This window comes from Engraulis encrasicolus, chromosome 18 (assembly GCF_034702125.1).
Source record: "Engraulis encrasicolus isolate BLACKSEA-1 chromosome 18, IST_EnEncr_1.0, whole genome shotgun sequence".
NCBI classification, from domain to species: Eukaryota; Metazoa; Chordata; class Actinopteri; order Clupeiformes; family Engraulidae; genus Engraulis; species Engraulis encrasicolus.
The window spans coordinates 20,199,737-20,271,191 of record NC_085874.1 but is presented as its reverse complement, the minus strand read 5'-3'; the positions used below and the strand labels follow the sequence as shown (position 1 = coordinate 20,271,191).

At 44.6% G+C, this 71,455-nt stretch overlaps 3 protein-coding genes across 4 annotated transcripts in view; 2 read left to right on the top strand and 1 right to left on the bottom strand.

Annotated features, from left to right (window-relative positions):
* Positions 1-10,925: 10,925 nt before the first annotated feature.
* On the bottom strand, positions 10,926-16,859 carry tmem18 (transmembrane protein 18). Its single transcript, XM_063222411.1, has 5 exons — positions 16,675-16,859; positions 16,204-16,321; positions 15,825-15,879; positions 15,205-15,298; positions 10,926-13,044 (listed from the first exon to the last, which is right to left on the bottom strand). Exons 1-5 carry the CDS (start codon positions 16,771-16,773, stop codon positions 12,943-12,945), a joined length of 468 nt encoding a protein of 155 aa, XP_063078481.1. The 5' UTR covers positions 16,774-16,859; the 3' UTR covers positions 10,926-12,942.
* A 78-nt stretch (positions 16,860-16,937) lies between these two features.
* si:dkey-119f1.1 (Structural maintenance of chromosomes protein 6-like) lies at positions 16,938-65,489 on the top strand. 2 transcript variants are annotated; one of them, XM_063223218.1, is made up of 27 exons: positions 16,938-17,011; positions 20,141-20,313; positions 21,314-21,431; positions 22,067-22,172; positions 22,513-22,649; positions 23,789-23,850; positions 24,282-24,362; positions 25,205-25,306; positions 25,649-25,768; positions 27,310-27,408; positions 27,914-28,060; positions 40,795-40,883; positions 42,627-42,791; positions 43,934-44,112; positions 46,729-46,927; positions 47,578-47,692; positions 47,963-48,126; positions 54,061-54,196; positions 54,861-54,941; positions 56,523-56,693; positions 57,162-57,299; positions 58,633-58,778; positions 59,895-60,020; positions 60,314-60,419; positions 60,713-60,865; positions 61,574-61,671; positions 64,979-65,489. In XM_063223218.1, exons 2-27 carry the CDS (start codon positions 20,188-20,190, stop codon positions 65,076-65,078), a joined length of 3,264 nt encoding a protein of 1,087 aa, XP_063079288.1. In that variant the 5' UTR covers positions 16,938-17,011; positions 20,141-20,187; the 3' UTR covers positions 65,079-65,489. The 2 variants fall into 2 exon arrangements, with proteins under 2 accessions (XP_063079288.1, XP_063079290.1); XM_063223220.1 differs by lacking the exon at positions 16,938-17,011 and adding an exon at positions 17,059-17,321.
* Positions 65,490-69,146: 3,657 nt separating this feature from the next.
* The window catches only part of LOC134468491 (required for drug-induced death protein 1-like), a 3,470-nt gene continuing 1,161 nt past the window's right edge, over positions 69,147-71,455 (top strand). Inside the window, exons 1-2 of the mRNA XM_063222410.1 lie at positions 69,147-69,513; positions 71,375-71,455. The exon at positions 71,375-71,455 is cut by the window's right edge and continues 1,161 nt beyond it. Coding sequence (XP_063078480.1) covers positions 69,214-69,513; positions 71,375-71,455 — 381 coding nt within the window. The 5' untranslated portion in view covers positions 69,147-69,213. The remainder of the gene's footprint in view (positions 69,514-71,374) is intronic.

The following is a 71,455-nucleotide window of genomic DNA, read 5'->3' as shown; positions in this document are numbered from 1 at the left end:
GGCAGAGGTAATAAAAGAGGCTGTGAGTGGACCTCTCAATCAGACACCTGCCAACCGGCAGCACAGTGGCTGCAGCACACCTGATCTGGCAGCCTGTGGCGATGAAACCTGCCTGCTCCACTCTCTGAGTGCATTCCAATATGCACCCTTGCTTCCTCCACTTGTGCTTGTGGCCTCGCCCCGCCTCCTGGCCCCTCCTCCTGGCCCCTCCTCCGTGGAGAAAACAATAAAGTTTCCCAGCTGTCAGCCTAGCCACAACAACTTTTTGGGGACTGTTTTTCATTCACCATCCCAATTGCAAATAAGGAAAAGACTTTACAATTGAGCTTTTGCAAGATATTAAAATATAATGCTGTTGTCAGTGATGTCATCATGACATATTGCTTCCTGGTACGAGGCCACAAGCACAAGTGGAGGAAGCAAGGTTGCATATTGGAACGCACCCTCTCTCTCTCTGCTAAGCTCTTCATGTCCCTGATTGCCCCTGTACTCCATGACAAGAAAATAGCACTTCACTTCTGGGTGTGTCAGTGGAAGAGTAGTCCGAGAGTAGGCTAGTTAAACAAACAAAAAAAAGAAGCAGAGCTGGGGTCCATATCTCGAAAGCGTCTTTGCTAACGACGGTAGCAACGTCCTTCGTAAGAGCGACTCAACTCTCTCTCGACAGCTACACTCACCACTAAATCCAAGGGAACGGTTAGACGGTCTTAACACGGTCTTAAGACGGTTAGCAACGACAAGAATCGAGAAACGGACCCCTGCTCCGATGTGAAAAACTGATGTGATGTCGAAATCTTTGTCTTTTAGGCACTTAATAAAAATAACATCAAGTTTTCTACAGCTTTTCCAATTCATAATCTCCCCCATCCCTCTGGACCCGGATTTTTTTTAAAAACAACCCACGGATGGCTCCGCAGTTCCAAAATGTCCTCACATTTCAATTTGTTGGCCCTGCCGTGGCCTAACATAGGACATTGGGTTACTGTGCCGGCAACCCGGGTTTGATTCCGGCCCGGGTCATTTGCCGATCCTTCCCCGTCTCTCTCTCCCCACTCATTTCCTGTCTCTCCTCCACTGTCCTGTCAAAAATAAAGCCCTAAAAATATATATAAATTAAAAAAAAAAAAACATTTCAATTTGTTGTTTGTGTTTGGTGTGTATGTGTGTGGTGAGTGAGGAAGAGAGGTGAAGCACCATAGAGTATAGACCCTCTGTATACAGTTCGCATCCCCCCTTTCGCCTACTGTACTACTTTCCTCATCTGACCTCCGAAGTGATGGCCTCCAGTTTCAGTGTGTTGGGGGAGTGGTGAGTGAGGAGGAGGAAGAGGAGGAGGAGGAGAAGAATGCACCAAGGAGGAGAGGGGACCTCTATCCTCCATTCTTCTCTCCATTCTCCTCTCCTCTCCTGCTTTTCTTTCCTCTAGCCTCCATTCCTTTCTTGACTGATGTATCCGGTCTCCGAGAGCCAGCATCCAGGGGGGATGGGATGAGGAGGACTCTCAAACAGGGAAGACCACAGTGGGGGAACAAAGGAGTCAGTTGCTCTCGGCCCAATGGGAGAGGGGCCCCAGAATTGGTTCCTTATTACATTACATTGGTTCCTCATGCATTGAGTGGTGGGTGTCTTACGGGTGACTAGGGCTAGATCTCAAATGGCGCACTTCTGCACTTCGGCCACTATGTTTCAGTGCATAACTGTAATACGCACTGAAACATGAACACTGAAGTGCACAAGTGCACCATTTCCTGCACATGTGGCTGTCAGCGGCCCTTTGAAATATAGTAAGATACCACAGAAGATGAGTGCCCATCTTGCTACGTTTGAAATGGATTAAGCATGCCACCAAAGAGCACCATCTCTACAAAGAGCAAGTTCCATGTATCACTTCAATTGAACTTTTATTCTCTGTCAGCGGCTCTGTTCTCAAACACATTTTAAAGAATTTTTTTTGGTCTTTTTGACTTCATTTTTGATATAGGACAGTGAAGGTGGTGACAGGAAGCGAGTAGGGAGGAAGACGGGAAGGGCCGGCAAATGACCTGGGCCGGGAATCGAACCAGGGTCAGCCGCACAGCAGACAAGTGCCCCACCAGTGGGCCACGACAGGGCCCCTCCAACATATTTTACGTTGTGAATTCCTGATGTTCTTGAGGCTGCTATTCTACCACTGTTGCCTCACTGTGTTGATCTCTGTTGCACAATCAAAGCATAATCAAAGATCTTCTGGAACATTCATCACTGTCTCCAGCTTAATCCTTATTGCATCCAGTGAGAGAGAGCGGTTTTGCCGCAACAATGACCCCACGCCGTCCTGTAGCGAGCAAACCAGGGCTGGCGCTAGGCATAGGCAGACTAGGCGGTCGCTAGGGCGCCAAATGTCTTGGGGGGGGGGACACTATAAAATTACAATATTAAGCTAAATAAAGCATTGAACTTTACATTGACAATGATTTTTAATGGGCACTCAGTACATGGTACGAGGTCAGCTGTCCTCGATTAGATGTATGACACTATGTTTACAGATGCCAATGTTAAATTTCACAAAAAGGAAAGAATGGTGCTCGCCTAGGGCACCAAATTGACTAGAACCGGCCCTGGAGCGAACACTGTTTACTCTGGACTTGCCTTTTGGCAATCTCTCATTCCTGTTTACCTCTCAACTTTCAGACTGTTTTAAAAAGAGCGCATATAAAAACAAACAGTAAATAAACAACAAACCCACGATGAGAAAAGGAAGAGGCACAGCTATCCACAACGCACACACACACACACACACACACACACACACACACACACACACACACACACACACACACACACACACACACACACACACACACACACACACACACACACACACACACACACACACACACACACACACACACACACACACACACAAACAAACACACACACACACACACACACACAGACTAGGAGTCTAGGATGTGGGGAGCTGAGAGAGAGAGAGAGAGAGAGAGAGAGAGAGAGAGAGAGAGAGAGAGAGAGAGAGAGAGAGAGAGAGAGAGACAGACAGAAAATGAGACAGTGACAGGAAGACATGTATTTTGGAGATGGAAAGACAGAGAGACATACAGGAAGAAAAACATAATAGGAACGAGGTAGATGGGAGAGAGACAGAGAAAGAGAGGGATGGGGGGGATAAAGGGTGGAAGAGAAGAGAGATACATAAGGAGAGAGATGGGGGGGGGGGCTGAGAGAGAGAGTGAAAGAGATGGGAAGAGAGGAGTAAGGGAAGGAAGGAAGGGAAAGTGTTTTGTGTTGTTTTACCAGGGTTTACTTAGAGGCGGCTGGTTGCCAGGTGACTGTGTTGGGGATGGCTTGCAGATGCTGAGGGCCCCGAGCAGAGACCTGACTCACCACTTGGACCAGGAGCCTTGAAGGGATGCTGAGAGCTGGCCGATGCACGCACGCACGCACGCACGCACGCACGCACGTAAATGCATGCAAGCACAGACGCATGCGGGCACGCGCGCACACACGCACACACGCACACACGTATGAAGGCACACACACATGCACGTACACACACCTATAATATGTACGCATTTACTGCACATACACACGCAGGCACACACGCACACACGCACACCATTTGGACCTTGAGCCTTGTAGTGATGCTGAGAACAGACCAAAAGACACACACACACACACAGAGCCAAAACTCCCCCGTGGAGATGGCCTGAACACACACACACACAAACACACGGGCACACACACACGAGCAGGCGCACACACACGCACACACGCACACACGCACACACGCACACACACACACACACCATTTGGACTTTGAGCCTTGTAGTAATGCTAAGAACAGACCAACAGACACACACACACACACAGAGCCAAAACTCCCCAGTGGAGATGGCCTGAACACACACACACACACACACACACACACACACACACACACACACACACACACACACACACACACACACACACACACACACACACACACACACACACACACACACACACACACACACACACACACACAACCTAGGGTTTTGTTCTGACACAACATTTTCATTCAGTCAGTCACAGACAACACTTTCTGTGCTGCTAGACAGCTTTGACATGCGTAGAGTAATTGGTCACAAATTATACAACACACACTACATTACAACACACATTAAATGCATGAATAAGCACATGCTGCCTAGCGCATACACTACATGTACCAAGGAAAGCTGACAGGGTCGGGGCAAATGGGACAGTTGTCCCGAGCCCAGAGACAGAGAATTGGGACCAGAATTGGTTTCTCACAACATTGTATTTATTGGGTGGGGGGCCCTTTCAGATGATTTAGTTCTGGGCCCAGCCAAAGCTGTCCAAAAGATAGCCTTGGCCTGCATGCACCATTACTAGTTTCTCACTATTAACAATGCTGTTTTTTTTTTTTTTTTTTTTTACATCCGTTCACAATCTGAATAGTATTCCAAGTATTTATTTAAATTGCAATGTATTACGAGCTTATAGTGAGTTATAATGAGTTATTGTACTTCTATTATAGTGCATCTCTTCGGGAAGCAGTTGAAAAACCACTGAAGGCATCCATTTAATCTGAAAGCCATTATAGCCGATGCAAAGTGCACCAAGAAAGTATTGCCAGAAACATGGAAGCCGATGGGAGGGAAAAAGTGGTCAGTTGTCCCGGGCCGAGAGAGAGAGAGGGGCCATAGGGAATTGGGTCCCCATTGAATTGTATATATTGAGCGGGGGGTGGGAGGTGGGGGGCCTTTCCAATGACTTTGTCCCAGGCCCAGCCAAAGCTGTCATCGGCCCTGGTCAGAGGGATGGGCAGACAAGCCACGCAGTGGCTCACATGTGAGTGTATACTCAGTAGAGATCTTAGGGCTTCTTCCAAGGAACCATGAAACTGCAGATGGTGTCTTACTCGCTCGCAGTTATCATAGGATTCCGGTCACAGTTTCAGTAAAAGCCTGTTTCAGTGAACGCCACTGGCAACATTACACAGCTTTTCTGCGTATGGCTGAACGTTTTTAACTGGTATGACTTCTCTTCATTTGTATTCATGGTCTGGAGGTTCTATGACCTGACACGATTGGAAGGGCGGGAGGATTGCACTCAGTTCTGGTTTGAAACGATTGGACGGCTCTCACACAATCGTTTGCTTATTGGCCGGCCGCCTGGTAGCCGACTAAACCCTCCCCAGAAAAAAAGTCCAGGAGTTATTGAACCATGAATTTGACATGTATATTCTTTTTGGCCTCAAACTGCGCACACAATTTTGAACGTTCAAAACTGGATCTAGATCAGGGGTGTCAAACTCATTTTGTTCTGGGGGCCGCAACCCATGTGGACCTCAAGCCGGCCGCATTAGTAACATCATTGCAAAAAAAAATACCCTTAAAGTAGGGGTGGGCAATATGACGATATAAATCGTGAATCATGATATTGAGTACAAGATCGTCTCGAATCTGCCTAAGTGAAGAAGTCTTATAGATTGACTTGCAGTGAGGATGCTAACTATCAGTATCAAAGTGATGTTTACTTACTTGTGTTGTTGTTTTCACTTTTATTCTTTACATAATTGTATTCTAATTGTGCACTTTATGAGAGTGTCATCAGTGTGTTAACATTTTATTAACTGCAAATTACAAATTGCAAGCATATCAAAATTGATTTTTGTTGTTTTTATTTTTTGGATGGAAGATCGTGATAAAAAATCGAAATCGAGATTTCATGTTAAAAAATCGTGATATGACATTTTTGCCATATCGCCCACCCCTACCTTAAAGCATAGGGTTAGTTTTTTCAGTACTATCGCGTTATCTTTTCAGTATGTTTTAAAGTGTGATGAATATGTAGAAAGCAAAGCAATATTGATAATCCTATGCAACATTTCGTTGATTTCATTAATTCATTGCCAACCGTCAATGACTGAAATACAGGACAGTTCTTCCCCCAGAAAATGTTGTATTTCTTAGATGTTATTTCCTGCATTTTAATGCACTTTAACATCCCGTTTCCCGTTTGAGCTCAATACGAACCAATACAAATACAAATAGATTTATTATTTAATTATAACCAATACCAATACAATACCAATAAGAAGTATTCCACCATTTGTAGTGGAAGTGTGATGTGCACTTTACTACATACAGTATAAGAGAGGGGACCATTGGGTAAATGTCATGCATGTCTCGATTTTGCCCCCAGTGGCGTAATTGCGCATTTCGGTTATTTCTCTGAAAAAAAAAAAAAAACAAACAAAAAAATTTTTTTTTTTTAAACATCAGGGCCGGATTGAACCCTCTGGCGGGCCGGATGCGGCCCGTGGGCCATATGTTTGACACCCCTGATCTAGATGCATTTCAGCTGCAAGCAACTAAAAGTTTGAATTAAAAAATGCAATTCAGAGTTGGGGTCAGAACTGGGTCCCTATAATATTGTGTGTTTTAAGGGGGTGGAGATGGGGGGGGGGGGGGTCGGCTAGACTGCACCACCACCCACCACCGACCCAGCCTCAGGTCACAGGTTACTCATACGCCTGCGGACAGCCGCGTCTCCCCCAGTCCTCCATGCACCTGTAGTGAGGGCAGTGCCGCTGACAACTTTGGCTGGGCCTGGGACAAAGTCATCTAAAAGAGCCCCCCCCCCCCCAATACAATGTAATTGAGACCCAAATCTGCCCCCCCCCCCCACACATACAATCCTCTCTGGGCCCGGGAGAACTGACCCTTTTGCCCTTTCCTGTAGGTTTCCCTGGGGACAGGGTAAACACTTTAGCTCCTGCTAAACATGCCACGGATATGTCAGAGCGACATTATTTACAACTGATGAATATTTACACTGAGTTTGACAGTTCGACATAAAGTGGGACCCATGCACATCACAGGGGGCGAGCGAGCAGAGTGGAGTGAAGAATGAAGCTTGCAATTGGTTAATACGTGGATGGTGGACACACACAGCTGGACAGGGGAGGCGTATCTATCAGAGATATGAGACGAATGTAGAGTGAAATATGAAGAGAAGATAAACTCCATCTATTTAGACAACAGACTTCTAGGGAGTGGACGGCCATGATTTCCCTCTCTCCACTGTGGAATGCTCGGCTGGAGGCCAGACTCAACGTGATAACTGGCCTCTGTGCGTGTGTATTTGTGTGTGCGCGCATGTGTGTGTGTGTGTGTGTGTGTAATACAATCGTGTTTTAAGTCCTAGGATGCCCTTGGAAATATGATCTTCAGAACTCCCATTGATATGAGGTAACTGATGGGTCTATTCTTCCACTGGGTTTAAAACATTAATATTTTTGCAGATGTAGTTGCCACACAGCAGATACGCGTAGCCTACACACCTTGTAAATTACTGTATTGAAATAATTGAGAAGAGTGGAGAAGTGTCTGTAAGATGTTGTTATAAGCAAACAGATAAAAAATAAATTGCCTATAGATCGTTACGACCATTGATGTAGACTATACGATCAAAAACATATAAAATATATTGAGGTTTCCTGCATATAACATGGATGAGGTAGGGACATTTTTCTTCCAGTAGCACTGCATCTTCTAGGGTTTGTAGTTAATGAACTTTGTTGTTAATAAGAGATTGAGTTGATTGGCTTGCACAGCAAAAGGCAAGCAATCCCAAAGCCACATTTTCCAGTACTTTAGTAAAATGTTGGGGTGTAGCCTCTATTTAACACTCCATTTTCCGTTACGCCATGGCACTATTTACCTACATATTGGGTTCGTTCGTGATGAGGCAGTGATGCTTTTGCTATGCAGCGCGCATGCACACTTAACCAGTTTCCTTCTGGTTAGATAACCAGTATGCATCAAACTAGCAAAGTGTGTATGCACGCTGCAAAGCAAAAGCATCACTGCTCCATCAAAATCGAGCCCATTGTCACTGGCTGGGCCACGTTCATGATGACGCATTGCTGCTTTTGCTGTGCAGCGCACATGCACACTTTGCCATTTCCAGAATGCTTTGAAATGGCATGAAAGTGTGCATGCATGCTGGACGGCAAAAGCAGCAATGCACCATCATGAATGCCCCTATTGTCCAGCAGAAACCTTATAAGCCCATCTCTACTTTTCTATAATTTGTAAATCACTATTTTGTACAATGAAATATGAATTATGAAATTATGACATAAAATGATTATTACTTTAAATATTCTGATTTATAGAGTATAATGAATCGAACATTTTCTAAAAAGCTAAAATAAATAGTGGAGATACTGTTCACAGTTCAAGGTTTCTGCTAGACAGTGGCGATACACAGCACCTCTCTGTGGTCCCTAACTTAGGGAAACATGCACCCTCTACTGATGAATCTGTGTTAATGCAGGCGTTTAGTGTCACACCATATGCTACAATAATATACTGTACCTTGACCAACACTTGAGCCAGGTTTCAACTGCACAAAGTAGAACTGTTGGTACAACCACAGATGCACGCAAACACGCACACACACACACACACACACACACACACACACACACACACACACACACACACACACACACACACACACACACACACACACACACACACACTCGCAGAACAAACACTCTCTCTGTCTCAAGCAAACACGACTCTAAATCACATGGCCTGCCCTCTCAGAAGCCCTATCACATAAATCCAACACATAAAGTCAGCGCCTTAAAAAGACACAGACCCTTCAGAATGTCATATCAGGTCTGCCAAACCTTCTGTGGCCACACCATTGTTCCATAATCACTGAGTACTGCTCACTTCTGATTAGAGACAATACTTACAGTGAGCTATGTAAACTGTACCAAGGTCAGGTCTTTGAGGGTGTTTAAGAAACGTGCTGACATTTAGCTCAAGCCTAATAACAGCTGAAACTGATGATGAGGAGGATATTATGTTGTTTGGAGGTTGGGGTGCACGCACGCATCCACAAAAACAGCGATCCAGGGTGCCAGACAAAAGTGGTAGAGAGTGTGATAATAGTCATGAGCATGAGCTCCTGGTCACTGGGCATGAGCTCCGAAGGCCTGAGGACCATCTCACGGGTCGATCGAATCGTTGCCGTTTGTGACGAAATGAATTTATATTTTTTTGAGCTCTTGCCCAGTGTGGTGACCACTCTATCACACCAGGCCAGGACATCATGTTGTCCATGTTACAGATAGCTTTGGGCTAGATTAGTGTTCCTCAATGGGGGCTTTACAGGGGTGTTGGCAGGCTTATGATAAGGTCAAGGGGGTGTTTGCAAGCTTATGATGAGGTTAAAGGTGTGATTGTTCAAAAAAGGTTCAGAACCACTTGACTAGATGTTACAGACATGCCAAAACAGGGATTGTTTGGTTATTCCCATAGGCTGACAGTAGGTTTTTTTCCCCTTGTATTGACCATCTGCAGGTAGCTTTTTGAGTGTGGTAAAATATTTGTTTTGGTCTTTTGCGACTTTATTTGACAGGACAGTTTGAGAGGTGGACCGGAAGAGATGGGGAGGGGTCGGCAAATGACCCTTGCCGGGAATCGAACCCGGGTCGGCCGCACGGCAGACCAGTGCCCCACCGGTTGGCCACTGCAGGGCACACTGTTGAGTATGGTTGTTTGCTGAGATACCAAGCCATCCGATTCTTCTACCTGCTGTTTCTCTCATCAGTTGAAGTCTCAGTCATTCAACAAAAGGTGTTCACCCACGCAGCTTGAAAACATACGCACGGCTATCGCATTTCTCTAGTGGGGGATTTTCTCTACCTGGCATGTATTAACAGTGATCTCTGCAAATACACTTTACCATAGGCCTAATACAAGTCTCAGGATCCGCTCCGAGGTGGTAAACAATCATACAGTATCAAAAACGCTGAAAACTAAATATGTGATTGAGCATTTGTGTGTTCTGGGCATTTTTGCCTTTATTATGACAGGACAGTCGAAGACCGCACCCTTACATAAGATAAAATGAATAAATGAATGCAATAGCAAATGTATTAGTACAAATATGTAATTTGTATATCAAGTTGGCCTACGCACTCCACAAGGGTATTAAGCATTCTCAGTCGGAGTTGGGAACCTTTCATATTAACAATCAGTGACATTACTGCATCTCCTAGACAGATGTGGACACTGAGTTCACCCTTTCAAAATAATTGTAATGATTCACATCCTTCCTGCTGTGCTGGGAGACTCTCCCATCAGCCAACACCACAAGTATTATGACAGATGGCTGTTTGTATCAAGGACTGAAGTGGCGTTCGAAGACGTCCCAAATATCCATCCCCATTAATTTACAGCTGCCGTAACATTTGCTTTATGACAGTTTGATGTAACACATCGCCACATCATTAAGTGCAGTAGGATATAAAACTCCAAATGAGTCAACAAGTGTAAACGCAGCTGGACTAAAGAAGGGGTGGAGTAGAGGGAAAGAGGGGGTAGGGGGAGGAAGAGATAAGGAGACCAACGTTGACTTATTTATGAAGGGCGAAGATAAAAGTCGCTCTCGATTCAAGCATCAGAAGATTCATGGCAAGAGGGCAGGGATGCTTTGGAATGTTGGCTGAAGAGATCAGCATGATAACCTGTATTATTTTTTTTCCTGTGGTATTAATCTAGTGGAGTTCTGGAATGCCCTTGAGATTAAACATTATGCAGCAGAAGCTGAGTGGGAACTGAGATAACTAAAGGTCGACTCACTAGTCCACATGGTGACACTGAATGCAAACACAATCCGCAGCACAAAACCACATAATTATAGAGATACCAACATAGAGATACGCATAGTATATCCATGCAAAACTCAGGATAATATGTGAATTATTTGAGAGGCATGTCACTTCCCTCACTACTGCCACAACTTTAGGGGTTCCTCAAACAGAATGCCACAAAACAATGTGCACACATGTTTGAGACCATCAGGAATGAGAATGACTGAGCACATTTATGAACACATCTTTTATTGACCCAGCCCCATCGTGACAAATACAACATTTCTGTACAATGATAACTTGTTCAAAGCCAATGTCTCCCCCAAGTATAGCTTTTAAGAAATTAAATAATAATTTAAAAAAAACAAATATTAAAAACAATTACACAATGTTAAAGATGCATAAAATATACCATACTACATGAGAGAAGAAAATCAGCCACCCATCCACACAGTAGACAAGTAGAGCTCACCTTTACCATCAGATGCCCTTAATAAATAGAAGCATTCTGGAGGTTTAATGCCTTGCCTTCACAGACAGTAAATTCAGAGAGAGGGGGGGGGGTTTAAGAAAGAGGAAGATGTGAGACAAGGTATATGAGAATATGAGAAAGACGGAAAGAAAGAGTGAGACTAGGGGTAAGAGGGGGTATACACAAGACAACAAGATCACATGTGAATACATGAAGAGGGCATGCCTGGCCCTCTACTGAACATACTGGATGTCTGTGAGCGGGGGAGAGAATATACATGTACATATGTGCATCAAGTGGGACACTTGTGAATCACAAGTACCTGCAGTAGTACAACTGCCGGTATTCAGAAACAAAAAAAAGTACACCTTTGGTCCCATGCAATACATTTTTTGCATTGTAACGTCTCATACGCACAAGCATGCATGAGCAGTGTATCATGTGCACATGTGCTGTATGTATCTGCACAAACAGAAACACACTCTGAGCAGAGAAGTCACACTGTCAATGTTGGCCACAAAAATTTGACAAATAAAGTAACCACACTGAACACAAAGTCTTAAAAAATATCTTATCAACTAGGCCAACAGCTCAATGTGGTGAATACATAGTACATTGCTCCACAATCACCCAGTAATGCACAATTGTGATTAGGAACAATGGCTAAAGGGGATTGTGCAAACTCAAACAAGGTGATGTCTGGGGGAAAAAAAGCTTTTTCAGAAACTGACTGACATTCAGCTCCAGATTAACCACGGCTGATCCGGGGGTCCGGGCACCAGGGAAAATAAACTGAGTTGTCAGAGGGCAAAATGAGAGAGACTGGGTGACAATGGCCACAATGAAAATTTCTGGTTCAAGACCTGTGATGACTGACAACCTTCAAAGAAGGGCTGAAAGACAACAACATAATTCTGAAATTACCAATCAATTCAAATGTATCATGAGTGTCTACAAGGAAATGTTCAATGTTGCCTACAGTTCCAACCTTGCTTTCAGCTACCACCCTTGAGATCTTTCAGTGCTGTATTTGACCTTGCGGGTGGGAAAGCTGAGTTTGTAGGGAAGAGTTTTTTTATTGGGTCTTCCTGCATGAGGACCTTCATGTTATATTTTCCCTGACTAGCTGGCAGTTTAGAGGGAAGAGTGTGTTCTTTGCTGAGTCTTCTTCTAGTTCACAGTTGCCACAGTGACCATTTCTATGCAGGTCTGAGGCCTGTAATAATTGAACGAGGACCTTCAAGGACTAATGTAACCTGACTCTCGCCAGATAGTTGGGTTCCACCTTACTTCACAAAAACCATCTGGAGCTACGGCATAGGCGGAGGTCTGTGAAGACGTGGTTTTATCAACAAGTCTTTGCACGTGATTGGGAAAACACTTGTCTGAATTTCTTTACGAGGTGCAATTTTAAATTTGCACAGATTCAAAAACACAGTTAAAACTACAGAATCCATGTCGATGAGTGAGTCCATGCGAGCGGCCATTGTTGCTGCAACAACTGAGAGCGTTTCACTTATTTTTTCCTCCTTCTCCACTACATTTCAATTTTGACTCTGTCACATCTCTGAAAATCCTGTGATCCTGATTGGTTCTTCCAAATTTTGGTTTGGGATCAGGGTGATTCCGAAGGTCTTTCAGACCCTCGTGTGGGCCCATAAAGTTGGGCGGAAATACACAAGGTTCTGGCGAGAGTCAGGCAATTCAAGGGCAGGGTGAAAGAGAGATTTTTTTTCTCTGACTGGCTGGCAGGAGGGAGGAGTTTGAGGTGAAAAGAGTCAGTTTACTGGGTCTTCTTCTGGCTCTGCTGGCGTGCTGCTTTCCTCTTCAGCTGCAGGGTCTTAAGCTCTGTCATCGTACAGAATGTGCGGTACACCCACACAACCTGGAAGGACACACACACACACACACACACACAGACACGCACACATGCACACGCACACACAAACACACAAGCACACGCGCGCACACGCACACACACACACACGTTTTTCTGTTTAGTGGTTTTACCTGGTATTTCAACAACTATAGAAAACACGCAAAAGAGCTGCGTCTTACATTACATGTAGCAGACACTTTCATCCAAAGCGACTTACCGCACAGTACAAAGAGGACATACATAGAAAGTACAGAGTGTGGGAGGAATACAGAGTACAGCTGAAAACAATAAGTTCAGAGTATTTGTCCTCCACTTCTGTTCTCACAAAAAAGACCTAAATATCTGTACTTCATGTAAAACCTTTATTGCATTACTCGTGCTTCATCACAAGACTGCCAAACTATTGACGACTTGTGATGTCCATTTCATGGGTACTGATGACTGTAGCGAAGGGGAGTAGAGTTGCCCAGCTGGGACTCGAACCCAGACCTTCTGGGGTAGTAAACCGGGGCTCTGACCGCTACACCAAAGAGCCAGGATCATTGGCAAGTTAGTCAGAACACACCCACAACCCTAGTGATGGTCACTCCATCACACTGCCTTCCCCTTCGGGAAGCGCACCCGTGCGCTTCACACACTCATGGTGTCCCTCACGCAACTGTCCATCATGCTTCTCCCATCCAGTGTGCCCCATCATCAATGCTTCACCCATCACTGGGGTCCCTCACACCGGGGTCACCAATCCTGGGGGTCCCTCACATGGAATTACGGCTCACACACAATGGGTATGCTTCCGATGGCCTCACGGTAGCCATCCCACTTCTGACACCATTTGTAGCGAAGGGGAGTAGAGTTGCCCAGCTGGGACTCGAACCCAGACCTTCTGGGGTAGTAAACCGGGGCTCTGACCGCTACACCAAAGAGCCAGGCTCATTGGCAAGTTAGTCAGAACATACCCACAACCCTAGTGATGGTCACTCCATCACAATGACGACAACACACATCAATTAATTTTTGTAAGAATTTTCAGATCCATAGAGTTAAATGTTGCTGTATGTGGAGGATGCACGATCACTTATGCAATGTGCCCCGGCGGCCCCACCATTTATCAGAAAATATCCTCACAAGAGTTGCACAGCAAACTATAAGGTACTCATTATTAACACTGATAGTCACCATACGAGAACACAACCCTCAAGTTATACTGTAAAACAATGTGATTCTCCCTTTAGGGCATAGCTGTATTATTTAAACATGAAAGGGTGACGACACCCTTAAAAACAGTGAACGTTGGAGGGATGTCAGTTCTGGCCAATCGCAAGTTGGCATAGTGTCATGCTGGCTTCACCGAAAAAACAAAAACAAAAAAAACCCCTTCACCAATGATTAGCTGTGCAAAGCATCTGAGTCACAAAACAGCCTAGTTGCTGTCCTGGCTAGCCCTAAACATAGCTTTGTGAGACTCTTCTCTAACATGTGGAATCACTGGCGAACATGCCTGTATGTGTGACAATAAAGTGAGGATTATGATATATCTGTGTTTTTTTCCTCTTCTTTTTCGTTGTATGTTGTTCTGTTTTTTGTTGTTGTTTTTTTTGGATTTGTACGGTGTGGTGATGTTTTGTTTTTAATATGATATGGATCCCCCTGGGTCTGAAATAAAGAAAGAATTGAATTGTGAGTCCCTACAGATGTATCAGAGCCTCAGGGGAAGGGAACTGATAAAAAATGCTTTATTTGCTAAGAGGAGGGAGCTGCATTAAAGGGGTATGCCACTATTTTGGGGCTTAATACAGTTAAAATCGTTGGCTGGGGGTTATAAAGGTGGTAAAGTGTCTTATTTTTCATGTAAGCCGTTGTCTTGCTTTAAGACAAGTTAAAAGAGGGAATATGTCGCTAAGCTAGTGAAAGTCAATGGATCCCTGTAGCATGCTACAATGCTACACGGATCCATTGACTTTCACTAGCTTAGCGACATATTCCCTCTTTTAACTTGTCTTAAAGCAAGACAACGCTTGCATGAAACATGAAAAATAAGACACTTTACCACCTTTCTAAATCCCAGCCAATGATTTTAACTGTATTAAGCCCCAAAATAGTGGCATACCCCTTTAAGACAACTAAGAGCCACAGTATTTTTTGGCAAAAGTTAAACCATAAACTCACCACAATGATAATGCTGTTGAACAGAAGGGGAATTGAGTACACCAAGGAGATGAACATTCCTTTGGAGTCAAAATACTGGAAATTTGAGAACGACCTAAAACGGGGGAAAAAACAAGCACATACACTTATCACACAGACAAACACACACACACACACACACACACACACAGGAGTAGTACAAGCCTACTCTTAAAGATGTAATTACCACACTAGTATGGTATTACCTCATTAAACTCATGAAATACGATTACATTACATAACATTACATTGCATTTGGCAGACGCTTTATAACCAAAGCGACTTACAACCGAGGACATAATCATAGCCAACATCACTAGCAGATACAGCACAGGAAACATACAGAACAACAAGTGCAGATGCAAAGAAGGGTTAGTTAGGTTTTTTTTAAGTAGAGTACACACACATAAACATCATGTCAAGAGTCTGGTCTGGGACTAAGCCAGCTCAAGCATTAGTGTAGTACATACACGAAAGAGGAGAGTCTTTACTTGAACTTCTAATGTACGTATAAATCTGTACACACACATACAAATAGACAGTACTTTGAGTTTAGAGTTGGGGGTAGTAATGCAGTAATCCTGGTAACGTTAAAGACTCACCTCCAGTTCATGGCTGCCAACTCATTCAAATACTCTGCGCTGGCCACCATCCCAACTGTGTGTCAGATTGAGCAAAATACAAATTATATTAGGAAATCAAACTGATGTTGCTTTAATTCACACACATACATTTTCAGACTAGTTGCTTAGTGAATTTAATAACATAGGCCAAGGCCAGTAATTTGTCTTTTTATCTCTTCATTCCTTGTCAGCATTAAGGTAACCCAGTAGGCAGCAGGTTCATTGAGGTTCCTTAAGACCATCTAGTGGCCACTTGTGAGACTCTTGGGTTTGTTTCATAATTAGTTAATTTAAATATCTGTCTTTTTAGAAAACAGCTACATTGACTGTATAAGTGGTATGGAAAAGCTGCACTCACCCATCATTAGAAACAGACATATCTGAAGACGGTAGTGTCTGCATGTAAACAGAGTTGCAACGAAACAGACAACATGGAACGTCACGAGCCCTACAAGCCATGGCTCAGACCACTGTATCTGTAAAATACACAAAGGTTGAATGAACACACATTAGGCCTACTGTCCTGGTGTAGAAGACCAGATTACAATAATCTAGTAATTGTAATTGATAAGTATCTAATAGGTGTCAAGTCGGCAGGCACTGGGCACTTCACGATTGGGCATTTCCATTCTCTGTTTGGCCAACAGTTGACTGGTACTGCTGCCAAAACGATGAAGATGATCAACAAGCCATTCTTTTGTAGAATCACTAGTTTCTATTAGTTCTACAATCAGTGTGTAGAATGCGTTTCATTCGTTTTAGCTAGGGTTTAGGAACAGATATGCGTCAAATTGATCATGAGCACAAAACTGTAGTGCACGCTACTTACAGTTTGCAGGAACGTCCATATAGAAGTGACCCTCAGCTTGCTGAAGGCGTCGATTGGGATAGAGCTGATATTTTGTGCTTTAGATCCTGTCATTTTCATAAATTGGGTGAGCTGATGTGTGATTCTGAAATTCCCACGAATGCTTCCTACTTCCGTGTTCTATTCCTTCGTGGTCGTGACGTGTCTGACTTCTCTGGATTCACTTTGCTTTGCTGCCACCAGCTGGCCAAGCAGCTGTGGTTCAAAACATTGTCACAGATCTCATTGGTCAAGAACGGCTGTGCGTGATGACAGCTTGCTTTGACGTTATCCGCGCGGGAATGGAGAGACTCCGCTGGTAAGACTGTTGTTATTATCTGAGGGAATTGTGGTATTTGCTTTTGACACGAATTTGAACGCGAGCACTCTAGATAAGAACATCTCTATGATGTACATATAGGACATTTCCTATTAACCCTGACTAAAGGTCTAAACCATCTATCTTTACGCTAGCACATCATGCATTATGAAATATATAGCTAATCGGCTAGCGTTGTGGCTAGCTCTCCGAAAACAAGAAAAAGAAACTGCGTGAAATCAGCTGGGAACCTTGTGTTCTGCTAGAGCTACGCATGTGTGGGAGCTGATTTGAAAAATACTTGACTTGAGTAAGTTTATTTTAATTGACAATGTCAATGACAGGGCCTCGCACATCTGAATACCCAGTTTGTTACCGGTAATAATGTATTTGCTACATACCGGTATGTGTAATAGGGCTTCGGAAGTTGCATTCCCATGTTAAGTGTTTCAGACATTATTTCCACACACAGATACTAATTAGTGAAAGCACTGTTCTTTTGATGCCACCTGCCATGTACAGTGATAACAGGCGCTTTCACTAATAATGCACAAGAGGTTGAAATACAATGGACTACTGTTCAGACCTGACTGTCCATGCGTTTGGTGCATGCAAGTTGCAACCCTTTGGTAATGGATGCATGGATAGGCAAGTAGGCAAGGAACCCTTGTTTTTGGGAGCTTGTTTTCCATGTTGTGTCTCATATTTTGGACTTTTCTTTAGAGCTCTATTTGTTACAAGGTTTATATGATTAAAATGTGGCAGGTATTATTTGCACTCAACAATTCATTAGTAAATCACGAGTATTTTTGGTATCACCTGTGCAATGACAGCAGGGGATTTCAGTAATTATTATGAATGCATGAGAGGCTGAAACACACACACACACACACACACACACACACACACACACACACACACACACACACACACACACCTTTTGTGATAGACTATGTACCAGGCCAGTCTGTGCATCTGATCTGCTTTGGTAATGCATGCAGATATGTTTTGTCGTGCTGCTAATAAAGGGGTCATTCCATGTCAATTCACACGCCTTCCCCACATGACCCTCTCCGATTTACCTGATATCTCACATACAGGTACCTTTTGATGTCAATTGAAAGAATACCAAGTATTAGCACCCAACGTCCAACGGTTGCGGAGATGAAGCCCTCCAAAGTTGGGGTGCCATGCCCACTTTTCAAGCCTGTGAATTGCATACAAAATTTACAAGCAGATTTTGACACCCCTGGTTTTAGTTTGAAGGAAGATACAGGCCTAAAAATCACCATGGCCCCTCAATATGACCCTGTCTACCAGATTATGTACTTACAAATAGCATGCCTTGATTATTTTTGGCTATATTAAGTCTTAAAAATTTGAATTTGTGAAAACCGTGATGAAATGTCTTGCCATTTTGGGGTTCCAGAACTTGGAAACTATGTATGCTTTGGGAATTATAATTGATTTTCCATCATATTTGGGAACTGTACAGTGTATTCCAAAAAAATTAGGGCACTCAGACTTTTAATGATGGAATAGGAGGGACTCAAAAACAGCTTTTGGACAAAATGACCTTATGGTACCCTCTACTTCAGGCCTCAAATTAACCATGTGGGCACTTGATGACTGGAACGCCCTTTTAACCCCATGTACAGTAGCACTGTATCAAGCATTCAAGCTTGGAAACTCTTTGTTTTTCAAAGTTCTTCATATTAATCTTGGCCTTCAAAGTATATGTTTTTGTCTGTCATATCACAGTGTCTGTTTTGTCTGCTGCCATCTGCTGGTCAAATAACGTAACAACAGTGCAATGTAAGAAAACAAAAGGGGCTGAAAAATCTTGCCCATAATTTACCAATAAAGTAACCTAGAAATCTAGACGCCCCTAGGGGTTAAGCTCGCTAGGCTACCAATAAAGCACTTCAATTCTACAGTATATTGCTATATATTAATTATGATTTTAACAAGCATTATGCAGAATGCTCAATCATGATTACATTTCTACCAGGACACACCCACCCCCATGTCTGGTAGAAATGTAGTGCAGGGTTGAGGCCATCTTGGGACTGGCATCATGATTGAGCATTAAGCAGTCACACTTAGGAAATTATTTGAACTAAAAATATTCATCATGCTTGTTTAAATCATAATTAATATATAGCAATATACTGTATCATTACAGTGCTTTATTGGTAAATTATGGGCAAGATTTCCCAGCCCCTTTTGTTTTATAACATTACGCTGTCGTTACTTTTTTAGACCAGCAGATGGCAGCAGACAAAACAGACACTGTGATAAGACATAGAGAAAAACATACTTTGAAGGCCAAGATTAATATGAAGACCTTTGAAAAACAAAGAGTTTCCAAGCTTGAATGATTGATACACTGCTACTGTACATGGGGTTAAAAGGGCGTTCCAGTCATCAAGTGCCCACATGGTTAATTTGAGGCCTGAAGTAGAGGGTACCGTAAGGTCATTTTGTCTCAAAGCTGTTTTTGAGTCCCTCCTATTTTATCTTTTAAAGTCTGAGCACCCTCTTAATATTTTGGAATACACTGTACAGTTCCCAAATATGATGGAAAATCAATTATAACTCCCAAAGTATACATAGTTCTGGAACCCCAAAATGGCAAGACTCTTCATCACGGTTTTCACAAATTCAGTTTTTAAGGCTTAATATAGCCAAAAATAATCAAGGCATGGCATTTGTAAGTACATCATCTGGTAGACGGGGTCATATTGAGGGGCCATGGTGATTTTTAGGCCTGTATCTTCCTTCAAACTAAAACCAGAGGTGTCAAAATCTGCTTGTAAATTTTGTATGCAATTCACAGGCTTGAAAAGTGGGCATGGCACCCCAACTTTGGAGGGCTTCATCTCTGCAACCGTTGGACGTAGGGTGCTAATACTTGGTATTCTTTCAGTTGACATCAAAAGGTACCAGTATGTGAGATATCCGGTAAATCGGAGAGGGTCATGTGGGGAGATACTAGGGAATCATGTGAATTGACATGGAATGACCCAAAGCTCACTTGAAATTTAAATGGAAATTGGAATATTGTTGACAATGATGAGCTTAACAATTTACTGACTGCGAGTGCCATGCCTGATGTTTTCATTTCAGAATATATCCACCGTCAGCAACAGAGACGAGAGTCGCAAGAGTAAAAGATGTCCAAGCGCAGGAGCGAATCCCCTGGTGAGGTCACACAGCACAAAAGGCAGCGAGCCTCTCAGCCTGAGGAAGATGACGAGGACGATGACTCTGTGCCTTTTACACTCACTCCTTCAGTAACAGTAAGTCTGCGAAAAAATATTGTGTTGTGATGAATACGTTTATACAGTGTGTGCAGAATTATTAGACAAACATGTGCAATGCTAGAATGCTTAGATTCAGGTCAATGGCGCCAATAGATTTTCATGTTCATACAGCTTACTGTTGGAAAATCTGCATAAAATGGACGATGTGGTCAAACAACTTGTATGCCTAATAATTCTGCCCACCTGCCATCTATTTTAGGGCGTTTTTAAATCATATTTCATATGAAAGTCATATGACCCCCCTCCCCTTCTGATTTGACTGAGAAATCTTCTGTGGGAAACAATGTAAACTGGGGCGGACAAACTGTATTGTCAAAGTAAAAGTACGGTCAGTTATTCCTTCAGCCAGATTTTGAGGACTTGGTTCAGTTGGTTCATTGAACTGCCTGGAGTAGATATGTGGCAGGGTTTTTACTTCTTGAACCCGGGATGTCCACACAGGAGTGAATACTGTAATGTATATGCATGTTGTTGTGTTGTTGGGATGGAAATTACATAATATAATATGAAATTGTAAAGTAATATGTACGTGTAACCATTCATCATTGATTCTATTTTATTTGTCATGGGCTGTTCAAGATATTAATTCCACCTCAAACTGCCGATATGATGTGTGTGCGTGTGCGTGTGTGTGTGTGTGTGTGTGTGTGTGTGTGTGTGTGTGTGTGTGTGTGTGTGTGTGTCTGTGTGTGTGTGTGTGTGTGTGTGTGTGTGTGTGTGCGCGTGTGTGTGTGTGTGTGTGTGTGTGTGTGTGTGTGTGTGTGTGTCTGTGTGCGCGCGCGTGTCTGTGTGCGCGCGCGTGTCTGTGTGCGCGCGCGTGTCTGTGTGCGCGCGCGTGTCTGTGTGCGCGCGCGTGTCTGTGTGCGCGCGCGCGTGTGTGTGCGTGCGTGTGTGTGTGTGTGTGTGTGTGTGTGTGTGTGTGTGTGTGTGTGTGTGTGTGTGTGTGTCTCTGTGTGTGTGTGTGTGTGTGTGTCAGGGATCAGGAGATGTGGGCATCATTGAGGCCATCACGCTGAAGAACTTCATGTGTCACGCACATCTTGGCCCCTTCACGTTCGGACCCAATGTAAACTTCGTAGTTGGCAACAATGGAAGTATGTGAAGCCATGCTCTTTCCTTCTGTCTGTCTGTCTGTCTGTCTCTCTCTCTCTCTCTCTCTCTCTCTCTCTCTCTCTCTCTCTCTCTCTCTCTCTCTCTCTCTGTATTCTTTCTTTCTTTCTCTCTCTCTCTCTCTCTCTCTCTTTCTCTCTTTCTCTCTTTCTCTCTCTCTCTCTCTCTCTCTCTCTCTCTCTCTCTCTCTCTCTCTCTCTCTCTGTCTCTCAGTCTCTGTAGACAGGCATGCAGGCAGGCATGTGTGAATGGACACACTCTTTTGTCACTCAGTACATGAAAAGCAAGTTCACATTTGATGTGTTTTGTGGCATTCCATTACTTTGCTGTGTAGAATGTTGTTTTCTGACTTGTACTATGTGCTGTCAGCTCAGAGTCAATGACTACATGCTCGTTACATGACAATGGTGGCATGTCAGTTAAGTGAGATTGAATAGTGCAAGCTCTGGGATATTGACTCAGGCCTATACAGTAATGGTTATCGGTCTTTTTGGTTACCGGTGTACAGTACGTTTTGCCTGTGTGTTGGGTTAATATGATAAAGGATGGTGTCTTTTGTGTTGTTGTTTGTGATTACGTGTATATGACATGTATGCTTTTGAATGGCATTGTACCTCAGGTGGCAAGAGTGCCGTGCTGACCGCACTCATTGTAGCGCTGGGAGGGACCGCTCAGACCACCAGTCGAGGCTCCTCACTCAAGAACTTTGTCAAAGAGGGAGAAAGGTACCCCTCACCTCTGCTTGCCTCTTAAGTAGAGTAACATTCAATGAGGCGTGTATTCAAACAGTTTTTGAGTTTGAGCCTAAGAACTTAATGACGCGAAGCAGACTTGACTTCAAATTGTTAAATGCACACCTCGGAGGATGTTAGTTTGTTGATGATATGGTAATACCCCTAGAAGATTTTGAATGCATTATGTAATGTTGCTGTCTTTGTTTGACAATTGTCCTTTTAAAAGAAAAGCAAATGAATGCTCTCCATCATTTCATTGAACAGAAAATGAACGACTGAACATGTAATTTTGGTATGATCCTCTAAAACCTGTTCACCTGTCTGCCCACAGTTTTGCTGAAGTGTCCATTACAATCAGGAACCGGGGGAATGATGGCTTCAAGCCCCAGGCGTACGGGGAGTCCATCATTGTGGACCTTCGCATCTCTGGAGACGGTGTCAGGACTTACAAAATCCGCAGCAAAACCGGTGAGGATTGACAAAAATCTACGTATGCATGTTAGACTTGGCTATTAGCCACTTTTTTATACTCTACTTTTTAGATGCGTCCCAGCATCTCTATAAGAGGGTCTGTCTGTCCGTCCGTCCGTCCGTCCGTCCGTCCGTCTGAAACGCATTCGTTCAATTGTGTCTGAAACGCATTCCTTCAATTGTTCCTTCATGTGGCCACAAGGCGGCAGACTTGCCATTTTGGACCGGAGCGAATGCGTGCAAGCATAGCCTTTCTAACCGGATGCTAACGTTGGCGAAAAGTAGCCTAGCCACAGGCTAACTGACAAACGTGAGGCCAACAACTCAGCCGATCGTGATGTACGCCACAAATAGACCAATCGACCTCATATTTAGACACTACAATGTTGATTTCTGCCTTCGATTTTCATCAGTTAAGAAATCTAGGGTCGGATTAACACATTATTAAGGTACAGAGAATCTTTGGTAAAGCGAGTTGCCGCCATGTTTGTTTTCCAGAATCACCCGGGTACAGAGCTCACGTGCAGCATTCTGGGTAATTGAGTTTCACTGCTTTGTGCCTTGACGGTGAAGCTGGTATTGAAAAAAAAGTCCATAAGCGCATGATTCACCCAAACGGTTTTATTTATTTATTATTTGTCGATGTTTAGATTCTTTCCCACATGCACATACTGCTGAAATGGCGTGATACTAAAGGTTGTTAGGCCTAATAAATGTCTGGTAATTTGTAATGTTCACTTCATCTAGGCTATGTGAAATTTCAAATCATAGCCTATGGTTCTTTTCCAAATCCAACAATGATGATAAGCTTAGTATACCCTAAACTGCAAAAAATAAAGCCATGTCTTGCCATTTTGCTGCCTTGCTGCCTGCCACAATATTTGGAGTGTCCATGATGACCAATAAACAAAAAGTACATCCTCGGGGGGCGTTGACAGGCTAGGAGGAGGCCAGGGGGGCGTTTGGGGGGGGGGGTGGCATAGTTGGAACTGGCATAGAGGGACGCATCTGTTGTCCGCCTGTCGGCCTTGTTAATACTATGAACATCTAACAAAAAAGCTCTACATGACATGTATTTTTTCCTCAAATTAAATTGGAAACTGATCTTTTTTTTTTTAATTTTCTCTCTGAATCAGGTCAGGTGGTTTCTACCAAGAAGGATGAACTGATCAGCATACTTGATTACTTCAACATCCAGGTACAGTGAGGTTGCCTTTTTTTGACCAGTGTATGTGGAGAAATTGACAATAAAGCTGTCTTTGACTTTGACTGATTTGCATCAGGCGCCACTGATCATCAGTGATTTTTGTCATGTTAAAGGTGCACCTTGTAATATTTTTTTTAGTATATTTCCAGACTTCATGCTGTCCACTCACAAATGTTTTCATACATGGAAAGGGGGATCTTCTCCATGATCCGCCATTTTGAATGTCCAGAAATATTCATTTTTAGCTGCAAAACTTAATGTACTTTGGTTATACTAGTAAATATTGGTTTATTATTCAGTAAATCAAAAGATCAAATTTGGTAATAGGCAGCACAGTTTCAATGAGCAGCATAGTTGCAGTACCCACTCTTGCCACATTCTACACAGTGCACCTTTAACGAGCTGTTTACTGTGTACTGCAGGTGGACAATCCCGTGTCCATCCTCACCCAGGAGATGAGCAAGCATTTCTTGCACTCCAAAGGGGAGCAGGATAAATACAAGGTAAGACCTGACCACTGCACCACATGACCACACGTTGCCTATAGGCACCTGTATGTCTTCACATTGCCAATAAGAACTAGTCTTAGGGCAAAAGCTGGACTGCAAACGGTTTGCCTGAAGCCATGCTCAGTCCATCCAGCTATGCAATTTAGAAATTCATGGGTCATCCATGAACCTATTTGAAGGTTTAAGTCTTTGCGTCATGCAACAGTCACTACAGTAAGTGTATGTCACTATGGGGCACTTAAGTCTCCATCCCTTCCGGGCGGCTCATGGGGCTGGGAACGCAACAACTTTTGACTGGGCTGTAAAAGACTGATCAAAGCTATTTTCCGATCCACCTGTCGATCACACATATGCTGTGCCTCAGAATTAATAACAACCAATGGTGTGCTTGTTGACTTCACTTGGCAAGCGATTTTTGAGTTGTGTGCGTGCAAAAATATGTAATTATTTGGACTACACAACAGACGTCGCATGTCCGACGTGCAGCCACTTAAGCCGCGGTGCAGCGGTAGGGTTGGCTGTGCTTCGGTTCACGTTAAATATGCGAGGTGCACGTGTAGTCTCTAACACAGTTTTGCACAAAATCTAAAATAACGTTTCTTGCGTGTCGAAAATGAGTGGTCTTACGATGCAAATCCAAACCTTTCAAATTCACTGCCATCATATGTGAAATCCGGAGCACATGCCAAACGGGATGAGGATTTAGCTTGAGTCGCTCCATTAACTCTCATCCAAAATTTTGAGAGCTCCAGCCCCACGGATCGGAAGTAGAAGGGCGTGACTTAGGTGCCCCCTAGTCTCAGACACTTTCCACTGATGCATTTGTTGTGTTGTAGTTCTTTATGAAGGCAACCCAGCTGGATCAGATGAATGAGGACTACGATTACATCATCAAGACTCAATCGCTCACCAAGAATGCTGTCAATCAGCACGAAGAGGTAAGTCTGCTTTATGTGTACGCCATAAAATGGTGTGTGTGTGTGTGTGTGTGTGTGTGTGTGTGTGTGTGTGTGTGTGTGTGTGTGTGTGTGTGTGTGTGTGTGTGTGTGTGTGTGTGTGTGTGTGTGTGTGTGTGTGTGTGTGTGTGTGTGTGTGTGTGTGTGTGTGTGTGTGTGTGTGTGTGTGTGTGTGTGTGTGTGTGTGTGAGTGCATGGTTGCGTGCATGCATATGTGCGTGCATGTGTGCATGTGCCCGTGTGTTTGCGTGTGCCCCATGGTCAAAGCAAAATGGAACAAACCCAAGAGATAAAATGCCTCCTGCCCGTCTTGTGTTTCCACAGGTTTTAGAGGAATTGAAGAAGGCGTTCAAGGAGAAGGAGGAGAGGTACAAAGGCCTGTCCTCGCTGGAGGAGATGAACAAGAAGCTGGACGATCTCAAGAAACAGATGGCCTGGGCACTGGTGGGTGAAGACCCAAGTAGGGCTGCACAATTAATCGAAAAATAATCAAAATCGTGATTAAATACTGAAATCGAACTCATGATTTTAATCGTGATTTAATCGTGGCAATACTGACCTACTTTTGAGAGCGTCCTTGAAACCAGAACATACTGACAGGCTGGTGTTTCTGGCCAGAAATCTGTCCACTTAAGTTTCATGCTATTGCCTTTACATAATTATTGCAATTCATTTTATTTTGCTCATCCCGTATGTAATTCATTCTTGGTTATATTTCATCTTGTTATAATTTTCAAAAAAATCTGCAAAAATCAATAATCGTGATTAATAATCGTGATTATGATTTTGACCGAAATAATCGTGATTATGATTTTTTCCATAATCGTGCAGCCCTAGACCCAAGACACTTAAATAATAATAATAATACATTTTATTTATATAGTGCTTTTCATGACACTCAAAGACGCTTTACAGATAGGCAACATAAAAACATAAAACATACAAACACGTTAAGATATACAGAGACTCAATATAAGTACAAAACAGGGACACAACCCGAACCACTGACCCGAACACTAACCGAGCATGGTCATGAGTGAGCGGTTAGGGTGTCAGACTTGTAGCCCAAAGGTTGACGGTTCGACTCCCGACCCGCCAGGTTGGTGGGGGGGGAGTAATTAACCAGTACTCTCCACCATCCTCCTCCATGACTGAGGTACCCTGAGCATGGTACTGTCCCACCGCACTGCTCCCTTTCAGGTGCCATTGGGGGCAGCCCTCTTGCACGGGTGAGGCATAAATGCAATTTCGTTGTGTCCAGTGTGCACAATGACAATGGGAGCTTGAGTTTCCCTGTTTGGCTTTCACTTTCGTTCACATGAGCGCTGACCGTTGACGCAATCCATTGACCGCAACTGCTGGCTGCATTGCCTCCGCCATAAGTAAGGAGTTTTCAACTTCGATAGTAGCAGCAGATCCGTCAGCCAATCAGACTGTGTATATGAATGTGACTCACAAAGACAACCCCCATTCCGTCAGACACATGCACCGGCAACGGACTAGAGCATGACACGGGAGTGGATTTTCACTCCCGTCCCATCCCGGTCCCAGAAAAAAAATCCCATCCCGTCCCATCCTCTACAACGGACAATGCCCATTTGAATTAACCCATTTAAGCCTGATGCTGTGCATACGCTGCATTGACCTAGGCGCCTGTAGCAACATAGACTCTGCATTCAGGGTCTTGAGATTTGAGTTTTTTTTGCAGGTGCCTTAGGCTGAAATGGGTTAAGTCACATGTTACTATTCTGTCACTGTTCAGTGTGATAAATTAATGGTCCTCGTGTGTTTTATGATATTAAGGAGTTTACGCTTCAGGAGTTACTTTCATTTCAAATCACATGCAGTTCTTCCCAGCGTCTTCCTAGCCCAGTTCATCTGCATCTGGAGGCCTTGATATTTTAAATGTTTGGTACTGTAAGAATTATATTTGATAATTTGGTGTGTGCGTGTGTGTGTGCGTGTGCGCATGTGTGTGTGTGTAGGTAAACGAAATGGAGAAGGAGATGAGACCTATTGGAGATCGAGTGGAGGCTGAAGAGAAGCTAACACCGAAATATAACCAGAAGGTCGACGAGTGGAAGGTATCTTCTTGTTTTCACGTTTTGTGCCGTAAATAATAATAATAATAATAATACATTTTATTTGGAAGCTCCTTTTTAATCACTCAAGGTCACTCTACAACATTTGCATTTTTTGCATACAACATTTTACAACATAAGCCTCATAAAGAAATAAAATAAAACTGAGTTGCAAAGACCCAAGTTCAACCCAGACATCTTTGTAGAGACATAGTTACAGATAACTCACACCACATCTATACAATGCAAATGTAAACAACCACCACATCTGTACACCGTATGAGAGTAGACGGTATCTTCTTCTTGTTATATTTTGTGCTGCAAATAAAAAGAAACCTTTAAAAACTGAGTTGCAAACTCAGACATCATTAAAAGGGACATAGTTACTTATAGACACCACACACCACACTACACATCTGTGCAATGGTAAACAACCACCACACCTGTAGAAAGGTACAGTATATCATGAGACTAGACACATTTTGTCTTGACTTCCTGTGTGTTGTAGGCCAAGGTTGAGGAGGCGGAGAGGAAGTACCGTGAGCAACACGAGCGCGTGGAGCAGGTGACGGAGCGCCTGCAGACCCTGCAACCTCTGGGGGCACAGCTGCGCGCCGACACCCAGAAGCACAACGCCGCCGTCAAAACCGCAGAGGTGAAGAAAAAAAGAAATTGAAGTTGATTTCATTGAGAGAATTTCACTTCTTTATTATTTCCCATTAAAAAAGAGATTGCACAGCTGTAAATAATTACTTCATCCACTTATTTTCTCCAAACAATGACGGAAGGAGGTGGCTATCTTCGAACAGAAGTATTAATGACTAAGGACACACGAATAGCATGACACATGAGGAGATACAAATGAATGAATGGTTAATGACAATTTAATGACCAAATGCCAAATGCAAGTTAGCCATTACAATTAACAAAGGCTACTGTACACCGCATTCCACATTATTACGCAAATGACTTTTTTGCAGTTTTCCCAAATAATCAATACAAATTACAGTGGTCATATTTTTCAAGTCATCAGCCATTAGAGTACAATTTAAACGTTTTTGAATGAATTTTCCAATGATAACAGTATTTTTTAAAATAATAAAAAACTTAAAATGCCCAAAATGCTCTGTTCCAATTAATTACACAAAACAGTTTTGTAGTGTTGTAATCCAAATTTCTTTCTTTTTCCCCCCATCTACCCCATCAAAACAGTTGGCATTTGGTACCTTCAATACATTTCAATGTTCAAGACTTTGTTATAAGCTGTAACTGGAATGCTGCATTTAACATTGAAGTCAATGGCAGGGCATTGCATGGGAGTTCTGGAAGCCCAGATATCCTTGATGCTTTGCTCTCAGCTGTTTTTATTTGTTTGGTCCGGTGTTGTGTATGTGAAGGATTAAGAAGGATTGCAGAACGGACACGGGCTGTACATTTGATAACAACTTTAGTGGTTGACTTCATGCATAGAACTGACTCGTATATTAATGTACACATTCCATATCATAATGCAGTACGGTGCCACCAGGTGGACGGAGGAGGTAAGACACTATACCACATATCCCTCTTTTGTAAGAATAAGCTGAACAGCAGCATAAGAATGCAGGTAATTAAAACTAGAAACTCATAGTAACTTGAATCCATGAAATAAGCAATTCAAATTCGGTATGTATTAAAACCTGTAGAAACATAAACCTCATTCATTAAGGCAGGTAAGTATGTATCAAAAATAAACAATTATAATGTAAGAATTTATACTATCAATAAGTAACAACTAAGTAGGACCTAGTTAATGTAAACACATCTTAAAGGTAAGTATTATGCCACAATCTGAACCGTATGACATTAAATGCAGGCAAGTAAGCAAACTGTATATTGATCAACAGTAAACAATGAACATTTTCACATTTTACATCATATCACATCTTTTCTCTCTCTTTTTTTTTTTTTAAGTCACATAATCCTCGAGCCATGCAGGAGCGTGTCGTGCTCTCGGTACCCGAGGGGACTGATGCGGTGAAGGCACAAGTTCAGGTTCAGGTTCAGGTGGCTCGTGCTCAGCACCTTGGTTGCTTGGCAGGTGACAAGCATCATCAGGCTGTGATGCTGGAACAGCAGCACAGGCGGCAGATGAGGGGGCAAGGTGGAAGGCATTCCACACTTTTCCATCGGACAGCAGGTAAGTGGCAGGACCCTTTTGGGCTACCACCTTCAGCGGGTTTGTGAACTTTGACAGTCCTTTTGCAATAATTCCAGGTTTGCGGATGCGGACAGCAGATCCGATCTGGAAGTTGGGTGGTTTCGCACCACGTCGTTTGTCAGTGTATTGTTTGGATTTTTCTTGTTTCTTTTGTATGTTCTGTTGCAGGTTTGTTATGTCAGTGCAGGGGCGCATGGAGTTTAAACCTCTGATGTGCAGCTTGGTGTTGAGAGGTCTACCATGCAGCAGTTCAGAAGGTGACACTGAAGTCACGGCATGTGCAGTGGCTCTGTATGTGTGCAAGAACTCAGTGACAAAAGGTTTCAGTGGTTTACCTTCGATGTTGGCTGTTTGTAGGCAGTCTTTGAACACTCTGTTGAAGCGCTCGATTTCCCCATTAGCCTGTGGGTAGTACACAGAGCTGCGACAGTGCTTGATGTTCCTGTCGGCAAGGAACGCCTCGAACTCAGCCGAAACAAACTGCGAGCCGTTGTCACTAACCAGCTCCAGGGGATTTCCTTCTCTGCTGAAGACAGTGGCAAGAAAAGTCATCACAGTGGCAGAGGTAACAGTAGAGCTGAAAGCAATCTCAGGCCACCGGCTGTAGTAGTCGATGAGTGTGATGGCAAAACGGCAGTCAGCAGGTGCAGTGTGAATCGGATCAACAATGTCCACAGCCACCTTTTCCCAGGCAGCAGTAGGAGTAGGCACAGGTTGAAGTGGAGCAGTGCGGGTTTTCACAGTTTTGTCATGTTGGCGGCAGGTGAGGCATTCTTTGATGGTAGACTCGACCTGCGCATCCATTCCAGGCCACCAGTACAAGTCTCTCAGTCTTTGTTTTGTGCGAACGATTCCTGGGTGTGTAGCATGAGCAAGCTGGATCATCTTGGCCTGTAGTTGTTCGGGTACGACTAGACGGTGAGTGCCACGCACTATGACACTGTTCTGCACAGCCAGCTCGTACCGCATATCGAAGTATGGCACGATGAGAGGGTCTAGGCCTTTTGCAGTACGAGGCCATCCCTTCGCAATGAAGTGTCGCACTTTTTGTAGCACAGGGCATGCCTCACAGACACTGGAGAACTCATCAGCTGTAACTGCAGCGAAGTCCGGGGACAGGGACACAGCAGCTACCATCTCCAACTCCATCTCCTCGTGTTCATCTGTGATGGGCAGAGGCAAGCGTGACAAGCAATCTGCTGTAACATTCTCATGGCCAGGTTTGTATTCGATGGTGTAATTGAAACACAGCAGGCGAGCAGACCAGCGAGCTATTCTCATGCCTGCACGTCCAAGGCCCTTGGTAGTGAGTAGAGTGGTCAGGGGGCTTTGATCAGTCCGTAAAGTGAAATGACGACCCCAGAGGTAAGTACGCCACTTTTCAGAAGCCCAGACGCATGCCAAGGCCTCTTTTTCGACTGTAGAGTAGTTGCGCTCACATGCAGTAAGCGTTCTCGAAGCGAATGCGATGGTCTGTTCTGTTTTGCCCTTCATCTGTGTCAGCACAGCGCCAATGCCATAGTCTGACGCATCTGTTGTCACGATTGTAGGGAGGGCAGGATCGAACAAGGCAAGGGCAGGTGACGTAGAGATGATCTCTTTCACTTTGCAAAAGTTCTCTTGCGCCTCCTCTGGCCAGTGGAAAGCAGTGGACTGGCGTAGTAGTGCACGGAGAGGTTCCACAAGCATGGCATAGTTGGGAATGAACTTTGAATACCACGCAGTCAGGCCCAGGAAGGAGCGTAGAGATTGTGCATCGTGTGGAGGCGGAGCTTGAAGCACAGCTTGGACATGGCCAGGGTCTGGTTGTAGGCCAGAAGCAGAGATGAGATGCCCAAGGAAAGGCAACTCTGTCTGTCTGAAGTGGCATTTCTCAACATTGAGCTTCAACCCACTCTCCTGTAGGCAGTGAAGTACGGCTTTCAGTCTGGCGTCATGCACTTCAGGCGTCTCTCCACTGACAATTATGTCGTCAAGATAGCACTGCACACCCTTTTGACCCGCCAGGATCTGAGACATCATGCGTTGGAATGCACTGGGTGCTGAGGCCAGGCCGTAGGGCACTCGTGTGAAACGAAAGAGTCCATCATGCGATATGAACGCGGTAAGATCTCTGCTGCTTGGATGCAACTGCACTTGGTGGTATGCATTTTGTAGGTCGATTGTGGAGAACATTGTAGCACCACGGAGCTCTGTAAAGACCTCTTCGATGTGTGGCAGGGGGTGACTGTCTATCACCACAGCCCTGTTTGGTTCACGTAGGTCCACACAAACACGAAGACTACCTGACTTCTTGCTGACGATCACCAGCGGCGACACCCAGGCAGATGAGTCGACTCTCTCGATGATGCCGTCGGCTTCCAGACGTTTCAGCTCCTCGGAGACAGTGTCGCGGACAGCATACGGGAGTCGGCATAGTTTCTGCTAGACTGGAGGCACATCTGGACGCATTTTGACTTTGTGTATGAATCCAGTAGCAACGCATAATGCGCTTGTAGTGTTGACTGTGTGACTCACCAGTGGTGCAGCAGGTGAAGCAGGTGTGGCGATCTGTCCATCTTGGATGTGAAGGCGAAGTGCAGTGAACAGATCCATTCCAAGCAGTGGTGTGCCATCAGGGACAATGTAAAAGTCAGTGTGTGCGCTCTGATTGTGGTATGTCACAGTAAGCTGGAGACAGCCAAGTACAGGAATAGGCTTTTTCATGTAAGTCACCAGGCGCACAGTAGGCTTAGTGAGAGGCACATGCATGAATGACTGACTGTAGATGCTCTCAGGGAGAATGGAGACTGCTGAACCAGTGTCAACAAGCAAATCAGTGGTAAGTGACTGTCCATCTTTATCATGAAGAGACACTGTGCAGGTAAGGCGATTTGTTTGGGAGACAGAAGCGGTAGGAGCAACATGTAGCACTGTAAGATCGGGAACAGCAACCTCTTTCACACTGTGTGTGGGAACTGCGCTGTGGCTCATTTTACTGAAATGTCCCGTTTTTCCACAATTGTTGAATTTTGCATTCTTGGCAGCACATTTGGGGTCGTTTGCTAAGTGTGAGTTGGATCCACAACGGTAGCACGTTTTATTTTGAGAAGTGTGCTGTGTAGGTGTACGTTGGACTGGTGCCTGCGGTTTGCCTTTGCCCCGACGCTTGTTGTAAGCACCGTTGCCTCCTCTCGGCTGAACGAGTTTCACCGTAGCGTCATGCATGGGAGCAATAGCTTTAGCTTCAGCCACCGCAGATTCAATTTGGGTGGCGATCGTGATTGCCTTATCCAATTTCAAGTCCGTTTCCAACAGTAAACGTTCTCTAATCCGTGTGGAGGACGTTTTCTCGATCAGCTGATCTCTTATCATGTCATCGGCTAACGTGCCAAAATCACAGTTCACTAGCAAGTCCCTCAATGCAGCAATGTACTGTACAGTTGTTTCGCCCAGTCTCTGAGCACGCTGACGGAACTTACTCCTCTCAGCCACGACATTCACTTTCGGCACAAAAAACTTCTTCAGCGCGTCACAGGCAGACTTGTAAGAAGTGCCAGTGCCAGGTAAGGAAAGAAAAATGCGCTGGCCTTCGGTGCCTACACAATGCAAAAGTAAAGGGCCGTACACACACGTCGCTGCTATTTACTCGCTACTTGCTCACTCGCCTACTCGCCACTCGCTCTGGGTGATTTTGTTTATTGGTTGTCATGGTTCCCGCTGTCCGCGCCAATAACGTCCGTACGAAACAAAATGTACGCTGTTTAACGTTGATCGTGTGCTGTGCACAGCCATGCATATAAATGGTGTACACTGTATTGGATGTATTTTCCTCAACACTTTTAACCAAAGTGTGATGGCGTGCAGAAGTTGGGTGGTCAGAACACAGACCTGTGTTAACAGGTCTGTGGGTCAGAACACCACAGGGGCAATGTCAACTGTCAATAATCTGTTTTCTGCATTCCAATTGGTTACTCGCTTAACTCGCGTCGCTCGAAGATAAAATAAGTTTATCTCGGAACCCGCCCACATCGCATCGCTTGTACTCTCCTCGCCTACTCGCCAGCGAGACTCGGTGGAACACGTAGACATTCTATTGACTTCATCCGCTGAGCGAGTAACTAGCAGCGACGTGTGTGTACGGCCCTTAATGCGCGCTTACGTTTGTCCGGCATTTCATTCGTGGTCAATGCTAGCAGGTAATTTTCGAACATCTGTATCCAGGTTGTATACAACATCGTCGGCTCACCCGGACTTTCCAGTAATGCAGGAGGTTGTGAGATTCCGATACTAGCCATCCTCGTCGCCAATATGTTGTGTATGTGAAGGATTAAGAAGGATTGAAGAACGGACACGGGCTGTACATTTGATAACAACTTTAGTGGTTGACTTCATGCATAGATCTGACTCGTATGAATGTACACATTCCATATCATAATGCAGGTGGACGGATGAGGTAAGACACTATACCACAGTCGGGTGACCCACACTTCACTCTTCAATATACCCGTAGATTTCCATGCCACGTTTAGGTGCTTTGGAGATGATGACATTCTAACTCACCAGACATAACATCCCATTAATTTTCAATGGGGTTCTATTTCGTTCCTTCTGACCGCCAGAGGCGGTGCTTTCAGCACTGAATATTCATCTTACGGATCAGCAGGTCGAGAATTAATATCAACAAAGTAACACGTGACCTGGGTGACGTCACCCGGTGACCCCCGTGTCAGGGGTTAAGACACCGGTGAACCCAGGAAGCGACGTCTTTCATCTTCTCGATTGCAGGTTTCGAGTTGATCGTTTGAGATTTTGGGATTGACCTGACGCTTTGTTCGTTTCGCACCCATAGGGTTGGGGCTGTGGGTTTTCCACCCCCCATGAAACGGCGTTGGTCGCTTTTTCCTTTGAGTATCTCTTTCACATTTACGATGTGTCCGACTCCGACTGAGTGTTATTCGCTCGGTGGAGGAGGGCTGGCTAGGCTACCTAGCCTGCCTAGCCCCTGGCTCGAGGCACTGTTCTCGCCGACTGGAGGCTAAACTTGTCCTTTCCCGTGGAAGGTAGGCCGTTTTCTGATCATGTATTAACTGCTACCGCGTTATCTTCAGTAGTGTTTCCCGCAACTGGATTTGACGAGCGGTCTCGTGGCGTGATACGCTTTCGAGTTGGGATTAGGTATTAACGCCTGCCTGCCTATGTTGGCCATCGTTTGGGTAAGTGGACTGTCATTTACTGTTTCGATTTATTTTCGCGGTGTTTCTCGCCGCGGAATGTTACTATTACTGGGCGATTGTTGTGACACTCGACGCGAGCTCGGTTACTTGGGTTCGCGTGCCTGTATACGTTACGGCTTCATTGTTTGTACAGTGTAGCCTGTCTGTACGGTTGCTCCACGGGCCAGTGTGTTTCGCTGTGCCCTTGCACCGTTGGCGTCACGCTGCTCCAGAGATTCAATCTACAATACAATCTCTCTCTCTCTCTGGCTGCACTCTGCTCACCCCGGTTGTTATTCCTGCCGGGTTGTGTTCTTCAGGGGGCAGTCGTGGCTCAGGCCCGACTGGACCGCAGCTGAAATGAGGCATCCCCGGGCACCATTCAGCAGGCAGCCCACTGCTACGGACTAGTGTGTGTAATTCAATGTGATTCACTAGCCCAAATGGGATAAATGCTCCTGTACACTGGTTTATTATTGTCTGTTTTCACCTGGGGTGTCTTCGCCCCAGAAGTGTATATTTGCCTTGCATTTCTATCACTGTGCTACTCCTGTCTGCCCATGATATTGGCTGTGCTTATGGTATGTCCTCTATGGTGAGTCACTGGGTGTACAGCGCCTACCGACTACATTGCAATGTAATGTACTTTACTTTACTTTATTTCTTCAGGACATTGCACATGAATGAACGTATACATACATGTACATATATGTAAATATGGCAGATTGTAGCCCGAGGGCTAATTTCCATCTGGTGTCCAAAATAGACCGAATCCAAAATGTTAATGTCCATTATTATTTGCTTGTCAGCTTGGTGTTGCCGCCTGGCTGCTGGCTCCTGTTGGCTACACTTGGGGCGTCCTCGCCCCTTGTGTTTTATATTCGCAGTATTTGCTGGACATTGTAGTGTCATCTCCTACCTGCTGCCAACTTTTTACCTACTATTGGGGTGCCCTCGCCCTGTGGGTATGTGTTGTTTGTTTGTTCCCTTCTGTGTGTTGCAGTGTTCGCTTCCCGACACGGGACCCTCATCTTGCCTGATTACTGGGTTTCTTCTTGGCTGCCATTGGGTGTCCCAGCCCCTTCTGTGTGGTATTCACCAGTTGGCCTGGAGCTCTTGCATCGGCTACCACTGGGGTGTCTTCGCCCTGCTGTGTGTATTGCCTTGTTTACCTGTCGGCCCTGACTGTCCGACTGCTGGCTTCCCTCTCGGCTACCACTGGGGTGTCCTCGCCCTGTGTGCCTGCCTGCCTGACTGATGCATTGTCGTCTAGGCCCCTGGGACTGGTGCCTCTCCTGCCTGGAGCTGAGATGCCTGCGGCTGAGGTTGACAGATGTGGCCTGTGCTGCTTGCTCAGGTCTGCGTGCGAGAGCACTTACGGCCGGGCTGACGCGATTTGGCCCTCGGCCTACAGTTCCGCTGGCCACTGGTGGAGTTGTCGGCCCTGTTTTGCCGACCTGCAGCCTCTGACACACGGTGACCGTGTTTTCAAATGTGCCCTGCCTGCTAGCGACCCGGACGGTCGCACGCTGCCGCCACGGCTGTCGCCACGGCTGTCGCCACGGCTGTCGCCACGGCTGTCGCCCACCGCCGCCACGACTGTCGCCCACCGCCGCCACAGCTGTCGCCTGCCGCCGATGCCCGCACCATGCCCTCTGTTCAGGTGACACCGTCACAGCCCAGTTGCATTGCTTGTTGCATTGCATTGGCACTGGGCCCTTTCTGGGTGAGTTGGCCATGGGTGTTTTTCGCCCGATGGCTACATGTGAGTGCCGTACCTGCTACTGCTACAGAGTGGGTTTCTGGCCACAGGTGGCCTCCACCCTGTGACATGCTTGTTGATGCCATGACTACTACAGCTGCCACGGCGTGCCGCTGGGCCGTACGCACCCTGCCATTCCGGTTTACATGGCTTGCTCGGTTGCTTCGCATGCTTGCATACTTGCTCTCTTGCATAGCTGCATGACTTGCATGAGACCGCATGTGTGCTCCCCGCTCCTCTGCTGGTCTCTACCATTCAGCGTCCTGCGACTGTCTGTCGCTCTCCTGGATACCGCCTGCTGTCGGCTGTTTCATCCATTGGCTTCTTGTGGACGCCCGGAGCACCTCAATCGCCATGACTACTACAGTTGCGCGTGTTGCTCCGCTTCATGCCCCTCTGTGTAGCTTGCTTTTCCCTACCTCACGACTGGTTCTAGTCGTTCTCCTGGGTTTGGCTGACCGTGGGTGTCTCCACCAGTCAGCTCCTTGCATGCACCGTTGGCGTTTCCGCCTGTACGACTGCTGCTGCTCTGGGTGAGTGGTTTCACACCATACCCTGTTTTATGCTCTTTGGCACTCCTGCGGGACTGTCTGGAGTCTGTTGGCCTTGGCCGTCTTCACCGTGGACCGTTGTGATTACAGTTGGTGCCTTCGCCTCTTCTGCTGTGGCTTCGGTATGCAAGATATGCTCTGCGTCCTGTTGTCCGCCTTTGCCCACTGTCGTACGACGGTCATGTCGTCGTCCTCCTGGCCTGGTTGAGCCTGGGACTCCTTTGCCCCTTGGCTCGCGGAGTGTGCCGTTGGGCTTAAGCCTCTGTGACCGGAGCACGTGTATGTCGGCATTGCTGCCCTGGGTACAGGACCCAGGTGCTTCCTTCATTGTCCTCGACTGTGGCGCGTAGGTCGACTGCTGCACGTCGTCCCCCCGAGCTCTTGGGCTATGCGTGGACTTGCCATGGGCTACTTAAGAGTGCCATTGGTGCCGGCACCACTGCAGCTGCGGCTGCTACTGGTATGTTGGAGCGTTACCGCTCCTTCTCCCATTGTTCTTCATGTTTCCCCACTTCATGTGTGGTATATCCGGGGGTCAGGATGCCACTCTGACTGCTACTACTGTACGGGAGTGACCCCACTCCGGGCTCTCCCTTCGAGTTTTCGGTGGCTTACGACTGTTCGCTCTGTTGGCCTCGCTATGGATGGTCTCACATGAGTGCTCTGGGCACCGGTGGGCGTACACGCCCCTACGACTGTGGATTCTGCATCTGGCTGGTTCATGCTCTGCTGTCTGCTGCAGGAGCATCGCAGTTGGCTTGTCATGGGCATCTGCGCCCTGTGTCGCGCACCTTTCCCGCTGGGGCCGGCTTGTTGACGCTTGGACTGTTTACGCGTCTCTGCTGCAGTGGCTGTACCTACTACTGGTTACCCTGCCTGTCCCGCCTGTCTATACCCATGGCCCCTATGTGGCCTTTACTGATGTTTGGCCGACCGTGACGCTCTGCGCGATGGGTCGACGATCAGGCATTGGCCGGGCTGCAGGAGGCCTCCATCTATGGCCCTGCCGGGTATTGAACCACTTCTGACCGCCCTCCTTGCCTTGCCGGTCAGGGCGTTGATCTGGCGGGGTGCACTGCCCTGGCCACTTAGACACGTCGCAGATGAGCTCGTCTGCGAGGTCTATGATGCAGCGCTGCGTACGACGTGCATGGGGTTCTTGATGTCCCATGTCTTGGTGGCCTTCTCTCGGCCCCCATGGACCGTTTTGGGACGCCCCCTGTGAGTTCTCTCTGACTCCTGGTTGCTGGCATTCGCCTGTCTGGCCTGAGTGCCGGGGCAGAGTCACACAAACCTTGGCCGTGGTACGGTGATTGGTTTGGCTTGCGCGACACCCTTGTCGGGGCCTTGCTGGAAGCAGTCTGCTCTCTTCCGGCGGCCCCTAAATGTCCCTTTTGGTCCGTCCGCTTTGGGCAAGCCACGACGCGGCTTTTGTGTCGCACCGGCCGTGCAGCCGGTGCTGCATGTGGTTTTGTTTCGCTCACGCTGTTGTTCTCGACCTGGTGCGCTTTGTCCTGTTCTCGACATGCAGACCCCCGGCCTGGTGTCTCTAGGCGTCGATTTCTGCTTATGACCAGCGTACTTGCGGGCATTGGAAGTGGAGGCTCTCCTTCCTTGCTCTCCGCCCCTTCCAGGTGTTGGGCATGCCGACCTCGGCATCCCACGTTGTCCCTCTTGGCCTCCGCTTGCTGAGGCCTCTTTGGGTTGGATATGCCGTTATGGCCCCTGCCAGGTCCTACTGTCGCTGACTGCTCTACATTGCGTCTGGCTACCATGTCCGCCTTCGACTCTGGAGGTGGAACTCGCGTCTGTTCCGCTCTGCCCTTGCGCCGTGGAGTCATGCCCACTGCTGCTGCCCTTGCGCGGTGCGGTCGTGCCCACTGCTGCTGCCCTTGCGCGGTGCGGTCGTGCCCACTGCTGCTGCCCTGGACGGTTGGTCTGCGGTGGCAGTCCAACACTGCCTGCGACCTGTGGGCCCCCTGATGATGGCCGTACCTTGGATGAATGTAGGGACTGGCCATCCTGATTGCCCTCAGACGCTCTCTGGCCTGTCTTGCGGTCTTGTGTGGAGCGGGCGGCTCATCTATCATGTGCGCCGCCTTGAGTCCTTGCCCTCTCTGGGCCTGTTACAGCGGCTGCTTTCAGAGGCCGACACTTGTCTGATGGGCATGGGAGCAACTTCCTTATGGGCGTCCAGTGCCCTGTTGTTGACCTTTTCCGTGGTTCGCCTCTTCCATTGTGGCTCCTCCCGTTTGTGGCACCGGGTGGTATGGTACCGCTACGGGGTGGCACAGGTGTCCCCGTCAACTGCTATGCTAACTGCTTACTTGCTGCCCCCTGTGGTTCTCACTCAGGGAGCTCGTGGATCCTTTGGGCCAGGTTACACTGGCTTCCATGTGGCCGTTGGTACGTGCTAGGACGTGTACGGCACGGCCTCCTCGGCATCAGGCTGCACCATTGCCTGGTTTTCTTACTGTTGCCCCACATGTTACTGTGGTGCTGGCGGTGGCTTCAGGCCGTCTCAGTAGTACTGACGACGGGTAGGCACTCCTCATGACTTTGTTGGTATTGGTCATCCAGTGCTGAAAGCACCGCCTCTGGCGGTCAGAAGGAACGAAATAGAACGAAGGTTATGTATATAACCACGGTTCTATGAGTTCCGGATGACCGCCAGAGCTTGGCAGTCACTCGGAGTGTGTTCGAGAAGATTTGCCAAGACGTCGCTTCCTGGGTTCACCGGTGTCTTAACCCCTGACACGGGGGTCACCGGGTGACGTCACCCAGGTCACGTGTTACTTTGTTGATATTAATTCTCGACCTGCTGATCCGTAAGATGAATATTCAGTGCTGAAAGCACCGCCTCTGGCGGTCATCCGGAACTCATAGAACCGTGGTTATATACATAACCTTCGTTTTATTTCTGTTGAGTTAAAATGTCGATACCACCAAAGCACCTAAACGTGGCATGGAAATCTACGGGTATATTGAAGAGTGAAGTGTGGGTCACCAGACCAAACAAACAAAAACAGCTGAGAGCAAAGCATCAAGGATATCTGGGCTTCCATAACTCCCATGCAATGCCCTGTCATTGACTTCAATGTTAAATGCAGCATTCCAGTTACTAAGACAAAGAGTTTATCATCAAGTATTGAACATTGAAATATAATTTAGAAGGTACCAAATTCCAACTGTATTGATGTAAATGGGAAACAAAGAAAGAAATTTGTATTTGAACACTACAAAACTACTTTGCGTAATAATGTGGAACAGAGCATTTTAAGTTTTTTATTATTTTAAAAAATACCGTTATCATTGGAAGGTTCATTCAAAAACGTTTTAATTGTACTCTAATGGCTGATGACTTGAAAATTATGACGACTGTCATTTGTATTGATTATTTGGGGAAACAGCGAAAAATGTCAGTTGCGTAATAATGTGGAATGCGGTGTACGTGATACAGGAGGAATACAAAATAGCCAAAATAATCTCAAAATGTTTGGGAGAGCGATCCTCCTCAGTGGTACCTGATTTGACCATAAAATAGCCACACTAATCCAGTTACTTGATTGGCAATGAAATTAACTGCAAAGTTGAGAACTGGTAGCTAAGCGAGCACCCACAGTAACACTGAAAGCACCCACATCCACAGAAACATAGTCTTTTCCTTTTAAATCTTCTCAGGCCAGCTACCACAAGCTGAAGACCAACCAGCGCGATCTGGAGAAGGACAAGCAGCAGCTGACCAAGCGTATAGACGAGCTCACTGTCAGGTGAGGCCATTGGCACAGGTATATGGGTATGATGTGACATACGGACCTGCCGGCATGTCAAGGATTTGTTTCACCCCTAGACAAGGTTGTCATCATGCACAGTCTCAAACCCGCACACTCTTGACATACAGTTACATGTTGCAGACAGATGATGGAGTGAGCCAGAAGGCGGTGTGCTAGCACGTAGCATGTCTGTATTATGTCTGTGTCATGTATCGGGAAGGAGGTTTGCCAACGTTCCAAAGCTAAGCTGCCCGTCATCAGTTACTCATAATACTGTATGTGTCTATTTGGGTCAGCAGTGTGAAGCATTTTTGATTGATGGTTTGCAGATGGGTGAAGGTATTCAGGCACTATGCTTCATATCAGACCTTGTGGTCTTGGTGGGAAAAGATAGGTCTACTACACGATAATATTTAGTTTGAAGTTGGCATACAAACTTGCCCAACCTAATCGGGGTGGTGGTGGCTCAGGTGTAGAGGAGCCGTTTGGCAACCAGAAGGCTGCAAGTTTGAGCCCTGCTCTGCCTGACCCCCATGGATGTGTCCTTGAGCAAGATGCCTAACCCCAAATTGCTCCTGGTGGCAGAGTGCTACCCTGCGTGGCAGCCACTGCTACCAATGCTTGAATGGGTGAATGTGAGGCATACAATGCAAACTGCTTTGAGTGCTCGAAGGAGTAGAAAGACGCTCTATAAATGCAGTCCATGGAGTACATGGAGTAAATGTTCAGTCTCAGGATTTGTTTACTTTCTTGTTTACTTTCTGCCCTGGTCCATAGTATATATTTATAATGTCCATATAGCACTGCATTGTTTTTTGTCTATGGCCATACATGGCGTATTGTCACAGGTAGCCTGTGGTGATCTACATTCGAGGAGCAGACTTCAAAACAGGAAACGGCAGGCTGTATAAGTATAGCATTGCTTTTGCAGCCGAAAACAAGAGCGTTTCCTTAATGACGCCCTGGATCAAGTGTTTCATTGTTGTTGGCGCTCGAAGAAAAACAAAGTGTGTAGAAATATGACTAATGAATAGGTTATCAATCCCCTTGGGAAGGAATGCGTAATTGTGTCCCTGAACAAGTTAGATTGTAGATGGTAACTGATATGCCAACACACGCAAGTATTACGTGGGTAGTGACTTGAATAATGCTTCAAGTGCAGAATGTTTTTGAAAGTATGAAAAGGGAACAAGCTCGATTTCACTGAAACATGTGCAATAATGTATAGAAATTTGCATAGAAACCATCAATGCTCTGTTGAAGATAAACCCTATTCATGTCATTTTATGAAGGCATTGAGTCAGTGTTTTCCCAGTTCTGTAAATGTGTGTGTAAGATTGTGTGCTTAATTGACCCTTTCTTGTTAATATTTGGAAGTATTCAGATTTTTGTAGTCACCTTTTGTAGTAGACATCTGCTGCCCCTATACCTGAATCAAACCAAGTGTATGAACATATATCTGAAGTTTCTTGGTGCGATGGATGAACGCCATCTCTGTCACGTGATTGATTAAATATATCCATGGCTGGTATCCAGAAAGTTTGTTTTTTCTCATCAACTAATTTATTTATTTGACCTGAAATTTTAAAAAAGCAAAAATAAGGCCCCCAGCGTGCAGTTATTCATCAACTTTTGTTTCAGGATTTATTATTTATTTATTTATTTATTACATTTAAATGTTTATTTATTCATTAAATGTATTTAGCCTTTTTTAAACACCATTTTGTTGATTCATTACAGCATCAGCCAGGCGACCGCGGCGGACAGCCAGGCGCGTGAGGCACGCATCTCCACGCTTCAGCAGGAGCTGGGGGAGCTGGCCCACCGTGACAACACCCTGGCCCAGCAGATGGAGCAGTTCCAGCACGCCATCAACACCGCCCAGGAGAGCCTCAACGGCACCAGGTCACACTCACTCACTCACTGGTGTCACACAGTCAAGTCTCACGCACATTCAAATTGAAACCGGTGCAGGAATGCAGGGACAATATGGATTGGAATGGCTAATGGAAATGGGCAAAAGAGATGTTCAGTTCATTTCCAAAAATTAATTCCTGAAAATTAATTTAAAAATCAATTTTGGACAATATAATCAGCGATGCTCTTTGGCAAAGTTACTGTACTGCAGGTAGCCAGGACTACTGCCACTTTTTTTTGGTTGCTTTGTTAGGTCGGCATGTCCTTCATTGGAATAAATGAAATGCAGGAAACACCTTGGCTAAAGTTTGACCCTTATTGTTGGGTCATTTACTACCGTGCCCACAAGGGTATTAAGCTTACAGGAATAGATTTTGCACTTGGCAGGGCAAGTATACTGTTCTGTTCCAAAACATTTTCTCCCCATGGCCCTCATTCTTTGTACCCGACCCGTGCCATGCCTTCCCGTCTCCATAGGTTTCTTTTAATCCCCTCATTAATCTGTCGTTCTGTCTGTCCCATATAATCTTTCCATCCATCTCGATTCATTTTCTTTTTATGCGCAGACATTTTCCTACTACTGAACAAATGTTAGATATGCTGACTGCTTGAATTTTGTTAAAGTTTGGCTCTGGTGAAGATGGCATTCAGTGTTCTGAACAGGGCTTTGAAGCAGAAGTTTTTCTCAATTGATTCGTTCCGAACAAAAGTTTTGTCTCATTCAGATTAAACCAAGTGTAATACCATTATATTAATACCAATACCAACGTTTGATAAGTAAGACAAGAACAATTCAAAACAATTATTTATTTCAAATTTGTTGTTTATTGTTATCAAATGATTTTCAACACAAACATCAACGTTATAAAAAGTAATGTGGCTATGCTACTCGGAGGACAACAACCCCACATCTTTGAGGAACGAAATAAAAATTAACCGGTATCTGACTCCAATCTTCAAGCGCTAATCTTCAAGTTATTTAAAATGTATGTCTACCTACCTCGTCTGACTCTGTGTTTGTTCTAATCTTCTGTTCCGTCTATCTGTTCTTATCCTGTGCGCTGCACTGTGCTGCTGCTCTGGACTGCTCTTCCTAAATGTTCCTTGGCTGTCCCCGTTTGGTCGGGCAGACGTGAGGAACAGGACCTCACGCGTTCCATCAGCTCGAAGGAGAACAACATTCGGCAGCTGGAGGCCAGCCGGACCAATCGGCTGCGGCGTTTCGGCGAGCACATGCCCGCCCTGCTCAACGCCATCGACGAGGCCTACGCCAAGGGCATGTTCAAGAGGAAGCCTGTGGGCCCAATCGGTGAGAACACCCCCACACATACTGCTAACACGTACTGTATACAAGGGCATGTTCAATATGAAGCCTGTGGGCCTTGTCGGTGAGAACATCCCCACACATACTGCTAACACGTACTGTATACAAGGGCATGTTCAATAGGAAGCCTGTGGGCCTTGTCGGTGAGAACATCCCCACACATACTGTCAACACGTACTGTATACATACATGCATATCAGTGGTGTAGTCTACGTAGAACGCAGGTATACGGAGTATACCCACTTCTAAATTTCAGGGATTTCAGTATACCCACTTAAAATTGATTGATCCATTGTTTTGAATAGCACAAATATATACAGTATACCCACTTATGGGTTATTATTTACTTAGGGCGGAATTCTCCCGTCTCCACTTAAGTCTGTTTTACGCACGCACATTTTACGCACCTTGATCCTGCGCGCATTCTCCCCTCTGAAAGATTACCACACCCCTCGCGCTTAACTCCGAAAAACAGCGCGTAGCCCAACATGGGCGTGATATATGCTAAATGGGGGGATGAGTCTTCCCCGACTTCATCAGTTGTGGTTTCAAAGAAACCACGGAGCATGGATTTTCAGATCAACCATGGGAAAACCTCGGCAGTCCATTGAGATCCAAAACTGAACTTTAACTTTGAATTTAGAACCACGTGCCAAAAGTCCTCGTGCAAAAGCATATCAAAATCTAACCTCAGCTCATTTTCACAAGCACAAGGCGAGTAGTCGAGGTGAGATAATGACATGGAAACGCAATGTGTACCTTTGCAGGAACTCAGCTGAGCGTTTTGGTGCGCAACAGGTTGATTGAAATAATAAACATGATGAAACGTTTGGTTAAAAATGGAGTTTGGTGTGTTGCCTAGTCAAGTCCGGAAATCAAAACCTGATTTAAAATGCTGATAATTCCCACAGTTAAAACAACACATTGTATTTGCTTACTTTTAAAAGTGCTTCTCCGCTTCTCTGTACAGCAACGTGACATTAATATCATTGGAAATATGTGGATCTCAGCTGTCCGTCAGCATATTACACTTAGGCTACATGCATGCTGAAGAATGAACAAGGAAATCGGAGACTTTATTATTCTGTCGCAGACATGGGAATTAATTGGACATGGGCATGCAATGCCAAGCCAGGACTTAAACGCGCAGCTGATGGGGTGTAAAAGAGACCAGAAGCGAAAAGCCAAAGACATGATCTGATATGTAGGCCTACATTTTTGCGTTTAGCTGTAATGACATTCAGGAAATATTTACTGCCTTACAAAAACAGATAGAACAACCTGTAGCCTACCTCAGTATGTGGCGGTTTTGTATGTCGGGCATCAGTTCAGAAAGTTTAATAGGTTACATGCACATATGCACGAGTTCCAATAAATCACAAAAGTGGAGGAGTTGCAATAAAAACCCTTTACTTAACGTCGTGGCTACAATATTATCACCCCGAAAGTGGTGAAGGTTGTTTTGAATAGGCATACTTTGGGTGGCTGTTAGGATGACTGGAACAGCGGTCTTTAGTCTGACGTGCCTTGTCAATTTAGCCTACTTGTGCATGGTGCAACGAGGTGTTTTTGGTTTTGGTTACCGTCCGTGGAGACAACATGATGATCCTCATACTGATTAATTAATTACCTGCTTTTGTTTGTAAGTTCACCGATATGAGAACATGCTCTGGGCAGCTGGTCATATTTTGTCACAATTAATGTAGGATGTTTATGTAGTGGAACTGTGAATGAATTTCGATTTGAACTCACGCTGACGGTAAGGAACATCAACAAAGCATAAGGCCTACCATGTAACATGTTCAAAATGCGAGCCAAGCGAGCATCAAATGCAATATTACATTTTACCTCATAGTGGCACTTGACCTTACTACAGCCCTTTGATGCGCGTAAAGGCAAACGCGCTTAAGTGCACGGGAGAATACGCTTAGGATTCATTTACATGCGAAACTCCCTGATTTTGGCCTGGCCCCACCCAAAGTGCGCAACTGGTAAAATCGTGCGTAAACCCCGCTTAATCACATACTTGAGTAACCGCGGGTGCGCTGTTAAGCGCTTTTTTTTACTTAAGCGGGTGGGAGAATTCTGCCCTTATTAAATGAATGTACTTATTTACTTATTATTATTTACTTATTGCTCAAATATACAGTATACTCACCATAAAAGAGTAGACTACACCACTGATGCATATTTAACTACATCACTATATTGCAGAAATGCACCTACAGTACATGCACTGTCGTGCACAAACAGATGATTGTTGTGCCGAGATTTTTGTCCTACTGTTTGATTTTTTTATTGTACCATTTTTAATGAATTAATTACCTTTTTGCTTTTTCTTCTGAACTTAAGTGTAACAGAACTTTCATAGTGCGTATCACAATACTGCCTCCTTGCATCGCGATACAGTATTTCGATGCTCGGTTTGCGATTTCTCGATTCAATACAATATGCCTCCTTGCATCATGATGCAGTATCTTGACTTTGCACGTCGCGATTTCTCGGTTCGATACAATGACAATAAAACCAACTTGAACTTGAACTTGAACTTGATGTCCTTACAGCCCTATCACACACACTAATCATTTCGTTCCGTTGCAGGGCACTATATCCATCTGAAGGACCCGTCGCAGGCCATCGCTGTGGAGAGCTGCCTGAAGTCGCTGGTGACCGCGTTCTGCTGTGACAACTTCAGGGACGAGCGCACCCTGCAGACGCTCACCGCCAAGTTCATGAAGGAGAACAGGCCACAGCTCATCGTCAGCGCCTTCAACGATCAAATCTACAACGTCGGTCCAAGGTCTGAGCGCCCCATCCGCACCGGGTTTCTCTGTGGGGAATGGGGACGCAGATGCCATTTTGTCCCATTTTTGCTCCCCCATCTTTATGAAAGGCTCCCCTAATATTCTCTTAATAATAATTACTATATTTGTATAGCACAATTGCATACTGGACATGCAGCTCAATGTGCTTATCAGTTAGATTAACAACAATGTTAAAAACAAAATATAATGAAATGAAGTAGAAGAGAAAAATTATAATAAAATAGGTAAGAGAGATGAGATAAAATAAAATTGGAGTTGATACAAAGGAAGCAAGCAGAAGTAAAATATCAAAGAGGCATAAAGTCCACAGGAATCAGAAGGTTTTAGGCCAAAAAACAAGTGGCATATAGTCACAAGGAACAGGGCACTCAGATGTGGCCCCTGGTGGCTACAGGGGTGAGGAACAACTCCCTTTTCACTTGATTTATGATTTTTTTTTTGGGGGGGGGGTGAACTCTTACACTTAAAAACTCTTTAGCAGAATATTTTTCAGAGTAGTCTATGAAAAAAAGCACACAGCTTTTCAAATGTCAAAATTCACTCGTTTTCACTTGTCTCTGTAGTACACATGCATGGTATCAGGCTAATACTATCATCCACCTTAAACTCCTTCCCTCGTTTTCAGGGCTGTGAACCACCCCACCTACCCCAGCGTCCTGCAAGCCCTGGAGATCGACGACCCCAATGTGGCCAACTGTCTCATCGACATGAGGGGCATCGAAACCATACTCCTCATCAAGGTGTGTGTGTGTGCGTGTGTGCGCGTGTGCGCGTGCCTGCGTGCGTGCGTGCCCCTCATCCCCATCAGATGACTACTGATGAAACGATGATGATTAAATGATTTAGTGGCTGGATTCTTGTCCACAAGGACATTTTACCGTCCTAAAGTGTGGCTGGTGAATTTGACCTCTTATTTATCAAGTCGACTTAAGTTTCACACGTAGATGTTTCTCTGTGTGTCTGTGTCTGCATCCGTGTGTTTGTGTGTCTGTGCGTGGCACTCGATATAGAACAATGACGAGGCCAGGAGGGTGATCCAGCGGAACACGCCTCCTCGTAACTGCAGGGAGGCCTTCACGGCGGCGGGGGACCAGGTCTACCATAACCGCTACTACTCCAACTCATCACAGAGGAAGACCTCAGTCCTCGGGGGAGACGTGGAGGAGGAGATCAAGTGTGTCTGTCTGTCTGTCTGTCTGTCTGTCTGTCTGTCTGTCTGTCTGTCTATCTCAGCAATTCCACTGTTATGTCTACTATGCTGTGATGGTCATGAACTGTGTGTTTGTCGTTCTCAGCTGTTTAGACTGTTATTGGGTCATTTCACGTGAAATCAGGCACTTAAGTGCCCGACCGACCCGAATTTTAATACAACTTGGGGAAAACACCCAAAATGCTAATGTTAATGCTAATTTGGGCAGAGTGTCAGTTGGGGTAACACATGTCAGGTGGGGCGCTACTCTATTACTACTTTACCCACTGTGGATTTATTGTAGCAACGTAGAATCCGAGTGGTAGGGGGTCGTTCAAATTATTCTCAGTAAATAATAAAAAAAATGGATTTGAATACAGGGCTGTGAGCCAAAATGCCAAAGCCGAAAGAGTTATCAAGAAAACGGACAATTAGAATGGAGGGTCAAAAATAACTCTCAATCGGGCAGCCTTGGCCCTGTGGGTCTGTGGGGTCTGTGTTGCTTTTAAACGTCTCTTTTACATGCAGTCAACAGATGGACAAAGGCTAGTCACTATTTTGGCATCCTGTTTTGATCACGCTGTATAGCAACCAGTCTGGCCTGCGGTCATACAAAGTTCATGTTCCAGCAACCACTTACATGACTATAGAATAGACCCGTTGCATCCATATACTATACACAGTCATTGGTTCTGCCATAGTTGACCATCCCCACCCCTTCATCCCATCTTATATGCCGAATTCGAGACGATTCGTCTAATGAATTGTTGAGAGGGGACCATTCGAACAAAACGTTGGACCATTCGTAGAAGGCATGGGGCGTTTCGTGCAGTACCTGAGGATTTTTCGTAGAAGACCTAAGGACGTTACGTTCAATCCATGCAGACCTTTCGTGTAACTGGGCAGATGTTTAGTTTAGTCTGCCTATTTTATTAGCCTATTATTTTTTATATTTTAAAACAATTGTGTGCCTACCACCACAATGCAATGAAAACAAAAATCGAACCATGTAGAAAGTGCGTGCGTCTCTATTTTTTTAAATTAATTATTAATTTTAGTTCAGGCTGCTTTTTTATCATTAGGCCTATTTTATAGCCTATTTTATATATACTATATTGTAACGGACTGCCTCTGCCTCCTCCGGAGTGAGATAACAGCGTTACCCCCTGTGAACTACACGTGCAGCCTATAAAATGGAGTTAATTTCAAATGGCGGGTGAGACTGTCAGGAAGCAACAAGCCGAGAGAGCAAGAGAGAGGGAACCATGAAGTGTGCGCCGAGAAGATCACCATTTGCAAGAATCGCTAAAGCCAGACATTGATGTGAGCTGTTCCAAATTGAGAGGGTTTTGCAAAAGTGCACTACTAAACGTAAGAAAAGATATTCGTTGTGTTGATATGAATTATTTCTAATGTGTTGGTCACTGATTTTTATTCATTTTTGGAAAGGTAACGGCAGTCTTGCTGCCTGGCTGGCGCCCATCTCATAACTACAGTCGTTTGCACCACTACAATATCAACGAAATGTTTTAAAATGTACGACATCAATTTAAAGGTAGGCCCAGGGGATAATGTATTGTCCACACATGACTATAAGAAAATGTTTCTCTACGGGGCGAATAACACTCCGACGCCGAAGGCGGAGTGCTGTTATCTCTGAAGGGAAATGTATTTTCCGTAGTCACGTGTGGACAATACATTATCCCGCTTATCCCGCCTTTACCAACATTATAAAGCATACATAGTTAACCATAGTTTATAGCGTGCGCAAAGAAAGATAGTTCGTGGAACGCTCATAATTTAAACAGGTTAACAAGCAACATGGTTTGGCTACTTTCTAACTTGTTACAGCCACATTGCGCTTCAAACTGTTTGCAGGCTGCCTCGTTCACCGCGCGATATCTACTAAACTCGGGTTCATAACATGATCATTTCTATCTAATCGGCACAGTATTCCAGAAAAAAGCATAGACAACTCAAACACTGATGTGCGCCCTGACCATCATCATTAGCCTATCGACCCTGATACAGGCAGAGCCTATCAAAGGGCGTTGAACACAATGGCTATGGACCTTTTCAATAGGCTATGGTTGGGGAAGTAGGGCCTGCGTCGTGATTCACCGTTGGTGTTTGTATCAGCACGCCAAAAGTTACCTCACTAACGTTAATGATGTTCTTTGCTGAGTAACCTAGCCAAATATATCCAGATAATCGTGAATTATGCTAAATAAAATCTGCCAACATGTATTACCATTCTAGGAGCGATAAGGAGAATGCCGCACAGGCGCGGAGAAAGGGTTCCTTTGACACAGAGAATGCTCTGTGTGGCTGCGCGCATGCAGTGTTTAGTTTGCAGGTTTCAGGCAAATAATGGTGATCGATACGCCCTAGGTCCATAAGACTAACAGTAAAACAGGGACAATGACAAAAGGGATGAATTGCTTGAGGAAATCAAAAGGGACAGAGCGAAGTTATGACAACAAATTGACGTGCACCATTATGCAAGGCCACATGTAGTTATGATGGGTTAACCACTCAGTTACCGTATATGTATGATAAAGATGACTTCAGCGCAGGATATCAGAAATAAACAAGACAGCGCAGATGGCTTTTAATTTTTAACATGGCCACATTATGCGTCAATACGCCAATGCGTATTAGGCTATTTATCATGAAACCTCAAATCGGAAGTAGCCTTATCTTGTACCCAGCACTTTTCAAACCTTACTCGGGTTTATGGTAATTGTCCGGGCCAGCACTTTTGAAATCAAACGGACGCCCTTGCCTGCATGACATGTCATTTGCATGATAAGAGCACGGACGATCATGGACATACGATGGTACACGCATAGCCACACACGCACACAACACGGTTCAGTTCAACGTTTATTGACCAGCAAGCGAGCAGCGCAGTACCAGCTGATTTGCTCTGGAATCTCGAAATGAAAACTGACTTTTCTTGGGAAAAGTGTTGCAAGAACATTGAACTCATTTAGTTGGCCTATCATTGTGCCAAGCGTGTGTCGCAATATTGTACTGGGGATATGTGTTGGGGAGGGCATTAACATTAGGCCTATGACAAAAACATTATGGGGAGGATTGAGGATAAATCTTACACGTTTCCTTATTAATGGAAAATTAATTCCATGCTAATTCCAAGTATGCAAGAACCTAAACAATATGTAATTGCTCCACAGTTCAAGGGTTAGGCTATGGATATTGACACCTTTCCTCCGCGATCGCGGATAGCCCCCACCTTTGCGCTTCTCATCTGGCTGTCACGATATGGAACGGGAAGAGACAGTTCAAGACAAGCGGCATGACTGCAATTGTCATTGTCATTGTCATACAGTAGCCTAAAAAACTGTTAACTGTTCAGCGGTGTGTAGTCAAATTATCACAGCGGTGGTAGATGATTTTATGAAGACCTGGAGGACAAAAACCAACAGACACAATTGCTGAGTGTGTATGCAGTATTTGTAACGAATGATTCTCCTGCCAGGATAGCGTTGGACTACAGAATAACCCATTTACATGTTGAATGTTGAGAGGAGGCATTTTGAAAAGTCGAAGACCTATTCACGAGGATATCATAGCTACCTTTCCTTGTCAATGTCCCATGCACTACAAAATATTCCAGAACCTCATCTGCGAATGCGGTACACTTCAAGCTTCACAAAACCCACTGGTTAACAGCAGGTTTTACGCACACATTTCGAAGCGGTTAATCACAGATGCTGCTCTCGTACACTGGGTTTAATACACCCTGCAATACTGGCAAACTATTATTCAATTACCATTTCATTTGTTCATGCAAAGACGCGGCGGAGAGAGAACGCGCTCCTGTGCAGTGTTAAAGTAGCGATTTAACGTCTCTCTCTCTCTCTCTCTCTCTCTCTCTCTCTCTCTCTTTCTCTCTCTCTCTCTCTCTCTCTCTCTCTCTCTCTCTATACTGTAGCCATGGGCTTAACACAGGGGTTCTGTAATGTTTTCAACACTGTTAGGACCTATATTGTTTTCTGGCTCATGGAACTATTTGTTGTCATTCAGAATCAGAAACATCAAAGTGTCGGGAGACAGCTTTCTCTTGTTGCTGGTGCTTCGCATCTAAAAAGTTACCGGAAAGTCAGAAAACTCGCTGCATGACAATGTGCTCAATGGTCAATAGCCTACTTCTAGATGTACTATAGTCTATAGCCTAGACGCGCGCTGCTCTGATTCAAAGCGAGCACAATGGTCAATAGCCTACTTCTAGACACATTAAACCGCACTGCTTTGATTCAAAGCGAGCAGGCTGTGCTTGGTCCCGCCTCTCTGCCCGCAGATGGGAGTAAAGTAACGGCGTAAAAGTGAAAAAAAAGCTTCTCAAATATTGTCTAGATAATTGTCAAAAAATGTAAGGGAGTAAACGTAAATTGTCAAAAAATTTAACGACGTGAAAAAAAAAGCTTCTCAAATATTGTGTAGATAATTGTCAAAAAATGTAAGGGCGTAAACGTAAATTGTCAAAAAATGTAACGACGTAAACATTAAAAAACCAACAACATAGCCCTACCTGTTAAAATGAGTAAGTACATTTTATTTATAGATTTACATGTTTAAATCAACAAAAAACAAAACTTAACAGCTGATTTACATATTTAAATAAACAAAACCCTTAAAATGAGCATTAAAAAAGCTGATTTACATTTCTAATATAGGCAGGCTGAAGAAAACCCTTTAAAATGAGCATTAAAAAAGCTGATTTACATTTCTAATATAGGCAGGCTGAAGGGACGTTTAGTTGAAACCTAAGGATCTTTAGTTCAATTTTAAGGACCTTTCGTAGGCTTTTGCGGTAGACGGAACATCCTCGACGAAAGATCCCCTGCCTTATACGAATGGTCCAACGTTTTGTTCGAATGGTCCCCTCTCAAGAATCCATTCGACGAAAAGACCTGTACCCTATCTGCCTTCGCAATGGAATTCTCTTTTCTGATAGGCTGATGGAGTGACCATTAATTGCCTGGAACCAGTCAAGCCTCTAATTTGGATACACATAGAATCTTTGTTTGGAATGCCGACAGTATCGACGCTATAGCGTAGGAATCATGCACATGATCTACGCAAAATTAACTAATCAGACCGTTGGCATTCCAAAGGGAAGATTCTAGGTGCGTCTTATGTTACTTGCGTCCAAGTTAATCTCTTGGCAAAGGCAACTCCGTCTTCTACACCTCTGTCTCACCATTAACTTTGTGGAACTGGTCATCTCATCGGCTGTTATCCCTTGCATATTTATTTTTATGTTCTATGTGGTAATTAGACTCCTACATCTTGAACTGTAGAGTAAGGTACTTTCGGTCTGATTGTACATTTGAATTAGGGCTTGACATTAACTTTTTAGTTCACCAGCCACAGTGGATAGTGGTTTTCCCAGTCACTAGCCATTCTGCCTTTCTACTAAGCACAGTTTTGTCAGTATTTTCTTTTAAGTACGGTATTTTCTTTTGCGATGATGCATTTTAAACTCGGAAAATGATGGTGATACAAAAAAAAAAAATCTATCAGTGGTATGAACCAAAGGGTGTTAATCAGTCATATAGAATCTGAATGATCTTGTTGAACTGACGTATAACACAAGGTTTAAAAAAACAGGATATAGGCTACAGAAGAAGAAGAACAAGTTACCTGCTAAAGTGGCTAGTAAGATTTTCAATCATTACCAGTCACAGCCAAGTTTAACCCATTGATGCCTGATGTTGCACGCGCACACACGCACACACACACACACACACACACACACACACACACACACACACACACACACACACACACATACACACACACCTGTCCAGAAATTGTGCTTTTGTGGAGATTTCGGTGGAGTTTGTAGCAGTTCAGCTAAATGTTGTGTCTCTTATTCCGTATCCTATTCAGCCAATTGCGGGAAGCTGTTGCCAGCCAACAGGAGCACCTGTCTCGTCTTCGCGAGAGCAAGCAGACGCTGGAGGCGGAGATCCGGCAGAACAACGCTCTGAACAGAACCTCCTCTGACCAGCTCACCAGAGTCAAGGTTGTCTGTCTGTCTGTCTCTGTGTCTCTCTGTCTGTCTGTCTGTCTGTCTGTCTCTCTGTCTCTCTGTCTCTCTGTCTGTCTGTCTGTCTCTCTGTCTCTCTGTCTGTGTTATAGCTAGTTAAGTACAGGGTATTGGTTACAGTCCCCTGGAGTAGTGTGGTTATGGATGAGGGTGTAAGACTCACCATCCGTATTATTTCTATAACCTTCTGATTACGATCTCCCTGTCCATGAGGATATGGATTTTCCAGGTTCTGAAGTTGTATGTGATTTATGTGTTTGACTTAAAGGGAAATGCCTCTATTTTGGGCCTGAATGCGGTCAAAATCGTTGCCCTGGGTTTATAAAGGAGGTAAAGTGTCTTATTTTTCATGTTAGGCGTTGCCTTGTTTTAAGGAGGGAGTAAGTATCTCAGCTAGTGATAGTCAATGGATCACACTTGCTACAGTGATCCATTCACTTTCACTACCTTAGCTACATACTCCCTCTTTTAACTTGTCGTAAAGCCAGACATCGATTCACATGAAAAATAAGTCACTTTACCCCCTTTATAAACCCCAACAATTTTAACTGTATTAAGCCCCAAAATAGTGGCATAGCCCTTTAAGCCTCACCGTTTTTGAGCGTTTTTGTTGGTGTTCTGATGAGTCTTTGTCTAACAGAACCAGTGCAGGAGGTTGAAGATGGAGATCACTGAGCTGCAGAATGTTGAAGAGCCCCAGTCTGACGACCTCGTACCACTGGTGAGTAAGAAACGGGCATATGCTGCACACCATCAAAAACACTGGTACATCTATATACAGAAGGAGGAGGTTAAAGCCCACACATCCTGGGAGCAGGACAACCAAATGATAAGATAAAAATGATAAAAGTCCGCCTCAACCAGGATTTTTATGCTCCCACTTAATAAAAATGTTTTGCGTAACGTTAAAGGGACTCTGTGTGAGATTTTTAGTTGCTTATTTCTAGAATTCATGCTGCCCATTCACTAATGTTACCTTTTTCATGAATACTTACCACCAGCATCAAATTCTAAGTTTTCATTATGACTGGAAAAATTGCACTTTTCATACATGAAAAGGGGGATCTTCTCCATGGTCCGCCATTTTGGATTTCCAAAAATAGCCATTTTTAGCTGCAAAAATGACTGTACTTGGACCATACTAGAAAATGTTTGTTTAATACTTGGTAAACTTTCATGTAAAGATCAAATTTGGCAATAGGCAGCCCAATTTCAATAAGCAGCATAGTTGCAGTACTTTTTTTGACCATTTCCTGCACAGTGTCCCTTTAAAAAAGGGAGCAGAAAAATCCCAAATCCTGGTTGAAGCAGACTTTTCATTTTTTATCACATCAGTTTACAGAACCAACATGAACAACATGGATTGACCAGTTGTGGATGTGCCCTGACTGTCCTTGGTATCCACACTCACAGTACCCCTAATCACATTGAAAACCGAAACATTACCTTAACCATGTACATTAAGATAAAGAAACGGCCAACCATTTGAGGTTATGCTTCAGGAAAAATATTTGGTGAGTGTTGTCTCACAGGCAGCATCTTGCCAAACCAATGTCAATGACTCTGAATTCTGTTTCCTCTTGTCACGAGGGGTTGTTCAACTTGATTCACTGGGTTATGAATCATTTTTCTCCAACTTTGCTTTCTTTCACCGCACATTTTTGACGGCTCAACTCCTGACCCGCTAGGTTGGTGGGGGGAGTAATTAACCAGTGCTCTCCCCCATCCTACTCCATGAATGAGGTACCCTGAGCATGGTACCGTCCCGCCGCACTGCTCCCTTGGGGCACCATTGAGGGCTAACCCCATGTACAGACCAGGAGCAAACGAAGCGACGGAAGTCATTATTTCTCTATGGAGGGCACGTGACCTGCGCTACCAAAGCGAATTCGCCAGGAGCGAAGCTTCTTGCGCAACCAGAGCGAATTTTGACGATTAAACTAAATCTAATCGCAGGCGAATTCGCTCCGACGGTGTTCGGCGAACACCAATCGGAACGTTCATATCTCTGAATGTCCCAGGCTGTCAAGCCAGAGCGGTTATGTGATTAGGTGAATCAAACATGTCAATGCTGCGTCTGGAGCGAATACAGCGAATTCAAGGCGAAACTTCTTCTGCTACCCACGCTACCAGGCAGCGTAGTTCGCTCTTGGTCTGGACACGGCATTAATGCAATTTCGTAGTGTGCAGTGAACACTTGTGTGCTGTGGAGTGCTGTGTCACAATGACAATGGGAGTTGGAGCTTCCCAATCGGGCTTTCACTTTCACTTTCACTTCATAATATCATACTCTGTACCATAGGAGGCCGACCTGGACGAGATCAAGGAGAAGCTGGTGGTGTCGGTGCGTCAGTGTGAGGAGGCGAAGGAGAGACTGGCCCAGCTGCGCAGCGAGGCCTCGGAGGCGGACCACAAGTTCAAACAGCACCGCGAGCAGATCGCCAGCGTGGCGGAGGAGGCCGAGCCTATCAGGGTGTGGCAAAATTCCTCTGTCTATGCTCCTTAGTGTCTGTCTGTGTGTGTGTGACAAGCAGTGTTAATTTCTTGATGAAATATTTTTGTCATAATTATCGTTAACGATTGTTTTTCCCCTGACGACAATAAAACGATGACGAAAAAAGCAACATGCGTTTGTACGGAAAAAAATAGCTATATTGATTGAGGATTTAGTTAGGACCTAGACCATGGTCCTAAGAAGGAACAGCTGCTATAAATATGTTGTTTTGATGTTAATGAAAAACCCAAAGTTGCAAAAACATTTGTTTACAGACAGATTAGGTTTAGGTTCACTGGATTTGAATGCTAGGTAAAATGCATTGGAGTCAATGGAAGGTCCTAACAAAGATGCAAGAATGTGTGTGTGTGTGGGTGTGTGTGTTGTAATTGTATTTGCTTGTAATAAATACATGACCATGTGTTTGTGTGGTATGGTGGCTCACAGGAAGAGCTGAACAAATGCGATTCGGACGTGGAGAAGAGTAAACACCACCGGAAACACTACGAGGAGAAACGCAAGACCCACCTCAGCAACATCCAGGCACTGAAAAGCAACCTGCAACAGAAGGAGAAGGAGCTCAAGGTACTACTTCACTCCACTGCAACACACACAAGCGCATCCTCAGGACACATGCCTGGTCCCGGCTGGGACACTGACTGGTACAATGGAGACTCGGAGTTGCTTGCGGCTTGAGAACCTTTCCTGTGTTCTCTCACGGTCTCTCCTCACATGAAGCCCAAAAACACTCTTGGGAGAGCGCGGATGGACTGTGGCGCAGCACTCTAAGTTATAGGTGTCACCTAAATTGAACACACATACTTGTTCACGGCTAATTACGGATATTTAGGGTGGTGTTAGTAGGTAAGATGACTGCTCTTGGCTAAAAAATGACATTGCATGAACATAGCAGTTCGCTAAAAGCATGCTAACAAACACATAGCCTGCAGTCTGCCTGACGAACCAGACCTGACAAAGCTTATTTTGTCAAAATCCCAAAAGTAGCAAGTTATTATCTTACTCTTGGCGTAATCACAGGTACTTGTGGATTGAAGCACATAGTCCCAGAAACTCTTCACCAACTCCAGAAAGTAATGTGATGATGCTTTGTTTATTAACAATAGCCATTCATTTGATGCTGCACTATGCAGGCTGGAGGAGACTGTCTGCCACGCACGCGACTCGTCTCCTCCTCGAGGACACAGATGTGCCACGCACGCGACTCTCCTCAATAGCTCATTTTGCGATTAACCCACATGGAAAAATAAATTAAGATTAGATGTGTACTGAAAACGATGTTTACAAGGAAACAACTTAACCAATACTCATGAAATACCCAAAACATCAATGCCGATGCCTGATTCGAATATTAAAGGCTATTGATTTATTTTTTCCTGCATTCCTGCATAGGGGTACGCGTACCATAGTTTGGGAAACAATGCTTTATGGGCTTGCATGCCCATGGTGGCCTGGGTTTAAGTCCGGCCTGGGTCCTTTGGCAGCCCTGCCACTGCCTTTCTCTCTCTCTCCATCTCTCTTCATGTCATACTCTCGACTATTCCATAAGCAAAAAAGACACAAAAGCCCTTTAAAAAATTAAATGAATAAAGAAACACATCTTTCTGATATTTGGGCTAGTTGATCATTATGGGAAATTGGGATACAATTTAGGACTATAACAGTGATCACTCATCCTTACATGCCATCATTGAAATTTAATTGAAGCTACTTTCTGAAGCTGATCGGATTGTTGACAAAGTTACACTGTGTGTGTGTGTGTGTGCGTGTTTGTGTGTTTGTGTGTGTGTGTGTGTGTGTGTGTGTGTGTGTGTGTGTGTGTGTGTGTGTGTGTGTGTGTGTGTGTGTGTGTGTGTGTGTGTGTGTGTGTGTGTGTGTGTGTGTGTGTGTTCATGTTCAGGAGTCCATAGCAAAGGCTGTGACTATTTGTCCGGAGCGTGTGGATGTGCGGAGGACGGCCAGGAGTCTGGACTCTGAGATCAACCGGCTGCGCGTCAGCATCAACACCCAGCAGGAGCAGCAGGGGGACCGAGAGGCCATCATCAGGTCTGCACCCTTTCTTTACATTACTTGACATTACATGACCAGTACTATTACCATTACATCTAGCTCAATGCTTGAAGTGGAGAAAAAAGAGGTGCAGGAACCCTAATCGTCCGAAAATACCATCCAAAAAGAAGTGCAGGAACCCTGATTTTCTGACAGTCTCATCAGTACCAAATTAGTACAAGTCACATTTTTTGCAGGCCTATTGCCTGCACGCATTTCGAAAAAGTTGTTTTGAACTTATAAAATGTGGCACACTAGATAAGATCTGCCGGAACGCTGAAGATGAAAATTATGAGGATCGGGAACTGAGTTCCCTCCACTTCAAGCACTGATCTAGCTGACACTTTTATCCAAAGCGGCTTACAATGATTTCGATACAGGTTATTGGCTACAGTCCCTGGAGCAATGTGGGTTAGGTACCTTGCCCAAGGGCACTTAAGTCATGGAGTTGAAGGGTGGGATCAAAACCTGCAACCATCAGATCTTAAAGTGATACTGTCCCATTTTTCGAAATAAGCTTATTTGACACCTCCACTTGAGTTAAATAATAGGATTTTGCCGTTTTCCTATACTTTCAACCGTTTTGTAGCTATGGCAGTGCCAATTTTACCTCCAAGCTAGCAGTTAACATTGAGTCCTATGAGACCAGTTAGCCACCAGCTGGTCTCATAGGACTCAATGTTAACTGGTAGCATGAAGGTAAAATCTGCACTGCCATACCCAGAGAACAGTTGAAAGTACAGGAGAACGGTAAAACCCTATTATTTAACTCAAGGGGAGGTGTCAAATAAGCTTATTTCCAAAAATGGGACAGTATCACTTTAAGTCCACCTCCCTAACCACTATGCCACGGCTGCACCACAAATCCGCATCGTCTTTTTGTTGTTTGCTTAACTCAGCCATCTGACATTTTTTGATGGTGTAGCTTGCTTCCGTGTGGACCTGAGTTTCTAAAAGGTTTCAGCTTTGACAAGAGTCGTTGACTTGTGTTCTGCTCTTATTGTCGGACCGTACTCTTCCAAGCCATTTTGTCACTAGAACATGTGTTTGTTGTTGTGTTGTATTGTATTGTGTTGTTGGAAAACTAAGAAGTAGGAATGTCTGTTGTTTTAGGCAATACCAAGAAGCCATGCAGAAATACAACTCCACATACAGGGACGTGAAGACCCTTAAGAAGTTCAGTGATGTCATCAATGACATCATCCAGCAGAGGCAGAGGGCGTTTGCTAAGATGAGGAGGTGAGAACAGGATCATGAGCTAACCGGAGCATCTGCTCACCTTTTTGAAACTCTTTTTGTGCTTTTCTGCATCATGTTCTTATATATTCAAAAAAATAAAAAAAATAATGAAAAGGTACTATTGAAATGGGTTATTGAATATTGGTAATTTTTCTGTTATTGTATATTAAACATTCTTTTTGATGTACTACATTAAATCCTTTTTTTAATTGATGACAATTCATGTAGTTTCTGATCTTGGTGATATTGTGTTTCTTTGGCCTCATGTGAATTCTGCCTCTCTCTCCACCTAGTTTCTACTCTTTGCGCTGCAAGTACTATTTTGACGCGACTCTGGCACAGAGGGGTTATGTGGGGCACATCAACTTTGACCACAAGAGTAAAACACTCCTTATTGCGGTAAGCCACCCAAAGGGCTCCTGTCAATTTGACCACGGCTAAAATGCTGACATTAGCTGTTGCTCAAACACAGAACTCCTGTCACATTTGCCCGTCACTCTTATCTTTCACATTTTCCACTGTTTTAGCACTTTTTTAAAGAAAAAATGAAAAAATCAGATCATTTTCCCATTTCCAATAAATAATCAAATCTAGTAAAATTGCAATTAAGTGATTGTATTAAAATGGCCTTTGAAGGGCTTTTACAGTGTTTTTGAAAAGAGCTCTAAATTGTGTCTATCTGGCCTGTTTAGGTCCAGCCAGGAGGCAAGACTAAGGCATCCCTGAGTGACATGCGATCTCTCTCGGGAGGAGAGCGTTCCTTCTCCACTGTCTGTTTTGTCCTCTCGCTTTGGTCCATCACGGAGTCGCCTTTCCGGGCCCTGGACGAATTCGATGTCTACATGGTAGAGCATTTGCTTATGTGACTTTGCTTCATTCCCCAGCTCTGCTTTTGATTATTCTGATATGAATTGGCAAAATCTCACCTGCACATAAATTACTGTTTTCCAATTGCCAGACTAGAGCAATGTTTCCAGATTGCATAACTTGAACCTTTAGAATTTAGAACTTGACTGTATTTTGTTGCGACCATTCTGGACAGCAAGGTTCCATTCTATTCAGTTCAACAGATTTCCTGGCCCACTCGATGTCTTTTCCTGGCTCAATGTCGAGTTCAGTTTTCTGATTAGCAGTTCCTTCCTGGACATCCAGTCTTTTAGATGTCCTAGTGGGAAAGTATAGTCATTTGTCATTGGTCACTGCAGTCTGTGCTGCATTTGTTGGAAGAGGTTCAAATGGTTTATAAGAAGTTTCTAATTTTCAATATGACAAGTTTCCAAGCTGCAATCCTATGGTAGCCATGCCCCTTTAGGAATTTAGGAGATTAATATGGGAATGAATTGTAGTTCAGTGGGAAGTTGTACCTATACAGTATAACTAACCAAACGCACTATGACTTATCTTGTTGACCACCATTTTGAAAAATGTTGGTGCCTCTGTCTGTCTTGGCTACAGTAATTAGTTGCTGCAGTCTGTGCTGCGATTGCTTCAAGAATATATGGCTGACTAGGTGTCTGTCTGTCTGTCTGTCTGTCTGTCTGTGTTGGCTTCAGGACATGGTCAACCGGAGGATCTCCATGGACATGTTCCTGAAGGTGGCGTCCAGCCAGCGCTTCAGACAGTTTATCTTTCTCACGCCACAGAGCATGAGGTGAGCCATGGTTCTTGTCCTTGCAAATTGTCTGTGTCTGTGAGCGTGCAAGAAGTCTTATTTTAAAGTGTATATCGCAGGTTAACCACTACTTTGGATCAATGTGTACAAAATGTATTCAATAAATGATCCACACATATAAGTCCCTTCAAAAACGATGTTAAACAACGTTTTTTGTTGTTTGTTGTGGCAAATGTGGGTTTCTACCGTAACCTGGCGACTACGTCAGGCGAGTCCATGGGTGAACGTTCTAATTTTATTTGCCTGGAATTTTACATAGGCGAGGTGACGATCACTAATGATATAACGGCCGTGGCCTGCCTAGGCCTATAATAGAAATCGCAACTACCGGTAATCGTGCGGCTTTTCTCATGCAGGGCACTGTAACAACTAAATCCAAAGGATTTAGTAACTTTTGGCCACCTAGTTTTAGTAGAAATGCTATTCACGCAGGGTTGCAAATTCTGCTTGGGCCTATAGACTATGGGGTGACATGGGCTTCTTTTTTTGACTATTCCCTTTATATTTTTGGGCTTGCTTTTAATCATTTTTAATTAACTGCCAATATCGTGTCAGCTAAATGCAATAGGCTACCTAAATTACAAACAGCACAAACGGGTCTCTTGAAATTATCTGCATAGCCTAAAATGTGGTGCTATTCGCCCGACTGTGGAGTCACTGTCCATGGTGCTGAAATTGCGTCAAACTTTTCCGAGGTGCAAAACAGTAGGCTAAAGTATAGCACCTGACCCGATTCAATGCCGCTGTTGTAAAAATCACATGGCCTATTTTCAATTTCCTTTGACTGTTCTGTAAAATATATTACATGCAACTTCAATAAAGGTCACCCACATGCGTGTCACAAATCAATAGCATAGGTAACCCACGCGGCGGCAGGACTATTTCGGTTATATTCCTTCCAAAAAAAAAAAAAAAGTCAGATGCCGTGTACAGACCAAGAGCGAACGGAGCGAACGAAGCGACGGAAGTCATTATTTCTCTATGGAGGGCACGCGACCTGCGCTACCAAAGCGAATTCGCCAGTAGCGAAGCTTCTTGCGCGACCAGAGCGAATTTTGAAGATTAAACTAAATCTAATCGCAGGCGAATTCGCTCTGACGCTGTTCGGCGACAACCAATCGGAACGTTCATATCTCCGAATGTCCCAGGCTGTCAAGCCAGAGCCGTTATGTGATTAGCTGAATCAAACATGTCAATGCTGCGTCTCGAGCGAATACAGCGTATTCAAGGCGAAACTTCTTCTGCTACCCACGCTACCAGGCAGCGTAGTTCGCTCTTGGTCTGGACACGGCAAGAGTGTCACAAAAAACTGCACTGTCCGTAATTATAGGCCTACCAAAAGAAACTATCCATATAGAAAAAATCAAGTCTTCAGTTTCAATAATCCACGTTGTGTGGCGCAAATGTAGCCTATCCTCCAAACAAAGTCTCTCGCGGCCAAAAGTGACTAAGCTCACCTCTGATGATATAGCCTACTTATGTTCCAGGTTACTCACGGCACTGAGACGATGCAGGATAATCCATGGAAAGTCTTCAAGCAATCCAAACAGAGCGGCTCAAGCAAGACAGTAAAACAACAATAATCGCCAGATCAAATATAAACATAAATAGGCTACCAAAACTAGCCTATGTAGATTTGGTATGACGTCTGATAAAAGCCTCTCATTCAGATGGCCAGGGAGAGAGGCAAACAATCTTTCAACAGAGTTATCTGGAGCCTTCGAGTAGAGCCTTTTGGTTGTATCTTTTCAGTCTCTATTTTCCTACTACGCGCGTTGGATCCACGTTTTTAGATGCGTCCCAGCATCTCTATAAGAGGGTAGGCTGTCTGTCCGTCCGTCCGTCTGAAACGCGTTCTTCAAATTGTTCTCTCCTGTGTCCACAAGGTGGGGGAGTTGACTATTTGGCCTGGAGCACGCAGCTGATTGCATTGTGAGACAAGTGCAGCGCGAGTGCAATGCAAGTGCTGGTAGCCTACATTGAATAAGAAGCAGTGATAACGCGCCAGTTGCCCTAGCCAGGACAACTGAGGGGGGCATTCAATTTTCTGAATTATTTTGCGTTTGGGCCGTGGGAGGCAACTTCGTTTCGTTTTCACCAACACCATTGTGAAGTGTGTGTCACTATGTTCACGGTCTTTACCCCCTTATGAGACTTCGGCCCGAGGATGTCAAACGTGAGGGGGGGCGCTTCATCATGTTGTGTATGATAGTGTCACGTTGTGCAGCTCAACTATTTGGTTTGTCAGAAACTCGCGGCAATGACAATGAAACTTGGTGCTCGAAACAAGTAGACAAATGCGCCATTTGACATACGGCGTACTGATGTTCTCGGACATATTGCAAGGGAGGTTCATTTGTTTTCTGCTGACGGCCGTGTGGACTGCACAGGTGCTTTCCGCTGTGCCCAGATTGCTTTGCAGTCGTTTGAATTTGGTAATCTCTGGCACTCTTACAATGCAGCCGACTGCTTTGTACCTTGCCGTTAAAAAGCTTGGAGCGAATGATTCACCCAAACGGTTTTATTTATTTATTATTTGTCGCTGTTTACATTCTTTCCCACTTGGACATGATGCTGAAATGGCGTGATAGACCTACTAAAGGTTGATACTAACAATGTCTGGTAATTTGTAGTGTAGGCCTACTTGAAATTTGAAATCACATGGTACTTCTCCAAATTAAGCTTTCGAGACTCGCACTCTGAGGCAAGCGCAATCGTAGCCCCCCCCCGTGGCTCCCTGCAGCGGTCATGGTATAATATTGCCAATGATATTTATTTCATACCCGTACGGCATAATTCAATCATACACCGTACAGAATGCAGGGCTACCGCTACTGCGGGCTACTGAATGGCCTCGCCTGACGTCACACAATAGATTAGAATTCTTTTGAACATGTTACTGAAAATACACACTTTTCCCCATTATATTTCATTTTCTGATGCCCTGTTGCATGAAAAAAACGATGGATAATTGTTGAAGTGGTAGAACTATCACAGGAATTCCATTATTTTGAATAAAAATTGACCTGAGATATACACTTTAAATGGATTTACATCCTGTTTAAATATCTTATCTTAGGCAGCTGTTTGAAGTCTGGTGATTATCACCTTCTCTAACCAGTTACACGTACATTAAAGTTACATACATTAATAATGTACACCAAAGGTTATTTGTCACATTTCTTAAAGGAGATTTTAGTTTGTCCCTATAATCTCTAATGTATCATTTAACAATTCATCCATTGCCTTCCCGTTGATTTTGTCTCTCTGTCTCTCCATCCTCCAGCTCCCTCCCGGTTAGTAACCTGATCCGCATCCTCCGCCTGAATGACCCTGAGCGCAACCAGACCATCCTGCCCTTTGGCCAGCGCAATTCTGACCCATAGACAGGGGTGGGGCAACATTCACGCACACACACACACACACACACACACACACACACACACACACACACAGAGATTAATTCTTATTGTTTCTTTCATTCTGTCTGGTTATCTGTGTACATTGCAGGCCACATGAGGGAAGACTACCTCACTTTAAGTTCTGTCTGATGGGACCCCTTACTTTCTGTTTTACCTTCATGTTTTCTTTCGCTTAACTGAAATCTAATCTTTTTAGTTTCCGGATTTAAATACATTTAAGGAATAAAATGTTATATAAGTTCTGTATGTGGTGTACATAAATTTAATGTTTATTTAAAAAACATTTTTTTTGTTTGTTCATTTTTTTTGGTTCGTTTTGTTTCCCAAATTTTTCAAAAAATCTTGATTTAAAGTATTAAAAGCAATATGTTTGTTACTGTGTTATTAAATTTCAAATCAAGTTATTTGTAAAATATGTCGGTGTGTTTTTTAATACACATACTTCCACATCAACCAGCTGTATCACACTATATGGCATAACATCTTAATGCATTCTATGGAGTTCTACCAAGGAGTACCATGATTACTTAATCCTGAAACCACCACCTGTTACAAAAGCAAATTAGAATAGAATATAGAATAGAATATACTTAATTGTCATGCCAGCATGGAAATTGCCTTTGGTCTCACAGAATAAAAACAGGATGTAAATACCCATAGACACAAATAGACATTAGAAGGCTGACACAATCAAAGTTTGATGACAAAATCAAACAACGTTTAATGGAATGACTGGAATATCAGGAATAGAGGTTGTTCCAGACAGGGAAAGCCATGAAATTCGGCCATTTTGCATGCACAGTCAGGGAATGAATACAGAGTAGTGTGTAAATGGCAAAACATAGTTGTTTTCTTACAGTTTTTGTTTTGCCGCCTCTCTTTAAAAGAAATTTCCTTCAAACTAAGCTAACTTTGGGGGCGTACGGAAATATTATTCTTCTACGGTCAGTATTGGAAGCATCAGGGAAGCATGCAATGACACTTCCGCGAGGGTCGGAGTGTGGAACAGGTCATAGGACAGCGTGAATGTTTGTCAGCTGTCCTTAATTACCCCCAGCAATTACTGCTGACCAACAGCTGCCGTTAATTTGGCCACAAATTATCCATCATGGTGTCGGCCCCACTGACCATGCGCAAGGGAGTACGGAAATTGTATCCATCGCACCCACTGACCAAAGACCATGCGCAAGGGAGTTAATTTTCCATCCACTCGTGTCCTCAGGCAACGCCCCCGTACTACACCGTGGCCAATGCATTTCCCCCCCGAGAGATTGTTCTTCTGTTGAGTTTCTTTGCTCATAACACCTGTAGACTTGTGTAATTGTCTTGTGATGAGCTACCTCTGCGCTGGTTAGATTTGTGGGTCCTTGTTACTAGGTTTTTAATGTTTTTCAGTAACAACAACACAGTCTATCCACCCCCTTAGGTACAATGGATTTACTGGTGTAACAGCAATGTAATATCATGGAGTATGGGGGGCACCTTGGCGGGGGGTATGGGGGTCCTCCCCCAGAAAATTTTGTATTTCTTAGATGCAACTTCCTGCATTTTAACCAAATTGTGGGCTCAGTTTCAGCTCTATACGGAACAGTACTTTTGTTTCTAAATATGGGACAATCCCATTATTTCAAGGGATCACTGCTCACTTATTATTTCACATTTAGGTCTACGGACAATGTCTAAATAGTGTAGCATATTAATTTATTTCTTTATTAGGGCTATGGTGGCTAAGCATTGGTGACATTTTATCTTATACTTTATATTTACTGTATGCGGAAAAAAATACTAATTTGTTGCATATTAATGACCATATCAGCATGTTTAGGTGAATAGGCCCAGGGGGAGCACATCAGCTTGACTGGGGGGGCAATGCCCTCCAATGCCCCCCCGTGGCGCCGGCCCTGGTTGTACTTACACCACCTCTCTCTGTTTTGCCACCTCTGTCCTCGAGAAAGGAACTTGTGGTTTAGTGAAAAATTGGTTAAAATGCATGGGTAAAGCATGCTATGAAACAGGCAAGCTATAAAACATCTCCATAGAACTACCAGAACACAGAACATAGCTGCTGCAGTGCAGCCTTCTTTTGTTCCTTCATCATATACTTTTCACAAGGCAAAAGCTCATTGGATGGGTGATTCCTTTCCGGTGTATTCATCAGAATTAAGCTGTATGACTTGTACTAAAAGCACGTCTGGACATGCCAAAAACATTTTGTGAAGTCATACTGTTGCTAGATGAGACTGAGGTTGAGTTATTTAATCATAACGATGGGAGGTGTGTATGCCAACAAAAATGCATACTAAATACCATAAAATGTGGCAGAAGGTGCATTCTGTTATGGGTATGCGTGGCAAGCATTGGTAGTATTAACCTTAAAGTTGAGGGCACAAAACAAAAACAAAAAAGATACTGATAAGGCCCTGATACTGATGCAGACTGGTTTCCACCTGTAACCAACCAACTTCACCTCTAAGCATGTTAGTGCTGCTTTACCCATGTTCAGTAGAAGCAAAGAGGCTTGAGACAAGAGGGCTTACTCACGTCATAACAGCGTAGTATGAAATGATGGCGAGGGGAGTACGGAAATGTTATTCACTGTGGAACAGGTCATAGGACAGCGTGAATGTCTGTCAGCTGTCCTTAATTACCCCCAGCAATTACTGCTGACCAACAGCTGCCGTTAATTGGCCACAAATTATCCATCATGGTGTCGCCCCCACTGACCATGTGCAAGGGAGTACGAAAATTGTATCCATCGCACCCACTGACCAATGACCATGCTCAAGGGAGTTAATTTTCCATCCACTCGTGTCCTCAGGCAACGCCCCCGTACTACACCGTGGCCAGTGCATTTCCCCCGAGAGATTGTTCTTCTGTTGAGTTTCTTTGGTAGAACATAACTGTTTGAGCAGAGAAGGTGGCAGGGAGGGTTCTGGCTTTATATCCTGCTGTTACCAAGCCTTTTCTCCTGAGTATTTTCATGTTTGGTATAGAAACAGTTTCCTCCTCATCATGGTCTCCATTTCACATTGCCCTTCAGCAAGCTGTTTTAGGAAACATTTTATGTTCTATACATTTTGTGTGTATCACCTGGCCTTTACCTTCACCTCAGAGACTTGAAAGAGAAGAAAGCCACTGAGGAATTGGCCTTCGAGAATCTGCGTTTGAAATGTCCCATAAGACACAATTTTATCCACCCAACTTTTCAGGGGCTCATCCGCCCTGTCCACAGCTCATTTCCCTTGGGAAGCCTGAGTGCCGCAGTCCCACCAGGTCACCCGTTTAAATCCACTATGCATGAAGGGCACAGTGGAAGCTAAGTACAAACATGACTTATTCCTATTCTGGGAAATTGGGTCATCTGAAATAAAGTGTAGGTCTCCTTTATTTCCTTTGCATTTGCAGCATAAGGCAGGGCCGTTGACAGTGTTGTCTGGGCCCAGGACAAAGTCATCTGAATGGGCCCCTCAACCCAATACATGCAATGTAATGAGAACCCATTTCTGAGCCCCCTCTCGCCCCGGGTCCGAGACAACTGACCCCTTTGCTCCCCCCATGTCAGCTTCCATGGCATAAGGTTAGCCACAGCATCCTCTGTATGGCTCTGCCAATGGTGAAATAGTTGGATAGGCTAATGTGTTCACATAACTTGTGATGTAGGCCTATATAAGATTATTTTAAAACAACTCGAGAGACTTGTGGGCTATATTAGTCTTTTGATAGCAGGTGAATATGAAAACAAATCACAAGTTGTCTCAAAATAATCTGTCAGCAGCAGTATACACATCACAATTTAGATCAGTGTCTGATTGTTTCATACTTGCAGTAGGCTCACCCAAGAGAGAATAATGTAACATTGTTGCTTTGGCGCGCACACGTGTTAATAAATGTAACAAAATAACCCCATGACTTCCCGATAACTGTATTGTACATTCAAATCTCTATCTGCAGCAGACACATGTGATGTGATTACTGGTTGGTGGTTACACCTCTTGCTATGCCCGGCCCAATTTCAAGTTAACCGCTGTCCTCTCACGAAAAATACAGTCGTCCGTCTGGATGGGGAAGGAGCAGCAACTACACGTCTCTTATCCAGGTCATGAAACCAAAAGCTCTCTATATAGATGCACCACGACTATTTGGAAATGGAGAAGCGCCGACAGCCATTCGCGGGAGCCAGGGGACGTCGTACCACCGGCAGGTTGACGATGAGGCAACCGACTTGGAGGAGAGTGTCGAGAGCGACAGACGGAGCAAAGCGGAGAAGCGTGCTCGTGAAGTTCACTTCGTTTTTCTGGCTGAAAAATACCAGCCCCTGAAAGAAGAGGACGAGGCCGGTCTGCGAAAGAAGGATGAGGGGAAGGTTAAAAAGAAGGGGAAAATTAAGAAGTACAGGAAGGTATGGATTTAGTTGAGCAGACCAAATGTACCCTCAATTAGAGTTAGCTAATAGAAGTGATCTTGGAATGTATCTGAAGTCAAAAGCAAATGTGTGTGCTTTTTGTTCAACATACTTGAAATTATATTTTATACAATATAATTATTATATTAAGAGCATATTGAATGAATCCTGCTTCCCTGGTTTTTTTTTCCAGCAATCAGTAATACAAGGCTATTTGGGGTTAATCATTCACCTTTAACATTGGCCAGATCTCCTAATGCTGTACTTTCAAAAGAAGCCACCAAAATTCTGATAATCAGTTTAGCCCTAATTTGAAAATGCAATCATCAGTTATAGTAGCCTATAGACAAGTTTGAACAAATACCTCACACAGTATGCATATCTGTTCTGCATGTTAGCTTGTGCTTGAAAAATGACAGTAGACCTGTATTGTCTGTCAATGTTGAAGAATGCAGATTATGAACAGAGGTTTGTTTCATTTGTTGTGGGGCAATTAGTGCTGAGTGACCTACCTACTGTATATTGCCGCAACGATGAAGCAGTGGTGTAGTAAGCGTATTGAAGCAGTGGTGTAGTAGGCCTATTTTGAATGATTGTGCACTGATACATTTACTGTATCTCTGTCTGTCACCTGAACCATCACTGGGCCTTGCTAGGTTATGGCCTTTCGGCCAATAGCTTTGGAAGCCTCGAAGATAAGATGACTAAACAGGGTCAGCAGGAGTGACTTGTCTGTATGTGGGTCTGTGTGTCTATATTTGAGACAAACAGGTCCCTTGTCCCGGGCCCAGGAAGAGGAAGGGCCCAGAATTAGATTCACATTACATTGCATTTATTTATGGGGTGAGGGAGCCTTTCAGATGACATTGTCCTGGGCCTGGCCAAAGCTGTCAGTGGCTGTGTGTGTGTGTGTGTGTGTGTGTGTGTGTGTGTGTGTGTGTGTGTGTGTGTGTGTGTGTGTGTGTCAGCATGTGGAGGGAGGTAGTCATTACTGTAAACTCCTCCAGGAGCTAGGCTCACACCTATTTCCTGCTTGTGGGAAGCTACAATGGTCAAAACACGAGTCTGTTTGTTTTTGTATAGAAGAGGGGGAAAATCCTGGCCAGAGGTCAATTTTCAGGCCATTGTTTAAGACAGGATATTTCGCAAAATAGTCGCTTCGCCTTCAGCGCCGTTGAAACGAATACTATTTTTAGAGTGTGTAGTGTATGAAGTCTAACAGGGACTTGCAGCACTTGAAAAGATTTATTCTACCATTCAATTTTGAATAATTGCCCGATTGTTTGCCTGTGTTCTGCTGCTTCATCGAGATGATCTACCAATAGGCTTTCAACATAACCTAAACCCAAACCCTATTCCTCACCTTAACCTCTAGAGTTGCTATTGTGGTGCACAGGGTCGTAACTAGACATTTTCAAATACCAAGGTCAAATACTGCGTGCTGTACAACATACTGTACATTTAGAATACTTCAAACACTTCAGTCAAACTCTTAAGTTTGTTTTCATTCATCACTGCCTTGAGGATAAATGGCGGGGGGGGGGGGGGGGGGGGGGGGGGGGGGGGGGGGGGGGGGGGGGGGGGGGGGGCGTATACAGACTGAATTTATCATTGTTGATAATATATATCGATTTTCGTCATAGATAAATTTTACATTACTGAAAAAAAATACTGAGGACATGACCTCTGTGTCCTCAATGGTAGTTACGGCCATGGTGGTGCATTGTAATTGCTTGGTGGTTCTGCCTGACGTACACCACGTAGCTCACATTGACATGACATCTTCTACATGTATCGGTGGACTATGTGCAATATTTGCCTGCATTGACTGAGGAGGACTTTTGTGTTTGTGTTCTAGAATGTCCGGAAGGCCTTGAGTTACTCCTGGAAGTGCCTGCTGCTCAGCCTCCAGAACTTCTCCGTTGGCCTCTCCACCCCG

Bases quoted from the DNA above. Each gene is read 5' to 3' on its own strand.
- tmem18 (XM_063222411.1), bottom strand. From the start codon at position 16,773: ATGAAAATGACAGGATCTAAAGCACAAAATATCAGCTCTATCCCAATC. The intron at 16,322-16,674 runs GTAAGTAGCGTG...TGTATTTTACAG, and splicing joins TATGGACGTTCCTGCAAACT to ATACAGTGGTCTGAGCCATG. The intron at 15,299-15,824 runs GTGAGTCTTTAA...CCCCCGTTTTAG, and splicing joins TTGGCAGCCATGAACTGGAG to GTCGTTCTCAAATTTCCAGT.
- si:dkey-119f1.1 (XM_063223218.1), top strand. From the start codon at position 20,188: ATGTCCAAGCGCAGGAGCGAATCCCCTGGTGAGGTCACACAGCACAAA. The intron at 60,021-60,313 runs GTGAGAACAGGA...CTCTCCACCTAG, and splicing joins GCGTTTGCTAAGATGAGGAG to TTTCTACTCTTTGCGCTGCA. The intron at 60,866-61,573 runs GTAGAGCATTTG...TGTTGGCTTCAG, and splicing joins ACGAATTCGATGTCTACATG to GACATGGTCAACCGGAGGAT.